The 68,418-nt window shown below is 39.1% G+C and overlaps 2 protein-coding genes and 1 long non-coding RNA gene across 4 annotated transcripts; 2 read left to right on the top strand and 1 right to left on the bottom strand.

Moving 5' to 3' along the window:
* Positions 1 to 7,690: 7,690 nt before the first annotated feature.
* insig1 (insulin induced gene 1) lies at positions 7,691 to 36,159 on the top strand. 2 transcript variants are annotated; one of them, XM_061922255.1, is made up of 5 exons: positions 7,691 to 7,840; positions 15,460 to 15,847; positions 21,001 to 21,373; positions 21,462 to 21,561; positions 35,273 to 36,159. In XM_061922255.1, the coding sequence occupies exons 2-5, from the start codon at positions 15,511 to 15,513 to the stop codon at positions 35,300 to 35,302; spliced, it is 840 nt and encodes a 279-aa protein (XP_061778239.1). In that variant the 5' UTR covers positions 7,691 to 7,840; positions 15,460 to 15,510; the 3' UTR covers positions 35,303 to 36,159. The 2 variants fall into 2 exon arrangements, with proteins under 2 accessions (XP_061778239.1, XP_061778240.1); XM_061922256.1 differs by lacking the exon at positions 7,691 to 7,840 and having other exon boundaries at positions 15,357 to 15,847; positions 21,001 to 21,125; positions 21,207 to 21,373.
* Positions 10,565 to 16,122, bottom strand: LOC133569717 (uncharacterized). The gene is made up of 2 exons (XR_009809861.1): positions 15,118 to 16,122; positions 10,565 to 14,077 (listed from the first exon to the last, which is right to left on the bottom strand). It is a non-coding gene; the product is annotated as an uncharacterized LOC133569717 (long non-coding RNA).
* A 23,790-nt stretch (positions 36,160 to 59,949) lies between the features above and the next one.
* On the top strand, positions 59,950 to 67,402 carry en2a (engrailed homeobox 2a). Its single transcript, XM_061922254.1, has 2 exons — positions 59,950 to 60,575; positions 65,612 to 67,402. Exons 1-2 carry the CDS (start codon positions 60,092 to 60,094, stop codon positions 65,932 to 65,934), a joined length of 807 nt encoding a protein of 268 aa, XP_061778238.1. The 5' UTR covers positions 59,950 to 60,091; the 3' UTR covers positions 65,935 to 67,402.
* Positions 67,403 to 68,418: the final 1,016 nt, after the last annotated feature.

Below are 68,418 nucleotides of genomic sequence, written 5' to 3'. Positions count from 1 at the left end.
TTACTTTGAGTTCCTCCCGGATGGCAGAGCTTCTCACCCTATCTCTAAGGGAGAAAACTCATTTCGGCCGCTTGTACCCGTGATCTTATCCTTTCGGTCATGACCCAAAGCTCATGACCATAGGTGAGGATGGGAACGTAGATCGACCGGTAAATTGAGAGCTTTGCCTTCCGGCTCAGCTCCTTCTTCACCACAACGGATCGATACAACGTCCGCATTACTGAAGACGCCGCACCGATCCGCCTGTCGATCTCACGATCCACTCTTCCCCCACTCGTGAACAAGACTCCTAGGTACTTGAACTCCTCCACTTGGGGCAGGGTCCCCTCCCCAACCCGGATATGGCATTCGACCCTTTTCCGGGCGAGAACCGTGGACTCGGACTCGGAGGTGCTGATTCTCATTCTGGTCGCTTCACACTCGGCTGCGAACCGATCCAGCGAGAGCTGAAGATCCTGGTCAGATGAAGCCCTCAGGACCACATCATCTGCAAAAAGCAGAGACCTAATCCTGCGGTTACCAAACCGGAACCCCTCAACGCCTTGACTGCGCCTAGAAATTCTGTCCATAAAAGTTATGAACAGAATTGGTGACAAAGGGCAGCCTTGGCGGAGTCCAACCCTCACTGGAAACGTGTCCGACTTACTGCCGGCAATGCGGACCAAGTTCTGACACTGATCATACAGGGAGCGGACCGCCACAATAAGACAGTCCGGTACCCAATACTCTCTGAGCACTCCCCACAGGACTTCCCGAGGGACACGGTCGAATGCCTTCTCCAAGTCCACAAAGCACATGTAGACTGGTTGGGCAAACTCCCATGCACCCTCAAGAACCCTGCCGAGAGTATAGAGCTGGTCCACAGTTCCACGACCAGGACGAAAACCGCACTTGGGTGCATTAAGGTTTACAAAAATAGAACACCAGTAGAACAGGGTTCATTATTAAACTAACTGAAATGAATAATTATACAGCCATATTTTTTTATTTTTTGGGGGGGTCTCGATCCTGTAACAAACCGCATCATCCAACTAACTGCAGTGTAAAGTTAATTAATTATTGTGGTCATTAGGTGCTGCCAAGGGACTAATATAAACGTCAGGACTAGGACTATGACTTGGATTGTTTTTACCGATGCAAAGGAAAGTTGGCACGAGCAAGGAACTGCTCTAATAACTAAAGTTCCTTGGGTGAATAATGTAAACTCACCACACCGGTATGTTTTAGCGCTTTCATGGCGAGTTTACTGAGGGATATAAGTAAGAACTTTACACTACTTTATATTTGAAACGGCAACAGCGGAGGATGAATGTCCCATAACAAGAAGATAGAGAAAAAAATAAGCTTATCGACTACAAAGGCAGACTTATGCAGATCCCAAGTATAGATCAGCAGGTGCCAGAAGGTAAAAAAAAAAGTTGATTTTGCATAACATTGTGAAACAAAACACCAGATAATATGTCTTACCTTATACACACACCATAATAATACTCCTATGTCGAAGTACGGTACAATCCATCAAGTGGTGCGGCTTCATAGCTTACCAAAGTCCTACTAAAACAGTTTGACAGATTTTTGAGCGCCGTGTGTAATTTTCTATATTTTCAACGGAACATATTGTCATGTCTTGGTGATCATGTTTAGTGTGGCTATGTTCTGTGTGGTTTTTGGATTTTGTCAGTTCCTGTTTTTCCACTCCCTGTTTTGTTTCCACGACAACCAATTAGTTTTCACCTGTCCTCATGTCACGCACCTGATTCTTTTGGACTCACACACCTGTTGTTAATCACGTCACCACTATTTAAGCCTGTAGTTGCCAGGCAATCCGCCTGGCAACATCACATTCATGCTCTGCACTCTTGACACGCTGAGTACTCTGTCCAGGTCATGGTTCATGCTGCTCTTTTCATGCCACAGTATAGTGAGTTTTTTAGTTCATGTTTTCATGTCCACAGTCTATGTTATAGTAATATAGTTTTTGTTTTTTGAGCCAAGTTTTGTACCTCTGCTGTGAGCGCCTTTGGATGGATGAATTGCGATGAGGTGGCGACTTGTCCAGGGTGTACCCCGCCTTCCACCCGATTGTAGCTGAGATAGGCGCCAGCGCCCCCCGCGACTCCACAAGGGAATAAGCGGTAGAAAATGGATGGAATTAAAAGATGTCATTACATTCACGTCATGTCCGGTTCAGTCGCTTTGCACCACGGTAAAACAAACCGCACCAAAGTCCACGTTTTGACAAATATAAAATCTTGGCGTTGCTTACTTGGGTCATATTGCCATCATATTGCAGTCTACGCGTATCTCTTATGTTTGACTGCCATCTACTGATGACACTTATAAATAGCTTCGAGGTCGGTGAGCACAGCCAAAATTATTCCGTACATTAGGCCCACCGGGTTATAAGGCGCACTGTCGATTTTTGAGGAAATGAAAAGATCCCGAAAAATACGGTGCATTATTTGCGTAGAAGCCGCTGATGTTGTCTTTGACGGAGATTCAACTCGAAGTCCGCTTAATTTACAAAACTCCTCTAGTTGTTTGTACTCCATCCTATTGTGTTATTTGTCACACAATATATCTCACCTTAATGTTTCCTGCAAAAGTGACACGATAAAATTGTGCTGTTTTGATTTTCATCCATTTCAATTCTGCACGTCAAATAATCATTAACTTTAGAATTTGATGCCAGCAACACGTGACAAAGAAGTCGGGAAAGGCGGCAATAAATACTGATAAAGTTGAGGAATACTCATCAAACACTTATTTGGAACGTCCCCCAGTTGTGCAGGCTAATTGGGAACAGGTGGGTGCCATGATTGGGTATAAAAGCAGCTTCCATGAAATGCTAAGTAATTCACAAACAAGGATGGGGTGAGGGTCACCACTTTCTAAGCAAATTGTCGCAAAGTTTTAGAACAACATTTCTCAACGAGCTATTGCAAGGAATTAAGGGATTTTACCATCTACGGTCCGTAAAATCATCAAAAGGTTCAGAGAATCTGGAGAAATCACTGCACGTGAGCGATTATATTACAGACCTTTGATCCCTCAGGCGGTACTGCATCAAAAACCGACATCAGTGTGTAAAGGATATCACCACATGGGCTCAGGAACACTTCGTAAAACCTCAGTCAGTAACTAGAGTTGTTCGCTACATCTGTAAGTGCAAATTAAAACTCTGCTATGCAAAGCAAAACCCATTTATCAACAACACCAAGGAACGCCCCTGGCTTCGCTGGGCCCGAGCTCATCTAAGATGGACTGATGCAAAGTGTAAAAGTGTTCTGTGGTCTGACGAGTCCACATTTCAAATTATATTTGGAAACTGTGGACGTGGTGTCCTCCGGAACAAAGAGGAAAATAACCATCCGGATTGTTATAGGCGCAAAGTTCAAAAGCCAGCATCTGTGATGGTATGGGGGTGTATTAGTGCCCAAGGCATGGGTAACTTACACATCTGTGAAGGCACCATTAATGCTGAATGGTCCATACAGGTTTTGGAGCAACATACAGTATGTTGTCATCCAACCAACGTTATCATGGACACCCCTGCTTATTTCAGCAAGACAATGCCAAGCCACGTGTTACAACAGCGTGGTTTCGTAGTAATAGAGTGCGGGTACTTTCCAGGCCTGCCTGCAGTCCGGACATGTCTCCCATCGAAAATGTGTGGCGCATTATGAAGCCTAAAATACGACTGCAGAGACCCCGGACTGTTGAACGACTGAAGCTCTACATAAAACAAGAATGGGACAGAATTCTACTTTCAAAGCTTCAACAATTAGTTTCCTCAGTTCCCAAACGTTTATTGAGTGTTGTTAAAAGAAAAGGTGATGTAACACAGTGGTGAACATGCCCTTTCCCAACTACTTTGGCACGTGTTGCAGCCATGAAATTATAAGTTAATAATTATTTGCAAAAAAAAAAAAAAAATGTATGAGTTCGAACATCAAATATCTTGTGTTTGTAGTGCATTCAACTGAATATGGGTTGAAAAGGATTAGCAAATCATTGTATTCTGTTTATGTTTACATCTAACACAAGTTTCCAACTTGTATGGAAATGGGGTTTGTATATTGGAAAGGAAAATGAATCCAAGGCCCTCAGTTATTAAAAGGTAGCATCCTTATCAGGTCACCAGTTGGCCCGACATAATAATAATAATAATAACCTATGGATGTTGTATTTTCCGGCACGTATGCACTTTTTTGGGGGGAGGTGGCATGTCCTGTACCACGTAGCATCTTGCAAAACATGTTTCCCGGCTGTTGTTGTGGGGCACTGAAAAAGAGGATGTGCAACCAGGGCGTTGAACCCTCGCTCCAGTCACATGATGTGTGCGGCCCAACGTGCACTCGGAGGCCACGCCCCCTCCCCCTTTGCAAACAACATGAAGGCTTGCAAAAACTTGTGCCACTGACCTGGTTCTGAAGAGTATAAATGTGCGTGTCCGCGTAGGACACAATAGTCACACTTCGAGGGAATCTAGCTGGTATGTGCACCTTTTTGTTTGGAAACTTTTCGATATATCTGTTGCAGCTTTTTACTTGTTCACATTGTGCTTTGTGAACCACCAACATACATTTAAGGTTTCATTTTTTTAGTTAAAAGCAAAATACTATATTGTGATCTACGCCACAGTTAAGTAGTTTTGGTATTATTGTTACAAAAAAAAACAACAGATTTCATGTTGAAATTATATAATCTTTGGGGTTTGCTATTTTAACCTGCATATCGTTGCATTATTTACTTAAAAAAAATAGCTCAATTTTATTGGCTGTATTGACAAACACATTTGTGAATCTACAATTTTAGAGAAAACTATTAGTCGAGATCAAACGTAATGGATATTATTTTATGTATAACCAAGATACATTACATCGTTTGTCTATTATTTCTCGCTTTAATCATTCACTGACTCTTAAAAGCACAATGTTTAGCATCATTTTAAACTTCCGGTATTCGTGTGTCTACTTCCGCCCGCTTCTCCGACATCTGTTGGGGTGGGGTGAGTGACGTCATATCAGACGGGTGAGACTTTATTTACTAAAATAGATACATTAAAATGGCTGCATTGTCAAAAAATATTTGTGCAACTACAGTGTTACAGAAAACTATTAGTCGAGATCAAATGTAATGGATATTATTTGATGTATAGCCAAGATATATAACATCGTTTGTCTTTTATTTCTCGTTTTAATCATTCGCTATATTAGCATAATTTTATAGTTTCGGTATTCGTGTATCGACTTCCGCCCGCTTGTCCGACATCTGTCGGGGTGGGGTGAAGTGACGTCATATCAGACGCCAACCTGATAGGGTGAGACTTTATTTACTAAAATAGATACATTTAAATGGCTGCAGTGACAAAAAAAACATTTGTGAATCTACAGTGTCAGAGGAAACTATGAAACTATTAGTCGGGATCAAATGTATTTGATTTATAACCAAGATCTATAACTTCATTCGTCTTTTATTTCTGGTTTTAATCATTCACTGACTCTTAAAATCACAATGTTTGGCATAATTTTAAACTTCCGGTATTCGTGTGTCGACTTCCGCCCACTTGTCGGACATCTGTTGTTGTGGCGCGTGGAGAGGTGGGGTGAAGTGACGTCATGTGAAACACCGGTCTCTGATAGGGTGAGATTTTATTTACTAAAATAAACATTTAAAAGGCAAAAAAAAATTGTTAATCTACAGTGTCAGAGGAAACTATTAGTCGAGATCAAATGCAGTGAATATTATTTGATGTATAACTAAGATATATAACGTAGTTTGGCTTTTATTTCTTGTTTTAATCATTCATTGACTTGAAGAGCACAATGTTTAGCATCATTTTAAACTTCCGGTATTCGTGTGTCGACTTCCACCCGTTTGTCCGATATCTGTTGTTGTAAATCTGTGTGAGGACATATTGAACCGTCAATGCCAATCAAAAAACTAATTTTGGGCCATTTTTTCTATTTCCATTTTTGAAACAAAAGTTGGACAACTATTTAATGACACTTAATTTTTTTTTTTTTAAAGATGTTAGCGTTATGCTAAATATCAATCAATCAATCAATGTTTACTTATATAGCCCTAAATCACTAGTGTCTCAAAGGGCTGCCCAAACCACTACGACATCCTCGGTAGGCCCACATAAGGGCAAGGAAAACTCACACCCAGTGGGACATCGGTGACAATAATGACCCAGTGGGACGACGGTGACAATGATGACTATGAGAACCTTGGAGAGGAGGAAAGCAATGGATGTCGAGCGGGTCTAACATGATACTGTGAAAGTTCAACATGATACTGTGAAAGTTCAATCCATAATGGATCCAACACAGTTGCGAGAGTCCGGTCCAAAGCGGATCCAACACAGCAGCGAGAGTCCCGTTCCCAGCAGGAAACCATCCCAAGCGGATACAAATACATGCTAAACGTACAGGAAAAGCTGGAATGCTGCTTCCGGTTCAACTTGTCATCACACAGATAACCACGCATTTTAGCATTTTGGATGAACATAAATTGGATTGTTCCGTGTACCTTCTTTTAATTCTATTTCCAATTCTGAAACCCAAATCAAAAAATAAAAAACGTTGTTAGATTTTTAATTTATATAGCAGATTTTAAAACAAACTAAAAAGGGTTGGTTTTCATTAAAATACTGCCATAAAATTGGATTTTGTGCTGTTTTGAATTTATGGTTCTGATTTTTTCCGGATAAACCCCAAAAAATGTGCAAAAATTTGTGGTTATCTGCGTAATGACAATTTGAACCATAAGCAGTATTTTAGCCTTTCTTTTGCGTTTAGCGTGTTTATAGCATAGGACTCATGCTGAACAAAGATGTTATTGTTGTGCTAAAAACATTCTAACCACAAAGGGTGCGTGTACTTTCTGCCCATTCTATTTCAAATTCTTAAATGCAAATCAAAAAACAATGTATAAACATGCTAGATATCTAAATATCTTATAGACTATCTCTGTTGCTGCAACAGCAGAGTTTATTCTGCCTTGACAATTTGTATCGATATTTTCTATTACATTCTTCCCGTAAACGATCATGTTTACAGTGATTGTTTTATATGTATTTTTCATGTATGTTGCTTTGGATAAAAGTGTCTGCCAAATACTTAAACATATATAAACACCTGAAAGTCTTTATAATCTGCTAAAACCACCAACCTGTTTCACTGGATTCAGAATAAAACAAAAGTCTGTCTTAACCAACAAAGTTAGTATTTGAATATTGTTACTTGAAGACTTATTCCTGGTTACAGTTATACTGTTAAGAGAGTATTGTCTTATGTTGTGCCTAAAATGAGAATGCATCAGAATCAGCTTGTTTTAGGTGGGGCTGAAACATTGTATTCTGTTTATGTTTACATCTAACACAAGTTTCCAACTTGTATGGAAATGGGGTTTGTATATTGGAAAGGAAAATGAATCCAAGGCCCTCAGTTATTAAAAGGTAGCATCCTTATCAGGTCACCAGTTGGCCCGACATAATAATAATAATAATAACCTATGGATGTTGTATTTTCCGGCACGTATGCACTTTTTTGGGGGGAGGTGGCATGTCCTGTACCACGTAGCATCTTGCAAAACATGTTTCCCGGCTGTTGTTGTGGGGCACTGAAAAAGAGGATGTGCAACCAGGGCGTTGAACCCTCGCTCCAGTCACATGATGTGTGCGGCCCAACGTGCACTCGGAGGCCACGCCCCCTCCCCCTTTGCAAACAACATGAAGGCTTGCAAAAACTTGTGCCACTGACCTGGTTCTGAAGAGTATAAATGTGCGTGTCCGCGTAGGACACAATAGTCACACTTCGAGGGAATCTAGCTGGTATGTGCACCTTTTTGTTTGGAAACTTTTCGATATATCTGTTGCAGCTTTTTACTTGTTCACATTGTGCTTTGTGAACCACCAACATACATTTAAGGTTTCATTTTTTTAGTTAAAAGCAAAATACTATATTGTGATCTACGCCACAGTTAAGTAGTTTTGGTATTATTGTTACAAAAAAAAACAACAGATTTCATGTTGAAATTATATAATCTTTGGGGTTTGCTATTTTAACCTGCATATCGTTGCATTATTTACTTAAAAAAAATAGCTCAATTTTATTGGCTGTATTGACAAACACATTTGTGAATCTACAATTTTAGAGAAAACTATTAGTCGAGATCAAACGTAATGGATATTATTTTATGTATAACCAAGATACATTACATCGTTTGTCTATTATTTCTCGCTTTAATCATTCACTGACTCTTAAAAGCACAATGTTTAGCATCATTTTAAACTTCCGGTATTCGTGTGTCTACTTCCGCCCGCTTCTCCGACATCTGTTGGGGTGGGGTGAGTGACGTCATATCAGACGGGTGAGACTTTATTTACTAAAATAGATACATTAAAATGGCTGCATTGTCAAAAAATATTTGTGCAACTACAGTGTTACAGAAAACTATTAGTCGAGATCAAATGTAATGGATATTATTTGATGTATAGCCAAGATATATAACATCGTTTGTCTTTTATTTCTCGTTTTAATCATTCGCTATATTAGCATAATTTTATACTTTCGGTATTCGTGTATCGACTTCCGCCCGCTTGTCCGACATCTGTCGGGGTGGGGTGAAGTGACGTCATATCAGACGCCAACCTGATAGGGTGAGACTTTATTTACTAAAATAGATACATTTAAATGGCTGCAGTGACAAAAAAAACATTTGTGAATCTACAGTGTCAGAGGAAACTATGAAACTATTAGTCGGGATCAAATGTATTTGATTTATAACCAAGATCTATAACTTCATTCGTCTTTTATTTCTGGTTTTAATCATTCACTGACTCTTAAAATCACAATGTTTGGCATAATTTTAAACTTCCGGTATTCGTGTGTCGACTTCCGCCCGCTTGTCGGACATCTGTTGTTGTGGCGCGTGGAGAGGTGGGGTGAAGTGACGTCATGTGAAACACCGGTCTCTGATAGGGTGAGATTTTATTTACTAAAATAAACATTTAAAAGGCAAAAAAAAATTGTTAATCTACAGTGTCAGAGGAAACTATTAGTCGAGATCAAATGCAGTGAATATTATTTGATGTATAACTAAGATATATAACGTAGTTTGGCTTTTATTTCTTGTTTTAATCATTCATTGACTTGAAGAGCACAATGTTTAGCATCATTTTAAACTTCCGGTATTCGTGTGTCGACTTCCGCCCGTTTGTCCGATATCTGTTGTTGTAAATCTGTGTGAGGACATATTGAACCGTCAATGCAAATCAAAAAACTAATTTTGGGCCATTTTTTCTATTTCCATTTCTGAAACAAAAGTTGGACAACTATTTAATGACACTTAATTTTTTTTTTTTTTTAAGATGTTAGCGTTATGCTAAATACATGCTAAACAAAGGAAAAGCTGGTATGCTGCTTCTGGTTCAACTTGTCATCACACAGATAACCACGCATTTTAGCATTTTGGATGAACATAAATTGGATTGTTCCGTGTACCTTCTTTTAATTCTATTTCCAATTCTGAAACCCAAATCAAAAAATAAAAAACGTTGTTAGATTTTTAATTTATATAGCAGATTTTAAAACAAACTAAAAAGGGTTGGTTTTCATTAAAATACTGCCATAAAATTGGATTTTGTGCTGTTTTGAATTTATGGTTCTGATTTTTTCCGGATAAACCCCAAAAAATGTGCAAAAATTTGTGGTTATCTGCGTAATGACAATTTGAACCATAAGCAGTATTTTAGCCTTTCTTTTGCGTTTAACGTGTTAAAAGCATAGGACTCATGCTGAACAAAGATGTTATTGTTGTGCTAAAAACATTCTAACGACAAAGGGTGCATGTACTTTCCGGCCATTCTATTTCAAATTCTTAAATGTAAATAAAAAAACAATGTATGAATATGCTAGATATCTAAATATCTTATAGACTATCTCTGTTGCTGCAACAGCAGAGAGTTTATTCTGCCTTGACAATTTGTATCGATATTTTCTATTACATTCTTCCCGTAAACGATCATGTTTACAGTGATTGTTTTATATGTATTTTTCATGTATGTTGCTTTGGATAAAAGTGTCTGCCAAATACTTAAACATATATAAACACCTGAAAGTCTTTATAATCTGCTAAAACCACCAACCGGTTTCACTGGATTCAGAATAAAACGAAAGTCTGACTTACCCAACAAAGTTAGTATTTGAATATTGTTACTTGAAGACTTATTCCTGGTTACAGTTATACTGTTAAGAGAGTATTGTCTTATGTTGTGCCTAAAATGAGAATGCATCAGAATCAGCTTGTTTTAGGTGGGGCTGAAAGTTTGTAAACCAAATACCTGTAGGGGCGTCATCCTCCCCCAGAAGATTTATTTGTGTTTTTAACATACAAATATTGAAGATCTTTGCTCCTTCTCAACTATGTGGTCAAACTGCACAAAACCTTGTGTCTGCAATTGTAAATGATTTTATTTTTAAGATTTGTGTTTCTTGTAGAATCTATATAAAGTAGTATACATCAGCCTAATGTTAAAATAATGAAAAAAACATCATTAAAAATATATTTGTTTTATTGCATTGGTTTGTTATTGTTGCGTTTTAGACCTGTTTTTTCCTTCAGTCAATGGCCCCCAGGTTTTTTTTTTATGACACATAAACTGGTTTTAAATCAATCAGAGACAGAGGTTGCTCATTTTGATATTTTATATCCAAAGCGCTTTGGGAGATCAATCTAGATACAACAGTTCAATGCATGGCCCAAATTGATCTAACCTAAAAATGGCAGTTTCTCCCTCCTTCCTCGGACAGTTGAGATAACAGATTGTTATGGCTTCATGCCTACATTCCAAATTCAAGGACTATGGAAAGCCTCACACTTTAGCTGTCCTAAAATCTGACTAGGAAATAAAAAGACAACCAAATCCAACATTACATTAATAGCTGTTGTATTATTATAAGATGGCTTGTTAAACATTTCATAGGATTTTCATAGGGAGGAAAATCCAAGACATTTAAAATAAAATGTAAAATTAATAAATACATAAAGAGAAAAAGAAAAAAATGGTTGAAAGCCATTGTCGTCCCGTGCATTTTTTTTTTACCATCCCCGGGACGACGGGACATCATTAATTTCAAGCCCTATAGAAGTTACATTTTATTGTTTGCATTATTGGTTTCAGCATTGCACTTTGGAGATGGTCCCTCAGCTCTTTGAAAGCTTTGGCTCTTTTTCAGATCAGCAGACGGACTCTAAGTCTTTCTTGCAGTATACATAAACGTTTCTCACTTCTATTCTGACTTCCATATATATTTAATTTCCTTAACCGACTGAAATAATAATAATAACAAAGAATAATTTCTGAGTCTCTTCTCTTTCCTTGAGTTCCTCCCGGATGTCAGAGCTTCTCACCCTATCTCTAAGGGAGAGCCCCGCCACCCGGTGGAGGAAACTCATTTTGGCCGCTTGTACCCGTGATCTTATCCTTTCGATCATGACCCAAAGCTCATGACCATAGGTGAGGATGGGAATGTAGATCGACCGGTAAATTGAGAGCTTTGCCTTCCGGCTCAGCTCCTTCTTCACCACAACGGATCGGTACAACGTCCGCATTACTGAAGACGCCGCACCGATCCGCCTGTCGATCCACTCTTCCCTCACTCGTGAACAAGACTCCTAGGTACTTGAACTCCTCCACTTGGGGCAGGGGCTCCTCCCCCAACCCTTTTCCGGGTGAGAACCATGGACTCGGACTTGGAGGTGCTGATTCTCATTCCAATCGCTTCACACTCGGCTGCGAACCGATCCAGTGAGAGCTGAAGATCCCGGCCAGATGAACGAGTTTCCTCCGCCGGGTGGCAAGGCTCTCCCTTAGAGATAGGGTGAGAAGCTCTGCCATCCGGGAGGAACTCAAAGTAAAGCCGCTGCTCCTCCACATCGAGAGGAGCCAGATGAGGTGGTTCGGGCATCTGGTCAGGATGCCACCCGAATGCCTCCCTAGGGAGGTGTTTAGGGCACGTCGGACCTGTAGGAGGCCAAGGGGAAGACCCAGGACACGTTGGGAAGACTATGTCTCCCGGCTGGCCTGGGAATGCTTCAGGATCCCCCGGGAAGAGCTAGACCATGGGTGTCAAACTATGGCCCGAGGTTCATTTGGTAATATCAAATTAAGATTAGAGCTGGCCCGCCGGTATTATTCAGCGGCGGTGCCTCTGTAACACCGCATTCACCGCTGATACTTTATACTTGCCAACCCTCACGATTTTCCCGGGAGACTCCCGAAGTTCAGTGCCGCTCCTGAAAATAGTTAAACAGCTCGCTCCCAATCAAAAGGGACTGGGTTCAAATCCTAGTCAGATCAATCGGTAACTAGGAAAGCTTTTATATCATAGTTTACTGAGACAGGTTATCAATTAAAAATTTCATTGGGGCCCGAAATCTCCCTTTAAGAAGACCAAGGATGGCTGAGTGGTCAAAACAGGTATCTCCCGATCAAAGAGGACTGGGTTTAAATCCTAGTCAGGTTGATCGGTAACTAGGAAAGATCCAGCGGGAGGAGTTAAAGTTCACCCGGACAACAATACTGGGGGTGTGTCTTGAAGGCACTGCCTTTAGCGTCCTCTACAGCCTGCCGTCACGTCCGCTTTTCCGCCATACAAACAACATGCCAGCACAGTCACATAATACATGCGGCTTTAACACACACAAGTGAATGCAAGGCATACTTGGTCAACAGCCATACAGGTCACACTGAGGGTGGCCGTGTAAACAACTTTAACACCATTTCAAATATGCGCCACACTGTGAACCCACACCAAACAAGAATGACAAACACCTTTTGGGAGAACATCCGCACCGTAACACAACATCAATCAATCAATCAATGTTTACTTATATAGCCCTAAATCACTAGTGTCTCAAAGGGCTGCACAAAGCACAACACAAACCACTACGACATCCTCGGTAGGCCCACATAAGGGCAAGGAAAACTCACACCCAGTGGGACGTCGGTGACAATGATGACTGTGATAACCTTGGAGAGGACGAAAGCAATGGATGTCGAGCGGGTCTAACATGATACTGTGAAAGTTCAATCCATAATGGATCCAATACAGCCGCGAGAGTCCAGTCCAAAGCGGATCCAACACAGCAGCGAGAGTCCCGTTCACAGCGGAGCCAGCAGGAAACCATCCCAAGCGGAGGCGGATCAGCAGCGCAGAGATGTCCCAAGCCGATACACAGGCAAGCAGTACATGGCCACCGGATCGGACCGGACCCCCTCCACAATGGAGAGTGGGACATAGGAGAAAAAGAAAAGAAACGGCAGATCAACTGGTCTAAAAAGGGAGTCTATTTAAAGGCTAGAGTATGCAAATGAGTTTTAAGGTGAGACTTAAATGCTTCTACTGAGATAAACACAACAGAAGAAATACCCAGACCCCCTTGCAGCACTAACTCTTCCGAGGTGCTACAATATACACCCCCGCTACCTCCAATTCTTATTTAAATTTTATTTGATAGTGTGTGAATGTGAGTGTGAATGTTGTCTGTCTATCTGTGTTGGCCCTGCGATGAGGTGGCGACTTGTCCAGGGTGTACCCTGCCTTCCGCCTGATTGTAGCTGAGATAGGCGCCAGCGCCCCCCGCGACCCCAAAAGGGAATAAGCGGTAGAAAATGGATGGATGGATGCCAATAAGATTTTTTAATTATTATTATTATAACTTGAAACTCGATTTTGCTTGTCACTATAAAGTTATATAAGCCTTGCTTGTTCAATATTCAATGCAAAAATTGTTTGGGTCCCTATTAAAAGGTTAATTTGTTCAACCTTGGCCCGCGGCTTTGTTCGGTTTCAAATTTTGGCCCACTTTGTATTTGAGTTTGACACCCCTGAGGGAAGTCTACCATGAATTGATTAACTTAAACAAGTTGAAAAACGTATTCGGGTGTTACCATTTAGTGGTCAATTGTACGGAATATGTACTGAACTGTGCAATCTACTAATAAAAGTATCAATCAATCAATCAATGGGCTTCCCTGCTTAGGCTGCTGCCCCCGCGACCCGACCTCGGATAAGCGGAAGAATCAATCAATCAATCAATGTTTACTTATATAGCCCTAAATCACAAGTGTCTCAAAGCACAACACAAACCACTACAACATCCTCGGTAGGCCCACATAAGGGCAAGGAAAACTCACACCCAGTGGGACGTCGGTGACAATGATGACTGTGAGAACCTTGGAGAGGAGGAAAGCAATGGATGTCGAGCGGGTCTAACATGATACTGTGAAAGTTCAATCCATAATGGATCCAACACAGCAGCTTGAGTCCCGTTCACAGCGGAGCCAGCAGGAAACCATCTCAAGCGGAGGCGGATCAGCAGCGCAGAGATGTCCCAAGCCGATACACAGGCAAAGCAGTACATGGCCACCGGATCGGACCGGACCCCCTCCACAAGGGAGAGTGGGACATAGGAGAAAAAGAAAAGAAACGGCATATCAACTGGTCTAAAAAGGGAGTCTATTTAAAGGCTAGAGTGTACAAATGAGTTTTAAGGTGAGACTTAAATGCTTCTACTGAGATAAACACAACAGAAGAAATACCCAGACCCCCTTGCAGCACTAACTCTTCCGAGGTGCTACAATATACACCCCCACCACCACCAAACCCGGACCACCCCCAATTCTTATTTAAATTTTATTTGATATGCCAATAAGATTTTTTAATTATTATTATTATAACTTGAAACTCGATTTTGCTTGTCACTATAAAGTTATATAAGCCTTGCTTGTTCAATATTCAAAGCAAAAAATGTTTGGGTCCCTATTAAAAGGTTAATTTGTTCAACCTTGGGCCGCGGCTTTGTTCAGTTTCAAATTTTGGCCCACTCTGTATTTGAGTTCGACACTTCTGAGCTAGACGAAGTGACTGGGGAGAGGGAAGTCTACCATGAATTGATTAACTTAAACAAGTTGAAAAACTTATTCGGGTGTTACCATTTAGTGGTCAATTGTACGGAATATGTACTGAACTGTGCAATCTACTAATAAAAGTATCAATCAATCAATGGGCTTCCCTGCTTAGGCTGCTGCCCCCGCGACCCGACCTCGGATAAGCGGAAGAAGATGGATGGATGGAATTTCTAGGTCTTTGTTAGACGTTTGTAAAGTTTTGTACTCGTGCGTTACGTTCGCTCACATCCTGTTCATCTCCCCCCCTGTCCTTAAAAGCTAGTGACGCCCCTGCGTAAAAGAAAGAAAAAAATGTTGTTGTGGCGCGTGGAGAGGTGGGGTGAAGTGACGTCATATCAGACGCCGGCCCCTGATTGGCTGCCGAGTCTCACCCTACACAGCTGTGATCGTGTGGCCTCAGTGGTGGAAGCTTCCTCCGACCAGTGACACCTTTAAATGCCTCCTTCGGTCTTTCATGTCTCCTTCTTTCCTGCCAGCGTCATGACGAGGAACTAACCAACTCGACGCCCAGCTTTAAGAAGTGCCAAATGTCCAGCCTGGAGGAGCCCTGCTGGAGCTGCTCCTGTGCGCCGAGCGTGGAGAGCAAACACTCGCCGTCCTCCTCCGGCTGGTTGGCGTCCAAAGGCGGGGAGATGATGTCGGTCATCGCCTCGGTGCTGAGCAGCGCCCACGGCTCCCTGCAGCGGGACCGGACGTTCAACCTTATCCGGCGGGGGCTGGTGCTCTTCACCGTGGGGGTGCTGCTCGCCCTGGTGCTCAACTTGCTGCAGATCCAGAGAAACGTGACGCTGTTCCCGGAGGAAGTCATGACGACGCTCTTCTCGTCCGCCTGGTGGATCCCGCCGTGCTGCGGCACAGGGGCGGGTAAGTTACGCTCTTTAATCACCTTTATGTTGTTTGGGTACCGTTGCTATCTCAACGGTAGTTTACTTTGACGACATGTTTGGTGATAAACAGCCATAAATTAAAGACGGGGGGAGCACGAGGACAGCGCTTGGCTACGTTTTTGTTGGCCGTTACATAAAGGCTGTTTGGCGGTCATTTGCGGGTAAAGTCTTCTCGCTCTCTGATTGGCCGCCGCAAAGGCGACACCAACGAGACGCTCGCTCATTGGTCAGCGTCATAACGGGTGATGAAAGGGCGGGGCTGGTTATGGTTAAAAAAAAAAAAAAAGCAGGAAGTGGGCGGGAAAGAGTGCGTTGTCACTCCAAATCTTCCGGGGTCATGATTAATACAGACGTTTTGTTAACGCTATATTATAAAATATAATTCTATATTATAAAAATACAGACGTTTTGTTAACGCTTTATTATAAAAATACAGACGTTTTGTTTACGCTATATTATAAAAAAAAATGTAAAAAACAATTGACAAACACAAGCTATGGCAGGGGTAGGGAACCTATGGCTCGCGAGCCAGATGTGGCTCTTTTGATGACTGCACCTGGCTCTCAGGTAAATCTGAGCTGACAATGCTTGACACGATAAGTAATGAATAATTAGGGTCCGCAGGCCCATTGCCAAAGTTTGGCAATGGGCCTGCGGACCCTATTGAAACTGCTGTGTTTTATTATTATCCATCCATCCATTTTCTACCGCTTATTCCCTTTCGGGGTCCCGGGGGCGCTGGCGCCTATCCCAGCTGCAATCGGGCGGAAGGCGGGGTACACCCTGGACAAGTCGCCACCTCATCGCAGGGCCAACACAGATAGACAGACAACATTCACACACTAGGACCAATTTAGTGTTGCCAATCAACCTATCCCCAGGTGCATGTCTTTGGAGGTGGGAGGAAGCCGGAGTACCCGGAGGGAACCCACGCATTCACGGGGAGAACATGCAAACTCCACACAGAAAGATCCCGAGCCTGGATTTGAACCCAGGACTGCAGGACCTTCGTATTGTGAGGCAGACGCACTAACCCCTCTGCTACCGTGAAGCCCTGTTTTATTATTATTAGATGGCAATCTTCACCACTCCTGATGTGTGTGTAAAATTTGGTGAGTTTTAAAGCATGGTAAGGGGGTCAAATTACAGGTCGGCGTTTCTGGATGTTGTTGATAAATGGCTTTCGCTTTGTATAGTAGAGCTTTAACTTGCACTTTGAAGCATTTTAAAGGGGTCAAATTGCAGCTCAAAGAGGCAAAAATGACATTTTTTAGGAAACTTTGCCCATTGCAAAAGGACTCCACGGGAGTCCTTTTGCAATGGGCCAAGGACCCTATTGAAACTGCTGTGTTTTATTATTATTAGATGGCAATTTTCCCCACTCCTGATGTGTGTGTAAAATTTGGTGAGTTTTAAAGCATGGTAAGGGGGTCAAATTACAGGTCGGCGTTTCTGGATGTTGTTGACAAATGGCTTTCGCTTTGTATAGTAGAGCTTTAACTTGCACTTTGAAGCATTTTAAAGGGGTCAAATTACAGCTCAAAGAGGCAAAAATGAAATTTTTTTGGAAACTTTGCTCCTGTGGAGTCCTTTTGCAATGGGCCTGCGGACCCTATTGAAACTGCTGTGTTTTATTATTATTCCGCTCCTTCGCACCCTAATTTGACCCCCTTAACATGCTTCAAAACTCACGAAATTTGACACACACGTCGGTGTGGCAAACCTTCCCAACTTATTAAGTAACCAAACCCCAAAAAGGAAAATTGCACTCTAGCGCCCCCTAGAAAAAAAAAAACAGAATGCTCGTAACTTCCGTTAGGAATGTCGTAGAGACATGAAACAAAAACCTCTATGTAGGGCTGACTTAGACCTAGATTTCATAATTGTATCTTCTGGGGCAAAAATCAACAAAAATTTTGCAAAAACCCATTCAAGGCAAATTTTTCGCAAAAAATGCTATTTTTGCCTCTTTGAGCTGTAATTTGACCCCCTCAACATGCTTCAAAACTCACCAAACTTGGCACACACATCAGGACTGGCGAAAATTGCGATCTAATGAAAAAAAAAATCCCAATACTCAATTTCGCTCTAGCGCAATTTTTGAATAAAACACAGCAAAAACTGCTCCTAGGAAGAAAACACAAACAAAATTGCTTGTAACTTCCAGTAGGAATGCCGGAAAAACATGAAACAAAAACTTCTATGTAGGTCTCACTTAGACCTACATTTAGATGATTGACATCCTTTGGCAAAAATCAACAGGAAGTTAAAAATTACCCCTTCAAAATAAATGTTTGGTAAAAACTTGTCACCTTTTTTAAACGTAAACTCCTCCGAGTGCGTTTGTCGTTTCGGCTTCAAACTCGCACAGGAGAGAGATTGAACCCTTTTGATTAAAACTGTCCAACAAAGTTTTGATTACTGCTCCGGTTTTGATTTCACGCGCCTTCAAAGAACCCCTGCGCAAAGTTTCCTAAAAAATATCATTTTTGCCTCTTTGAGCTGTAATTTGTCCCCTTTAAAATGCTTCAAAGTGCAAGTTAAAGCTCTACTATACAAAGCGAAAGCCATTTATCAACAACATCCAGAAACGCCGATCTGTAATTTGTCCCCCTTACCATGCTTTAAAACTCACCAAATTTTACACACACATCAGGAGTGGCGAACATTGCCATCTAATAAAAAAACCAAACCCTAAAAATCTAAATTGCGCCCTAGCGCCCCCTAGGAAAAAACCCAGACAAAACTGCATGTAACTTCTGTTAGAAATGTCGTAGAGACATGAAATAAAGACCTCTATGTTGGTCTGACTTAGACCAGGGCTTGAGTAGCGGCGGCAGCCAAAGGCGGACCCGACCAATGCTGCTTGCAGCTTTAATTCCACTTGTAATCACAGTGTTAGAAATAATGTTCAAAATACAAAACATTCTCATGCATTTTTAATCCATCCGTTTTCTACCGCACCTGTTCAAGAAGTTACGTAAATGATAAGACGTTATTTATTTATTATTGGTTAGTGTGGGGCTTGCCCTCCTGGGGGTTCTTCAGACCACCAAGCACCAACATGAGAGCCTGTTTCGGGGTTACAATATTGTTTTATTTTTCAATAAGTCTCTCAGTTGCTTTCCAGCAATTGTCTTTTTCTCTTTCGTTCTCGTATTCGCTCGCGCTCTGACTCGCGCTCCAACCCTGTCTCTCCTCCTGGCTGCTGTTTATAACAGAGCGACAGGTGATTAGATAACAGGGCCAACGTGGGCCATCTACGCACCTGTCGCTGATTTCGAGGCCGATCCTGGCAACACCCCGCTTCGCTGCAGGCCACGCCCCCTCCACAGTTAGCTTCAGAATAACAATGTTATTACAAAGAATAAGAGATGTTGGGCTTAATTAAAAATGCACGCAATTAGTTGTGTTCAGTGTTTGAAAAAAAAATTATATGGCTCTTACTGGAAATACATTTTAAAATATTTGGCTTCTTGGCTCTCAGCCAAAAAGGTTCCCAACCTTTTTGAAACCAAGAGCTACTTCTTGGGTACCGATTAATGCGAAGAGCTACCAGTTTGATACACACGTAAATAAATTGCCAAAAATAACCAATTTGCTCAATTTTCTACCGCTTATTCCCTTTTGGGGTCGCGGGGGTTGCTGGAGCCTATCTCAGCTGCATTTGGGCAGAAGGCGGTGTACACCCTGGACAAGTCGCCACCTCATCACAGAGCCAACACAGATAGACAGACGACATTCACACTCACCTTTACACACTAGGGCCATTTTAGTGTTGCCAAAGAAGTATTTTATTTATTGTTGGTTAGCTTCAGAATAAAAATGATATAAAATATAAGACTTATACTCTAAAAATGTAGGTCTTACTTAAAAAATGCATGCATTTAGTTGTATTCAGTGTTTTTATCACCTTCGTCTTTTAGTAAAGGTTAAACTGTTTTTATCTTTTAACCTTTTTGAACAAGTCGTGCATGCTTTTATTTCAAGTGGCCTGGACTACTGCAATGCACTTTATGCTGGCATTAGCCAAAAAGCTCTCTCCCGGTTGTAGTTAGTCCAGAACGCGGCAGCACGACTTTTAACAGGGGCCAGGAAACGCCAGCATATAACCCCAATTCTTCAGAGTTTGCACTGGCTCCCTGTTCATTTTAGAATTGATTTTAAAACATTGCTGTTTGTTTTTAAATCTTTACATGGACTGGCACCTGAATATATCTCGGACCTTATCCAAATTTACATACCTGCGCGCGCTCTAAGGTCCGAAAGCCAGCTCCAGCTCGTGGTGCCCAAGACCAGACTTAAGACCAGGGGAGACAGGGCCTTCTCTGTGGTCGGCCCTGAGCTCTGGAACACTCTGCCCCTCCATGTTCAAACTGCTTCCACAGTGGAGTGTTTTAAGTCTCGTCTTAAGACCCACTTTTATTCTTTGGCTTTTAACACTACGTGAGTTGTGTGGTCCTCTGTCCTCTGTTGTCCTCTGTGTTTTTTATACACTTTTATTTTTATTTTACTGTTTTAATTGATTTTACCCTTTAAAATAGTTTTTAATCATATTTGTTTTTATATTGTTTTTATTGGTTTTATTTTTATTAATTTTTTGTTTTATTCAGTCATTGGTGGAGCATAATATTGTTTTTAACATGGCTGTGCAGCACTTTGGAAACGTTATTGTTGTTTAAATGTGCTATATAAATAAAGGGGATTGGATTGGATTGGATAAAACATAAAATACGGCTCTCACGGTAATACACTTTAAAAAATTTGGCTTTCATGGCTGTCTCAGTCAAAAAGGTTCCCGACCCCTGCCATAAGGGCAGCAATGCCAAAAGCTCTTTTGCCAAATTCAGTCCGTACATGTATTGTAATATTGTAATATTTTCCTATTTTGTTTCCATTTATACCCCCATTATTTAATTTTTACTTTTTAAATTCTATCTCAACTCTGTACACTGCTGCTGAAACAATGCATGCTTATTACTTGTTCTTTGGTTTTGTGTTGGGAATCCGTTCCGCACACTCAGCAAAAGACACCACGCAGCACTTCCTGAATTGGACCGGTTTGTGCTGATCTTTTGGAAGTTTGACTCTTTTTTTTTTTTTTTTTTTTTTTTTTTTCTTTTTTGGCAGCTGTGGTGGGCCTGCTGTACCCGTGTCTGGACAGCCACTTGGGAGAGCCTCACAAGTTCAAGCGGGAGTGGGCGAGCGTCATGAGGTGCATCGCCGTCTTTGTGGGCATCAACCACGCCAGTGTCGTATCCTTCCATGCCGACTCATTTATTCCGTCCTCGCCTTTTGAAATATTTGCTTTTGACCTTAACTGGACGCAACAACAGAAACTGGACTTTGACAACAACGTGCAGCTGTCGCTTACTTTGGCCGCCTTGTCGCTGGGCCTGTGGTGGACCTTCGACCGCTCCCGCAGCGGCTTTGGTCTGGGCGTGACCACCGCCTTCCTGGCCACCGTCTTCACTCAGCTCCTGGTCTACAACGGCGTCTACCAGTATGCACAACACAACATCCAAAGTTGTAGTTCACGCTCTGACCCAAAAGTTCAGCATTTGACCGGAGATCTTGTCATTCGTTGCCAGGTACACGTCTCCGGACTTCTTATATGTGCGCTCCTGGCTGCCCTGTATATTCTTCTCCGGCGGCGTGACTGTGGGGAACATCGGGCGCCAACTCGCCATGGTAAGTTTGATTATTGATCTACTAAAAGAGGGCTCACTATTAAACATCCCATCTGGTTGTCTACTCAGGGGTTAGACCAGGGGTCAGCAACCTTTTTGAAACCAAGAGCTACTTCTTGGGTACTGATTAATGCGAAGGGCTACCAGTTTGATACACACTTAAATAAATTGCCAAAAATAGCCAATTTGCTCAATTTACCTTTAATAAATAAATTTAAATGTATAAAAAAATGGGTATTTCTGTCTGTCATTCCGTCGTACATTTTTTTTCCTTTTACGGAGGGTTTTTTTGTAGAGAATAAATGATGAAAAAAACACTTAATTGAACGGTTTAAAAGAGGAGAAAACAAGAAAAAAATTAAAATTAAATTTTGAAACATAGTTTTTCTTCAATTTCGACTCTTTAAAATTCAAAATTCTACCGAAAAATATGAAGAGAAAAACTAGCTAATTCGAATCTTTTTGAAAAAAATGTAAAAAAGAATTTATGGAACATCATTAATATATTTTCCTGATTAAGATTCATTTTAGAATTTTGATGACATGTTTTAAATAGGTTAAAATCCAATCTGCACAATTAGTGCACCAACTCAAAAAAAAAACCTCCCTTTTTCATGACCAAAAAAAAAAAAAAAACCCTGCCAGGCAGCGGGACAAATTATCAAGCGTTGACCGGTCCGGAGCTACAAAAAGGTTGGGGGCCACTGTTTTAAAGGCCCACGGCACATTCTTAAAATACTATTAAAATAAACAAAAACATAACAAAAGTTAAATAAAAAAAGTTTAAATGTTAAATGTAATGAAGAAAAAGTTGCAATGTTGATTAGTAAAACAAAGTTGTTGTTTTTCTCTTTCAAACTGTCATTGCTCAAAACATAAACTTATGTAGAGTATATGTAGAATATATTTATATATTATATATATAATATATTATTTTCACAGTGGCAGAGGGGTTAGTGCGTCTGCCTCACAATACGAAGTTCCAGTAGTCCTGGGTTCAAATTCAGGCTCGGGATCTTTCTGTGTGGAGTTTGCATGTTCTCCCCGTGAATGCGTGGGTTCCCTCCGGGTACTCCGGCTTCCTCCCACTTCCAAAGACATGCACCTGGGGATAGGTTGATTGGCAACACTAAATTGGCCCTAGTGTGTGAATGTGAGTGTGAATGTTGTCTGTCTATCTGTGTTGGCCCTGCGATGAGGTAGCGACTTGTCCGGGGTGTGCCCTGCCTTCCGCCCGATTGTAGCTGAGATGGGCGCCGGCGGCCCCGAAGGGGAATGAGCGGTAGAAAATGGATGGATGGATGGATAATATATTATTTTTTATTATTCTTGTCTATTGTGAGTGAGGGCTTCACGGTGGCAGAGGGGTTAGTGCGTCTGCCTCACAATACGAAGGTCCTGCAGTCCTGGGTTCAAATCCAGGCTCGGGATCTTTCTGTGTGGAGTTTGCATGTTCTCCCCGTGAATGCGTGGGTTCCCTCCGGGTACTCCGGCTTCCTCCCACTTCCAAAGACATGCACCTGGGGATAGGTTGATTGGCAACACTAAAATTGGCCCTAGTGTGTGAATGTGGGTGTGAATGTTGTCTGTCTATCTGTGATGGCCCTGCGATGAGGTGGCGACTTGTCCAGGGTGTACCCCGCCTTCCGCCCGATTGTAGCTGAGATAGGCGCCAGCGCCCCCCGCGACCCCGAACGGGAATAAGCGGCAGAAAATGGATGGATGGATATTGTGAGTGAACTGTGGTGCTGAATTTCCCCCAGGGATAAAGTAATTTCTATTCTATTCTATAATATTGAATCCAAATCAATGTTACTATGAATTATTATCAAGGTTACCATTACTTCACATCAAATATTCCACTAAGAAAAATATTTTTGGTGGAAGATTTTGCAAATTTGGTGAATAAATAACCAAAAAATGTATATTTTCTTATTGTACCGAAAATGAACTGAACCGTGACCTCTAAACCGAGGTACGTACCGAACCGAAATTTTTGTGTACCGTTACACCCCTAATATAAAGTTGTATCTATGTCTGTTTAGGTCTTAAGTGTAAATGATTCCACCCCAGTTAGGATGCTTCTGAGGTGGAGATTGTTGTTGTTGCTGCTGCCTCGTTGGCCCCGTAAAGAGTTGCATGTCCCCCAGTCGGCTTGATGCCAGTTCAGATGCTGCAATAAGTTTGTTGTGCTGATGCCTTTTTTTTTTTTTTTTTTAATAACAACAAACTTTGCAGCGCGCAGTTTACGTCAAATACCGCAGATCTAAAGCACTGACAACACTCGGGGGTGGCAGGGCTGGGGAAGCTAACGGGGGAGACAAGTATTTTATTATAATTTTTTTCAAATCATCTGCAACAAAATGCTAGAATTTAATCAATAAATTCGATAGATGGACCAGCCTTAAACGTGTGACAATTGTGACCCTAAAGACGGTTCCAAACTCGATGTCTCTTTAAGTTTTTGTGCTACAAAAATGGTTACTATAGTAACGGCGACCAAAAAGGCAGCGTGTGTTCACGGCTCATTCTGTAATTTCCCAACTTTATTCTTCTTCCTGGTTGGCAAGCAATTGTCGTTGAGACTAGTAATTAACGTGCATGTAGAGTCACTTGGCAAACCGGAATATTTGGTCCCATGACGTAGATGCAGTATTTGGCCCCGGAATAAAAGACGTGATGATGATCAGAATGGTCTAGTGCAGTGATTCTCAAATGGGGGTACTTGAAGGTATGCCAAGGGGTACGTGAGATTTTGAAAAAATTATTCTAAAAATAGCAACAATTCCAAAATCCTTTATAAATATATTTATTGAATAATACTTCAACAAAATATGAATGTAAATTGTGAAAAGAAATGCAACAATGCAATATTCAGTGTTGACAGCTAGATTTTTTTGCGGACATGTTCCATAAATATTGATGTTAAAGGGGAACATTATCACCAAACCTATGCAAGCGTCAATATATACCTTGATGGTGCAGAAAAAAAGACCATGTATTTTTTCAACCGATTTCCAAACTCTAAATGGATGAATTTTGGCAAATTAAACGCCTTTCTGTTTATCGCTCTTTTAGCGATGACGTCAGAACGTGACGTCACCGAGGTAACACACCCGCCATATTCATTTTCACATTACAAACACCGGGTCTCAGCTCTGTTATTTTCCGTTTTTTCGACTATTTTTTGGAACCTTGGAGACATCATGCCTCGTCGGTGTCTTGTCGGAGGGTGTAACAACACTAACAGGGAGGGATTCAAGTTGCACCACTGGCAAGAAATCTGCCGCCAGACCCCCATTGAATGTACCAGAGTGTCCGCACATTTTACCGGCGATGCTAAGACAGACATGGCACAGAGATGTATGGATAACCTGCAGATGCATTTGCAACAATTAAGTCAACGAAATGATAAAAGGTGAGTTTTGTTGATGTTGTTGACTTATGTGCTAATCAGACATATTTGGTCACGGCATGACTGCCAGCTAATCGATGCTAACATGCTATGCTAATCAATGCTAACATGCTGTTACGCTAGCTGTATGTACATTTGAAACTAGATACCCACATTTAATGCGAAACAAACACTTACCAATCGACGGATTTAAGTTGCTCCAGTGTCACAAGATGCGAAAGTCCAGATCGTTTTGTCCGCACATTTTACCGGCGATGCTAATAAGGCAGCCATGCTATGGGCCACTTCATTAGGTACACCCACGCTATGGCCGAATAGCGTCAATAGCTATTCGCTCAATAGCTTCAATTTCTTCTTCAATTTCGTTTTCGCTATCTGCCTCCATACTCCCACTATCTGTTTCAATACATGCGTAATCTGTTGAATCGCTTAAGCCGCTGAAATCCGAGTCTGAATCCGAGCTAATGTCGCTATATCTTGCTGTGGTAACCGCCATGTTGTTTGTATTGGCAGCACTGTATGACGTCACAGGGAAATGGATAGTGGTTTCGAAGATAGCGAAAATAAGGCACTTTAAAGCTTTATTTAGGGATATTCCTGAACCGGTAAAATTTAGTAAAAAACTTCAAAAAATACAACAAGCCACTGGGAACTGATTTTTATTGTTTTTAACCCTCTATTACAATCCCCAAAGAGGGCACTTTATGTGTACAAATCTTTATTTATAGTTGAATCACTTGTTTTTTTTTTTCAACAAGTTTTTAGTTATTTTTATATCTTTTTTTTTCCAAATAGTTCAAGAAAGACCACTACAAATGAGCAATATTTTGCACTGTTATACATTTAATAAATCAGAAACGGATGACATCGTGCTGAATTTTCAGGTGAGAGAGGACGCTAACGGCAGTGCCTTTAAGACACGCCCCCAATATTGTTGTCCGGGTGGAAATGGGGAGAATGGTTGCCCCGGGAGATTTTCGAGGGGGGCACGGAAATTCGGGAGTCTACCAGGAAAATCGGTAGGGTTGGCATGTATGCTTATAAACTAGGGATGTGGTGATTATCATTACATTGTGGATAATTACTGCCGTTGCAGTAAAAAAAACTGTATTACTTGGTATCTTAATAAGTAGCGTTATCACTGGGAGGACTAGGCTAAACATGTTTGACACCAAGAGCAAGCTAACCGCTTAATGAGCGAATCAAAGTGATCTGTGAGTCAGACAAATTTTAGAGCCGTCTGCATTACTTTATTTACAATAAAGCATCAATTATTGGCGTTTACTAATCAATTTTGCAAACGGCCATGTCCGGAGTGCAGTTTATCTTAGGGACGTATACCGAGTACCGGTATTTTTTGGTGCCGGTTCCAAATTGGGTCGTCCATGAGGACCGATTAAAAAATCTGGACAAATGATGAGGTTATCAGTATTTGTTTTATCCAGCTGGTCGTTTTAATTATGACTTGCTGCTGCTACGCATAAAAAAAATTCACGGATGGGATCTAAGTGTCCTTTTAGAATAATGACAAATAAGGATGCAACGCCACACCAAAGTTAGTAACTAGGGATGTCCGATAACATCGGACTGCCAATATTAATGGCCGATGAATGCTTTGAAATGAAATATCGTAAATTATCGGTATCAGTTTCAAAAAGTAAAATTCATGACATTTTCAAACGCCACTGTGTACACGGACGTAGGGAAAAGTACAGAGCGCCAATAAACTTTAAAGGCACTGCCTTTGCGTGCCGGCCCAGTCACACAATACCTACGGCTTTTCACACACACAAGTGAATGCCAGCATACTTGGTCAACAGCCATACAGGTCACACTGTGGGTGGCCGTATAAACAACTTTAACACTGTGAACCCACACCAAACAAGAATGACAAACACATTTCGGGAGAACATCCACACCGTAACACAACAGAAGAAATACCCAGGATCCCTTGCAGCACTAACTCTTCTGGGGCGCTACAATATACTATATAATGGTTACCTGCCCAGTATGGTTTAACAAAAGAAAGGACTGGCACATTCAATTTAATAGCAAAGACTACTTCCTGATTATGGCAACACACTTAAGCCGATATACTACTGTGTCTTGGAGAGTCTACTCTAATAATATCTAATAATAATAGCAATCAATGGACTACAAATAAGCTCTTAAATATGAATTCCTCTTCCACATGTGATACACTATTTAAAAATAGCTTATTTTTATTTTATTAATTTAACCGTCTGCTGCTCTAATACAACGATGGGGAAATTGTTGGTTCTTTATCCTGTTTGTTGAGTTTGAAATGTTTTGAATGTCGTTTTTTTTTCATTCATTCAGTGGTTGGACACACTGAGACTTGTTGGGAGTCAAAGCCTCTTTTGGGTTTTTAAAAAAAAAAAAATGTCAAAGGTCACAGTTGAGGCTTGTTTAAACAAGATTCTTAACATTCTAACATTTTTTTCGAAAAGCAGACGAGGCTTTAGTTGTTTTGGAACTTTATGGTTTGAATAAACTGTTGTCAGCGCTAGATCTGGGGTGATTAAACGCTATCAGTATATATGGCGATAGACAAGTCATCAATATAAAATAAGGTCGATAAATATGTTGGGGTTTTTTCGGGTCCGAAACCGAAAAAGATGAAGCATGGTTGGTTGCATGAACAAAAGCACTCGCCGTTTGGTAAGCTAACCAAACAGGAAGTTTGCAGCTCAGACAGGCTCCTTATAAAATGCCCAAGCCACTTTAGTGAAGTGAATTATATTTATATAGCGCTTTTCTCAAGTGACTCAAAGCGCTTTACATAGTGAAACAGAATATCTAAGTTACATTTAAACCAGTGTGGGCGGCACTGGGAGCAGGTGGGTGAAGTGTCTTGCTCAAGGACACAACGGCAGTGACTAGGATGGCTGAAGCGGGAATCGAACCTGCAACCCTCAAGTTGCTGGCACGGCCACTCTACCAACCGAGCTATACTGCCCACTTTACAACTGTTATTACTATGAGACTGATGTATAACACATGTGTATACAACTCTGTGTAATAATCCATCCATCCTGTACGGGAGCCTGTAAAGGACTGTATTTTCACTCCTATTATTTAATATTTATTTAAGAATCTAATCTAAGAGAAAGTGAGAGGAGACGGTTTATATAGTTTAAAAATTTACTATGTAATAACCAGAAAGAGCTTCTTCAGCTCTCACTGGATCGGTTCGCAGCCGAGTGTGAAGCGACCGGAATGAGAATCAGCACCTCCAAGTCCGAGTCCATGGTTCTCGCCCGGAAAAGGGTGGAATGCCATCTGCGGGTTGGGGAGGAGACCCTGCCCCAAGTGGAGGAGTTCAAGTACCTAGGAGTCTTGTTCACGAGTGGGGGAAGAGTGGATCGTGAGATCGACAGGCGGATCGGTGCGGCGTCTTCAGTAATGCGGACGTTGTACCGATCCATTGTGGTGAAGAAGGAGCTGAGCCGGAAGGCAAAGCTCTCAATTTACCGGTCGATCTACGTTCCCATCCTCACCTATGGTCATGAGCTTTGGGTCATGACCGAAAGGATAAGATCACTGGTACAAGCGGCCAAAATGAGTTTCCTGCGCCGTGTGGCGGGGCTCTCCCTTAGAGATAGGGTGAGAAGCTCTGTCATCCGGGAGGAACTCAAAGTAAAGCCGCTGCTCCTCCACATGGAGAGGAGCCAGATGAGGTGGTTCGGGCATCTGGTCAGGATGCCACCCGAACGCCTCCCTAGGGAGGTGTTTAGGGCACGTCCAACCGGTAGGAGGCCACGGGGAAGACCCAGGACACGTTGGGAAGACTATGTCTCCCGGCTGGCCTGGGAACGCCTCGGGATCCCCCGGGAAGAGCTAGACGAAGTGGCTGGGGAGAGGGAAGTCTGGGTTTCCCTGCTTAGGCTGTTGCCCCCGCGACCCGGCCTCGGATAAGCGGAAGAAGATGGATGGATGGATGGATAACCAGAAAGACATACAATAACCAGACATTAATCCCTGCTCACACGCTACCTCCCCAATAGAACAACCCACACTAAACCAATCACACAACACACACACACAGTCCAACCTGGGCCAGAAGATTGTCAGTTGCCGTCCTGATGAATCGGTGGTGCACTTTGGGGTGGGGTAGTGAGTTGCAACTGCTGGATACAAAGGGGGCGTTGGAGAAGGGGGGGCACCTCCCGTTCTTGAGTAGAGATGGCGAGGGGAGGGAAAAGCACGGCTTTGCTTCCTTAACCTTCCTCTTGTGTTAGCTTTCTGTTACCATCTCTTATGTTAACGGGTCGGTTTTGACCCACGTTTTAAATCAGCTGTAAAATACACTAAAAACAATTATCTATCATCCAATTTGTTTCTCATCTCTTGGTTACCTCGTTAGGCTTCCTTATCCTTGAAAATATTGGTTTTAATATTTTTGGTTTGGGCCATTGGGCCTTTTTTTGTCAGTATACCCCTCGATTTCAATTTTAAAAAATGGTAAAACGAACCTCAAGAGAATCATATACATAAAAAAAAGGTTGTTGTGTTACCTAACTATTACTAACGGGTATTAGAACACATCTCTTAAATAAATGTGTTTTATTTATTTTTTCATTTTAAGAATTTTAACTATAGTAACATCTATGGTGTTACGGGTCAATTTCGACCCATATATATTTACTTCAAGAAAAAGGCTAAAAAGTATTTTTTTCAGCAACAGAAATCCAACATCAAACAAACAACAAATCAAGCAAATGAAACCAAGAGAAATAGATTACTAGTTCCAAAACTAATAAAAAAACTAAATCAGAGTGGCAAAAAGTGACACTTTTAGTGTCCGTCTTTTGTTTGTTTTTGTACAGGATAACAAGGTAAAATGAGAATCCACTAAAGCTCACATGTTTGGGAGAGGAGCTGTCTGTCAGTGTGTTCAGTTTTGGCTCTTATCATTGCTTTATCTTCTTATTTTTATAACTGGGTCGAAACCGACCCTAACAACACCAAGGGCATAATTTCTACCAGAGCATTTCATAATTTAGTGAAAACAATTAAAATGTTTTATTTTGTTGACGAAGAGGTTCCTGACAAAGTCAAAAAACTTTGATGCAAAAAAATAAATGTATGTGGTGTTTTTATGCATTTAAAAACTAAAACGGGTCGGTGCCGACCCTAACACAAGACGAAGGTTAAGCACGACTCAGTAGGACCAGTCTGGAGCGAGAAGAGAACCAGCCTCGTCCTGGGTCCCCTCTCTGTCGACTGGTCCTTAAGCGCGTGCAATGGACGCGCCAACCCCGCGTGTCCAAGTCCCTCGCAGCAACTTAGCAACAATAGCACGCAACTAAACTCTCTATACCAGGGGGGTGCCCATTACGTCGATCGCGATCGACTAGTCGATCTCGGAGAGTGTGTCAGTCGATCTCAAGCCAGGCATTAAAAACTATACATAAAAATGAGCAATCATCAATCATACCAAGACTTCACTTTCGTCAGTTGTTTGACATTCTCGGCACCCGAGGATCTTGTGAGATGACTCTGGCTGCTGCAAGCTCATATTTAAGAAAAAAAATCACTAACAGGGCGGACGCAGAGAAACACATTTTATTTCTAGAGACTCCGTACCTACTGTCAAAACTCTAAAGACCGACTGCACAGTTCCTGTCTTCACCATAAAAGACCTGTTTCATCCTGCCTGTGCTAACAAAATAAGAGTCTCAGAAAGCTAGCAAGCTACGGAGTTTGATGCCAATGTATTTCTCCCCCGCCCTCAGCGACTGCTTTCTCACTTGCTTGCCCACCCGCACAGTCACTGACGTCACTCACCTGCTGCCAGACATTAAAGGGCCACACACACATGCTACTCTCATAACAAAGTGTTTAAAAACGAGTATGCAAGTTGGACAAATGAGATGCCAAATCCAACCACTTTCATGTGGTATTGGACAGAAAGGAGGACTTTTTTTTTTCCTCCATTTGAAAATGCGGACGTTCTCAGCACCACTGTCTAATTCCAATCAATGCAAGTCATCAGAATCAAATACACCAACTTATCAATCAATCAATATTTATTTATATAGCCCCAAATCACAAATGTCTCAAAGGACTGCACAAATCATTACGACTACAACATCCTCGGAAGAACCCACAAAAGGGCAAGGAAAACTCACCTAGTGGGCAGGGAGAATTCACATCCAGTGGGACGCCAGTGACAATGCTGACTATGAGAAACCTTGGAGAGGACCTCAGATGTGGGCAACCCCCCCCCCCCCAGCGTAGAGATGTCCCCAACCGACACAGGCGAGCGGTCCATCCTGGGTCTCGACTCTGGACAGCCAGTACTTCATCCATGGTCATCGGACCGGACCCCCTCCACAAGGGAGGGGGGGACATAGGAGAAAGAAAAGAAGCGGCAGATCAACTGGTCTAAAAAGGAGGTCTATTTAAAGGCTAGAGTATACAGATGAGTTTTAAGGTGAGACTTAAATGCTTCTACTGAGGTAGCATCTCGAACTGTTACCGGGAGGGCATTCCAGAGTACTGGAGCCCGAACGGAAAACGCTCTATAGCCCGCAGACTTTTTTTGGGCTCTAGGAATCACTAATAATCACAATAGGAATCACTAGGAATCACAATATTCTTGTCTTCATGAAAGAAAGTGTTAAACATGCTTGTATTATCATTAAACACCATTAGCTTGTTAACAAAAATGTCTCTTTCATAAATAAATAAATAAATATAAATTATAAATAGGAATGAGGTAGATCTCTTCGACTTGCAGAAAAAGTGTGAGTGCCCCTGGTCTATACTATACTATCCCACACGTGTTCTCCCAACAATACAGTCCACGGGGAGAGGGTCTATATCAGGGGTCGGGAACCTTTTTTTTCTGAGAGAGCCATGAAAGCCAAATATTTTAAAATGTATTTCCGTGACAACCGTATAATAGTTTTAACACTGAATACAACTGTCAGGTTCAAACACTGATGCTGACATCTATTAAACAGACAAGAAGCAAGGAATTAAACAGAGACAGGATTCAATTTAGCTCAATGAGGAGAAACCCGTAGACCTGTACCCTTGTACAGTGTCGTCCCTACGCTCTGACAAGAGAATTTATGCCTTTTGGACTTTCCCTGATTACAACAACTAAATGCGTCCATCTTTTATTCTCTTTAATAACATTATTTTGAAGGTAACAAATAATAAATAGAATACTTTTGACCATTAATGCGACATCTTGAACAGGCGCGATAGAAATGGATGGAATCTATTACAATGCATGAGAATGTTTTATATTTGGAACGTTATGTGATTACCAGCGGAATTATTCATTACTTATCGTGTTAAGCAACGTCAGCTAAGATTTATCTGAGAGTTAGATGCAGTCATCAAAAGAGCCACATCTGGCTCGAGAGCCACAGGTTCCCTACCCCTGGTCTATATAAACAAACTTAGCTAAACGGGAATAAACTTGCCATAAGTTGAGTCACGGTGCAGCACACAAACACCGGTTAGCTTCCTAGCCGTTAGCATGAACTTCACATATACTAGCAAGGTGAAGCACCCTAAATGTCCTAAACTGAAACTAGTGCAAATAACACACTTGTCACTCACACTCTGATAGAATTCTCTCACCGTTGTTCTTTCTCCGATATGCAATCGTGAAGTGAAGTGAAGTGAATTATATTTATATAGCGCTTTTCTCAAGTGACTCAAAGCGCTTTACATAGGGAAACCCAATATGTAAGTTACATTTAAAGCAGTGTGGGTGGCACTGGGAGCAGGTGGGTAAAGTGTCTTGCCCAAGGACACAACGGCAGTGACTAGGATGGCGGAAGCGGGAATCGAACCTGCAACCCTCAAGTTGCTGGCACGGCCACTCTACCAACCGAGCTATGCCGCCGTCGTGGTAAACTGTCTCCATCCGCGTACTACTGTTTCTTTGCCGGAGCTATTTAAACACTTTTTTTTTTCTACCAGCTGGCGGAAACGGAAATGCCCGTCACCGTGGCAACCAAAACCATAGCAACGGTACACAACTTAAATATTGACATTTCGGCTGTCCCATCGAAACGTAGTAAATAGAACAAAATAATAATAACAATAATCCCTTAACAAAAATGATGTGAATTATATTTATATAGCGCTTTTCTCAAGTTACTCAAAGCGCTTTACATAGTGACACCCAATATCTAAGTTACATTTAAACCAGTGTGGGTGGCACTGGGAGCAGGTGGGTAAAGTGTCTTGCCCAAGGACACAACAGCAGTAACTAGGGTGGCATAAGCGGGAATCGAACCTGCAACTCTCAAGTTGCTGGCACGGCCACTCTACCAACCGAGCTATGCCGCCCTAAATGGAGAACTTAAAGACACAATTACAAAAACATGCCAAGCTTCAGAACACATCCATCTTCTACCGCTTATCCGGGCTTGGGTCGCGGGGGCAGCAGCCCAAGCAGTCCCGTCCATCGCTGCTTGCAGCTTTACTTTCACCTTGTTTTTTTTAACTCCACATGTCTTTATTCATAGTTTTGATGCCTTCATTGACAATCTACAATGTAAATAGTCATGAAAACACATGAAATGAGAATGTGTCCACACTTTTAGCCTGTATGTGTGGGTTCTATCAGGGGGCACCAGGTAGCCCGTAAGGACCGGATGAGTCCTGTTCTAAAAATAGCTCAAATAGCAGCACTTACCAGTGAGCTGCCTCTTATTTTTTTATTTATTTACTAGCAAGCTAGTCTCGCTTTGCTTGACATTTCTAAGAGAGACAAAACTCAAATAGAATTGTTTAGATAAATTCATTTATTTTTTTACTTTGCTTCTTATAACTTTCAGAAAGACAATTTTAGAGAAAAAATATAACCTTAAAATTTTTTTTAGGATTCTTAAACACAAATACCTTTTAAATTCCTTCCTCTTCTTTCCTGACAATTTAAATCAATGTTCAAGTATTTTTTTAATTTTTATTTTAAAGAATAATAAATACATTTTAATTTAATTCTTCATTTTAGCTTCTGTTTTTTTCAACGAATAATATTTGTGAAATATTTCTTCAAACTTTTTATGATTAAAATTTAAAAAAATTATTCTTGCAAATCTAGAGAATCAAATTTAAATCTTATTTCAAAGTCTTTTGAATTTCTTTTAAAATTTTTGTTCTGGAAAATCTAGAAGAAATAATGATTTGTCTTTGTTAGAAATATAGCTTGGTCCAATTTGTTATATATTCTAACAAAGTGCAGATTGGATTTTAACCTATTTAAAACATGTCATCAAAATTCTAAAATGAATCAGGAAAAATTACTAATGATGTTCCATAAATTCTTTTTTTAATTTTTTCAAAAAGATTCGAATTAGCTAGTTTTTCTTTTCACTTTTTTCGGTTGAATTTTGAATTTTAAAGAGTTGAAATTGAAGATAAACTATGTTTCAAAATTTAATTTTCATTTTTTTCGTGTTTTCTTTTCTCTTAAACCGTTCAATTAAGTGTTTTTTTTATCATTTATTCTCTACAAAAAACCTTCCGTAAAAGGAAAAAAAATATAGGACGGAATGACAGACACCCATTTTTTTATATATATATAGATTTATTTATTAAAGGTAAATTGAGCAAATTGGCTATTTCTGGCAATTTATTTAAGTGTGTATCAAACTGGTAGCCCTTGGCATTAATCAGTACCCAAGAAGTAGCTCTTGGTTTCAAAAAGGTTGCTGACCCCTGTGTTAAATAATGTTGAGTGTTTTATTTGCTAATTGAAGAGAAACTATGTTTTAAAATTTAATTTTCATTTTTTTCCTGTTTTCTCCTCTTTTAAACCGTTCAATTAAGTGTTTTTTTCATCATTTATTCTCTACAAAAAGACCTTTCGTAAAAGGAAAAAAAAAATGTATGACACAATGACAGACAGAAATACCCATTTTTTTATATACATATATAGATTTATTTATTAAAGGTAAATTGAGCAAATTGGCTATTTCTGGCAATTTATTGAAGTGTGTATCAAACTGGTAGCCCTTGGCATTAATCAGTACCCAAGAAGTAGCTCTTGGTTCCAAAAAGGTTGCTGACCCCTGGGTTAGATTTTACTTTCATCCAAATCTTTTGGTCCAATGCGCGCCCCAGGTTCAAAAGTTTGGGCACCCCTGGAGTAACACAACCAACATTACGGCCACAAATAAAGCAACATTTTACCTCAAAGGACAAAAAAAAAAGTGGCGAATGAAGTACAAACTAGACCCAAAACATGTCAGTGAGCGCAGTAAAGACTTGATTGTCATCTTCATGTCTCCCTCCTCCACAGGGTTGTGCGGAAAAGCCGCACGCCGACTGAACCGAGCGGACAAGATGGCGCACGGGCGACGTGGGAAAGAAGAGAACTTTAAAGTGTGTTTGGTGATGCCAGGTGACCGCCTGCCCGTCACACACGAGGACAGCGCCACCTTTTGCCTTTTTTGGACTTCAGAAGCTGCTTCTCACTTTCACTTGACTTCATCTTCCACCGTCTCAACTCTTAAAGGGAAATATTGAGGGGAGTGCGAGGCCCCGCCCCCCTCAAAACCAAATCGAGTATTTGTATCGCATTCTTAAGGCGGAGAAAGAAGACCTACGGGTATGTCAGTGCCAATCAGAAGCATCACAGAGTGGTTCGGGCTAATTAGAAAGAAGTAGTGCACCACAAGTGTTTCATTGTCTACCAGGCGTTCGATTCCCGTCTCTGCCTGATCACTTCTAAAAGACAGACTTGAAGACGTACTTTGCTAGTATTGCAGCCCAGGAATTAGTCAGGAGAACTGGTGTGCGGGCAGCGGAAGCCCAGACTTTAGTCAGCATCCAAAGAGAGTCCCGGATAGGTCAAAGTGGGTTTGTGGGCGTGTCCTACCTTTGCAATCTGTGATTGCTGCGTATTGTAGATTGTAGATCTTGGGCCACGGAAGGTAAGGTGCTCCTCGGTGCTCCTCGGGTCAGCGGGTGAAGTTTCGCTGCAATCTTATTTATTATCATTTCTGTCACAAACGACGGTGTCAAAGAACATTTATTAGCATCTCGGAAGGAAAAGTCTTTTATTTTTCCAAGCTTGCTGCTGAGGAAAGCTTTACCTTTTTTTTTTTTTTTTTTTTCTTGAAAGGGGATGAAGTACCTTCTTCAACTGTCTTGACCTCTTTTTGACAAATAAAAACATGGACAGGATTTGCACAAACTTGTCTTCTCACTTCACCTTTGGCACTGGGGGCCAAAGTCTGGAGGGTAGTGGGGGACAATTGTCTAGACCAGGGGTCAGCAACCTTTTTGAAACCAGGAGCTACTTCTTGGGTACTGATTAATGCGAAGGGCTACCAGTTTGATACACTTAAATAAATAGCCGGAAATAGCTAATTTGCTCAATTTACCTTCAATAAATAAATATATATATATATATATATGTATGTGTGGAAAAAATCACAAGACTACTTCATCTCTACAGAACTGTTTCATGAATTCTCCTGATGATTGAGGGAACCCCTCATGAAACAGTTCTGTAGAAATAAAATAGTCCTGTGATTTTTCCCACACATTCATATTGCGCTCTACCACGGTATCGAGCACTATTCTCTGGATAATCCAATCAAGATATATATATATATATATATATATATATATATAAAATGAGTATTTCTGTCTGTCATTACGTCATACATTTTTTTTCCTTTTACGGAACGTTTTTTGTAGAGAATAAATGATGAAAAAAACACTTAATTGAACGGTTTAAAAGAGGAGAAAACAGGAAAAAAATGAAAATTACATTTTGAAACATAGTTTATCTTCAATTTTGACTCTTTAAAATTCAAAATTCAACCGAAAAAAAGAAGAGAAAAACTAGCTAATTCGAATCTTTTTGGAAAAAATTAAAAAAATAATTTCTGGAACATCATTAGTAATTTTTCCTGATTAAGATTAATTTTAGAATTTTGATGACATGTTTTAAATAGGTTAAAATCCAATCTGCACTTTGTTAGAATATTTAACAAATTGGACCAAGCTATATTTCTAACAAAGACAAGTCATTATTTTGTTTTAGATTTTCCAAGACAAAAATTAAAAAAAAAATTCAAAAGACTTTGAAATGAGTTTTAAATATGATTCTAAAGATTTTCTAGATTTGTCACAATAATTTCTTTGAATTTTAATCATAAGTTTGAAGAAATATTTCACAAATATTCTTCGACGAAAAAACAAGCTAAAATGAAGGATTAAATTAAAATGTATTTATTATTCTGGCGACTTGTCCAGGGTGTACACCGCCTTCTGCCCGATTGGGGTCGCTGGTGCCTATCTCAGCTACAAAGGGAATGAACGGTAGAAAATGGATGGATGGATTCTTTACAATAAAAAAAATAAATCTACTTGAACATTGATTTAAATTGTCAGGAAGGAATTTAAAAGGTTAAAAGGTATATGTGTTTAAAAATCCTAAAATCATTTATAGGTTTGTATTTTTTTCTCTAAAATTGTCTTTCTGAAAGTTATACGAAGCAAAGTAAAAAAATAAATGAATTTATTTAAACAAGTGAAGACCAAATCTTTAAAATATTTTCTGGGATTTTCCAATTCTATTTGAGTTTTGTCTCTCTTAGAATTAAAAATGTCGAGCAAAGCGAGACCAGCTTGCTAGTAAATAGTAAATTTAAAAAATAGAGGTAGCTCACTGGTAAGTGCTGCTATTTGAGCTATTTTTAGAACAGGCCAGCGGGCGACTCATCTGGTCCTTACGGGCTACCTGGTGCCCATGGGCACCGCGTTGGTGACCCCTGGTCTACAGAAAACCATCAGATGCAATATTTTACACATTTTAGGACGTGCAAGTTGGTGCTTACGTGATGGGATTTGCCTCTCAGGTGTGAACATACTTAAAAAGTAGGAAGAGGTCTGAAATGTTCATCGATGTATTTCCACTGTTAGAGACATCATCTATAAAGAAAAATACAGAAATCAATCAATCAATATATAGCCCTAAATCACAAGTGTCTCAAAGGGCTGCACAAGCCACAACGACATCCTCGGTTCAGAGCCCACATAAGGACAAAGAAAAACTCACAACCCAGTGAGACGTCGATGAGAATGACTGAGAAACCTTGGAGAGGACCGCAGATGTGGGTAAACCTCCCCCCTAGGGGAAATTGGATGCCATGGATGTCGAGTGGGTCTGACAATATTGTGAAAGTCCAGTCCATAGTGGATCTAACATGATAGTGAGAGTCCAGTCCTTAGTGGATCTAACATAATAGTGAGAGTCCAGTCCATAGTGGATCTAACATAATAGTGAGAGTCCATAGTGGATCCAACATAAAAGTGAGAGTCCAGTCCTTAGTGGATCTAACATAATAGTGAGAGTCCATAGTGGATCTAACATAAAAGTGAGAGTCCAGCCCATAGTGGATCTAACATAATAGTGAGTCCAGTCCATAGTGTGTCTAACATAATAGTGAGAGTCCAGTCCATAGTGGATCAAACATAATAGTGAGAGTCCAGTCCATAGTGGATCTAACATAATAGAGTCCAGTCCATAGTGGATCCAACATAATAGAGTCCAGTCCATAGTGGATCCAACATAACAGTGAGAGTCCAGCCCATAGTGGATCTAACATAATAGTGAGAGTCCAGCCCATAGTGGATCTAACATAATCGTGAGAGTCCAGTCCATAGTGGATCTAACATAATAGTGAGAGTCCAGTACATAGGGGATCCAACATAATAGTGAGAGTCCAGTCCATAGTGGATCTAACATAATAGTGAGAGTCCAGTCTATATTGGATCTAACATAATAGTGAGAGTCCAGTCCATAGTGGATCTAACATAATAGTGAGAGTCCAGTCCATAGTGGATCAAACATAATAGTGAGAGTCCAGCCCATAGTGGATCTAACATAATAGTGAGTCCAGTCCATAGTGTGTCTAACATAATAGTGAGAGTCCAGTCCATAGTGGATCAAACATAATAGTGAGAGTCCAGTCCATAGTGGATCTAACATAATAGAGTCCAGTCCATAGTGGATCCAACATAACAGTGAGAGTCCAGCCCATAGTGGATCTAACATAATAGTGAGAGTCCAGCCCATAGTGGATCTAACAAAATCGTGAGAGTCCAGTCCATAGTGGATCTAACATAATAGTGAGAGTCCAGTACATAGGGGATCTAACATAATAGTGAGAGCCCACTCCATAGTGGATCTAACATAATAGTGTGAGTCCAGTCCATAGGGGGCCAGCAGGAGACCATCCCAAGCGGACACGGGTCAGTAGCGCAGGGATGTCCCCAACCGATGCACAGGCGAGCGGTCCACCCCGGGTCCTGACTCTGGACAGCCAGCACTTCATCCATGGCCACTGGACCTGTGCAGAGGAGAGGAGAAAAGAAAAGAAACGGCAGATCAACTGGTCTGAAAGGGGGTCTATTTAAAGGCTAGAGTATACAAATGAGTTTTAAGAGGGGACTTAAATGCTTCTACTGAGGTGACATCTCTAACTGTTACCAGGAGGGCATTCCAGAGTACTGGAGCCCGAATAGAAAACATTCTATAGCCCGCAGACCTTTTTTGGGGCTCTGGGAATCACTAATAAGCCGGAGTTCTTTGAACACAGATTTCTTGCCGATTTGCCCATTTATTTCTTTTAATGATTTATTTGTCTGTTACTGGGGTTCATAAGTCTTTGCACACATGACAATCAGCAAGAATTTCGACTCTCAAAGTGCTGTCAGTCTACCTTAAAGAACACAGTCCACCTTTACCCCACAACTAATCACCCACACACCTGAGATCGGTAGGTTGTGAGTTCAAACCCGGCCGAGTCATACCAAAGATTATAAAAATGGGACCCATTGCCTCCCTGCTTGGCACTCAGCATCAAGGGTTGAAATTGGGGGTTAAATCACCAAAAATGATTCCTGGGCGTGGCCACCACTGCTGCTCACTGCTCCCCTCACCTCCCAGGGGGTGATCAAGGGTGATGGGTCGAATGCAGAGGACACATTTCACAAAACCTAGTGTGTGTGTGTGTGACTATCATTGGTACTTTAACTTTAACTTAATGAGCCGGAGTTCTTTGAAAGCAGATTTCTTGCCGATTTGCTGATTTCTTTCTTTTAATGATTTATCTGTATGTTACTGGGGTTCATAAGTACAAGCCATGTTTCCATTTGAGTTGGGAAATTGTGTTAGATGTAAATATAAACAGAATACAATGATTTGCAAATCCTTTTCAACCCATATTCAGTTGAATATGCTACAAAGACAACATATTTGATGTTCAAACTGATATATATATATATATTTTTTGCAATTAATCATTAACTTTAGAATTTGATGCCAGCAACATGTGACAAAGAAGTTGGGAAAGGTGGCAATAAATACTGATAAAGTTGAGGAATGCTCATCAAACACTTATTTGGAACATCCCACAGGTGTGCAGGCTAATTGGGAACAGGTGGGTGCCATGATTGGGTATAAAAGCAACTTCCATGAAATGCTAAGTAATTCACAAACAAGGATGGGGTGAGGGTCACCACTTTGTAAGCAAATTGTCGAACAGTTTTAGAACAATATTTCTCAACGAGCTATTGCAAGGAATTTAGGGATTTTACCATCTATGGTCCGTAAAATCATCAAAAGGTTCAGAGAATCTGGAGAAATCACTGCACGTAAGCGATGATATTACAGACCTTTGATCCCTCAGGCGGTACTGCATCAAAAACAGACATCAGTGTGTAAATGATATCACCACAAGGGCTCAGGAACACTTCATAAAACCACTGTCAGTAACTACAGTTGGTCGCTACATCTGTAAGTGCAAGTTAAAACTCTACTATGCAAAGCCAAACCCATTTATCAACAACACCAAGGAACGCGGCTGGCTTCGCTGGGCCCGAGCTCACCTAAGATGGACTGATGCAAAGTGGAAAAGTGTTCTGTGGTCTGACGAGTCCACATTTCAAATTATATTTGGAAACTGTGGACGTGGTGTCTTCCGGAACAAAGAGGAAAATAACCATCCGAAATGTTATAGGCGCAAAGTTCAAAAGCCAGCATCTGTGATGGTATGGGGGTGTATTAGTGCCCAAGGCATGGGTAACTTACACATCTGTGAAGGCACCATTAATGCTGAAAGGCACATACAGGTTTTGGAACAACATATGCTGCCATCTAAGCGCCGTCTTTTTCATGGACGCCCCTGCTTATTTCAGAAAGACAATGCCAAATCACATTCAGCCCGTGTTACAACAGCTTGGCTTCGTAAAAATAGAGTGCGGGTACTTTCCTGGCCTGCCTGCAGTCCAGACCTATCTCCCGTCAAAAATGTGTGGCGCGTTGCATAGTACAGTTTTAACTTGCACTTACAGATGTAGCGACCAACTGTAGTTACTAACAGTGGTTTTCTGAAGTGTTCCTGAGCCCATGTGGTGATATCCTTTACACACTGATGTCGGTTTTTGATGCAGTACCGCCTGAGGGATCAAAGGTCCGTAATATCATCGCTTACGTGCAGTGATTTCTCCAGATTCTCTGAACCTTTTGATGATTTTACGGACCGTAGATGGTAAAATCCCTAAATTCCTTGCAATAGCTCGTTGAGAAATGTTGTTCTAAAACTGTTCAATAATTTGCTTAGAAATTGGTGACTTTCGCCCCATCCTTGTTTGTGAATTACTTAGCATTTCATGGAAGCTGCTTTTATACCCAATCATGGCACCCACCTGTTCCCAATTAGCCTGCACACCTGTAGGATGTTCCAAATAAGTGTTTGATGAGCATTCCTCAACTTTTTCAGTATTCATTGCCACCTTTCCCAACTCCTTTGTCACGTGTTGCTGGCATCAAATTCTAAAGTTAATGATTATTTGCAAAAAAAAAATTTGTTTATCAGTTTGAACATCAAATATGTTCTCTTTGTAGCATATTCAACTGAATATGGGTTGAAAAGGATTTGCAAATCATTGTATTCTGTTTATATTTACATCTAACACAATTTCCCAACTCAAATGGAAACGGGGTTTGTAAAATACAAATAAATCATTAAAAAAAAAAATTCACACAATGTGATTTCCGGATTTTTCTTTTTAGATTACGTCTCTAACAGTGTGAATACATCTATGATGAACATTTCAGACCTCTCCTTAACTTCTAAGTGGGAAAACTTGCCAAATTGCAGGGTGTGCAAATACTAGTGAATGGCTGGATGAAATGATTTGCAGCAGCGATATCTTCTGTCGCCAGCAGAGGGCGGCGTTTACCCTCTGTGTGTGCACTCTTAGCGGTGAGAGGAGGAATGACACGAAAATTGATACCAGGCTGGTTAAGTGACAAAACATACACTGTAAATGTATTAAATCCCTAAATACAAAAAATGTATACAATTGGAGACACTATAATAGATAATATAAACAGTACTTGATAAAGTAGACAAGCATGAAACATTACATAGTGTCCAAATTAGACATTTATACAGAGCCTCGTAGATTTAGTTATCGAACATCTCTAATTTATCATTCCAGATCATATGAAAATTGCTAAAGTAAAACCACTTTACAAAAGTGGAAACAAACAGGAGAACTCCACTTACACACCAAAATCACTGCTGCCACACTCTTAGATCAGGAACCTTTTTGGCTGAGAGAGTGAAGTGAAGTGAATTATATTTATATAGCGCTTTTTCTCTAGTGACTCAAAGCGCTTTACATAGTGAAACCCAATATCTAAGTTCCATTCAAACCAGTGTGGGTGGCACTGGGAGCAGGTGGGTAAAGTGTCTTGCCCAAGGACACAACGGCAGTGACTAGGTTGGCAGAAGTGGGAAGCGAACCTGCAACCCTCAAGTTGCTGGCACGGCCACTATACCAACCGAGCTAAACCGCCCCACCCATCCATTTTCTACCGCCTGTCCCTTTCAGGGTCGCGGGGGATGCTGCTGGAGCCTATCTCAGCTGTACTTGGGCGGAAGGTGGGGTACACCCTGGACAAGTTGCCACCTCATCACAGGGCCAACACAGATAGACCGACAACATTCACACTCACATTCCATCCATCCATCCATTTCCTACCGCTTGTCCCTTTCAGGGTCATGGGGGGCGCTGGAGCCTATCTCAGCTGTATTTGGGCAGAAGGCGGTGTACACCCTGGACAAGTCGCCACCTCATCGCAGGGCTAACACAGATAGACAGACAACATTCACACTCACATTCCATCCATCCATATCTTTTCTACCGCTTGTCCCTTTCAGGGTCGCGGGGGATGCTGCTGGAGCCTATCTCAGCTGTACTTGGGCGGAAGGTGGCGTACACCCTGGACAAGTTGCCACCTCATCACAGGGCCAACACAGATGGACAGACAACATTCACACTCACATTCCATCCATCCATCCATCCATTTCCTACCGCTTATTCCCTTTGAGGTCCCAGAGGGCCTTTGAGCCTATCTCAGCTGTATTTGGCCAGAAGGCGGTGTACACCCTGGACAAGTGGCCACCTCATCACAGGGCCAACACAGATAGACAGACAAAGTTCACACTCACGTTCCATCCATTTCCTACCGCTTGTCCCTTTCATGGGTGCTGGAGCCTATCTCAGCGGTACTTGGGCGGAAGGCGGGGTACACCCTGGACAAGTCGCCACCTCATCGCAGGGCCAACACAGATAGACAGACAAAGTTCACACTCACATTCCATCCATTTCCTACCGCTTGTCCCTTTCAGGGTCGCGGGGGGTGCTGGAGCCTATCTCAGCTGTACTTGGGCGGAAGGCGGGGTACACCCTGGACAAGTCGCCACCTCATCGCAGGGCCAACACAGATAGACAGACAACATTCACACTCACATTCCATCCATCCATCCATTTCCTACCGCTTGTCCCTTTCAGGGTCACGGGGGGCGCTGGAGCCTATCTCAGCTGTATTTGGGCGGAAGGCGGTGTACACCCTGGACAAGTCCCCACCTCATCGCAGGGCTAACACAGATAGACAGACAACATTCACACTCACATTCCATAAAAGGCAAATATTTTAAAATGTATTTCCGTGAGAGCCATATAATATATTTTTTAATACTGAATACAACTAAATGCATGCATTTTTAAGCAAGACCAACATTTTTATAGTTTAATAAGTCTCTTATTATTTTTAATAACATTGTTATTCTGAAGCTAACCAATAATAAATAAAATACCGCATTTTTCGGAGTATAAGTCACACCTGCCGAAAATGCATAATAAAGAAGTAAAAAAACATATATAAGTCGCACTTACTCTGAATGAAATATTTTTTTTCTCCAAACAATGTTTTTTTGTGTTTATTTTAATATTTTCATATATCAGCGATAACCTGAGTAAAGGACAAAAAAGTCATCAGGGAGTTTAAACTCATTTTATCACATTTTTTCCCCACTTTTTTGCCCGAATCTCTTAATCATGTTTAGTCCTAAAGAAAATAGCTAACATGTCAAATTTCTTCGAATAATAACCCCTTGAATGCCCTTTAGATGCAGTTTTTTTTTGTCGTACCGCATTTTTCGGAGTATAAGTGTTCAGTAATCTATTTATTTATATTTGATTTTTTATCCTGCACTAACATGAGTTAATGCGTCGAAATTTCCTTCTTATCTGTACTGTAAAGTTCAAATTTGAATGACAACAAAAAGGAAGTCTAAGTCTAATAATTGATGAACATTTGTCAGGGAAATCACATATAAATGATCCAAAGGCTAAAGTATTTCAAACTAGTGTTATTTTACACAAAGTGAAGGAATTAGTCCATTAAAAAAAAACATTGTATATTTTCGATAAGTCACTGATTGTTTCAATATCTAACAAAACTGTATTGAAGTGCCTGGAAAACATGTTTCATTCTAATATTCCTTCTGCGGAAAAGAGTTGTAAGAATCATTACTGGAAATGCATAAAGGGAACCCAATGTTCAACCAGTTAAACTTATTGAAATGTCATGAACTGGCAGAGTACGATATACTAGACCAGGGGTAGGGAACCTATGGCTCTAGAGCCAGATGTGGCTCTTCTGATGACTGCATCTGGCTCTCAGATAAATCTTAGCTGACATTGGTTAACACGATAAGTAATGAATAATTCCGCTAGTAATCACAGTTTAAAAAATAACATTCAAAATATAAAACATTCTCATGCATTTTCATCCATCCATCCGGTTTCCACCGCACCTGTTCAAGAAGTCGGATTAATGGTAAGAAGTATTTTATTTATTTTTGGTTAGCCTCAGAATAATAATGTTATTAAAAAGAATAAGAGACTTATTATACTCTAAAAATGTTGGTCTTTCTTAAAAATTCAAGCAAATAGTTGTATTCAGTGTTTAAAAAAAAAATTAAATGGCTCTTACAGAAAAACTTTTAAAAATATTTGGCTTGTGAGGCTCTCTCAGCCAAAAAGGTTCCCGACCCCTGTACTAGAGCATGGGTGTCAAACTCTGGCCCGCGGGCCAAATCTGGCCCGCCGTGTAATTTAATTTGGCCCTTGAGGCAATATCAATTTAGCATTAGAGCTGGCCCGCCGGTGTTATACAGCGTCGGTGCTGCTGTAACACCGCATTCACCGCTAATACTCATACTTGCCAACCCTCCTAATTTTCCCGGTAGACTCCCGAAGTTCAGAGCCCCTCCCGAAAATCTCCCGGGGCAACCATTCTCCCGAATTTCTACCGATTTCCACCTGGGGGCTTGCATTTAAGGCACTGCCTTTAGCGTTCTCTACAACCTGTCGTCACGTCCGCTTTTCCTCCATACTAACAGCGTTTCACATAATATTTGTGGCTTTTACTGTACACACACATGCACACACACACACACACACACAAGTGAATGCAATACTTGGTCAACACCCATACGGGTCACACTGAGGGTGGCCATATAAACAACATTAGCACTGTTACAAATATGCGCCACATTGTGAGCCCACACCAAACAAGAATGACAAACACATCTCGGGTGAACAGCCGCACCGTAACACAACAGAACAAATACCCAGAACCCCTTGCAGCACTAACTCTTCCGGGAAAAACTTCCAGCAAACTGACCAATAATTAACGTTTTCTTCATGCATTTTCTCTTGCTACTTCAAGGCTTGAATGTTTGGTTCATTCATTATTGTTATTTTATTTTCAAATGTATTATTAGCCTGTGGAAAAAATGTTTATATTTACCTCAGAAGATTGCAAATTGTTGCGATCTGCTGCTCAGATCTTCACGTTTGTTTTTTCATTCTCAGTCTGACCCGTTTATTTCCTGTTTTTGTCCATCACTATGGTTACACATCAGTCCACCTATTAGTCTCGCCCCGCACACCTGCTACTCATTTTCACCCTCCTATTTAAGCTCACCTTTTCTGTTTACTCATTCTCGGATCCTAATTTGCCCACGCGCAACAGTGACGACTCTCATCATTCTATGTATGTATTTTCTCACTAGCTCTCACGCTAAGCCACTTTATTTTCCAGCTTTCATGCTGAATGTTTTTGTTTACTCTTTTGTGTCCTTGTACCAAGTTTTAGTTTTCCTTGTGTTTTATCCTAGCTTCCACGCTAGCGTCTTTGGTTTACCTTTTCTCTTTACACCAGTGTTTTGTTCATAGCCTTTTATTATTAAATAAATACCCTTTAACTTACCTTGTTGTGTTCATTGCTTCGACGCATCCCTGGAAAAACCACACCGGCATTACCATGCCGAAGAAGAGTCTTCACACCAATAGAAAAAAAGGCATACAATTTTTATTTTTATTTCATTTGATATGCCATTGATATTTTTTTAGTTATTATTATTATTATTTGAAACTGGATTTTGCATGTCACTAAAGTTATATAAGCCTTGCTTGTTCAATATTCAATGCAAAACTTGTTTGGGTCCCTATTAAAAGGTTAATTTGTTCAACCTTGGCCCGCGGCTTTGTTCCGTTTAAAATTTTGGCCCACTCTGTATTTGAGTTTGACACCCATATAAGAACTAAAAGTAACGTACAAAGCACATGCCACAATTCCACCAAACAACATTCAAAACAGATTAGTAAAAAGAGAAAGTAATTTTAATCTGAAAAGGACTGAGATCTTTAATTAAACTAGATTTAGAACAGTGATAATGGAAATAATTATTTCAATCAGTTACTGTATGAAAGAAGAAACTTGACAGTGGAATAAAATAATGTAAATCTATTTCTGTATTCACAAAAATGTAAAAAATTATGAAGATGATAAGATATGACTTATAGGTTTAATTCAGTGGTTCTTAACCTTGTTGGAGGTACCGAACCCCACCAGTTTCAAATGTGCATTCAACGGACCCTTCTTTAGTAAAAAATAAAATGTTTTTTTTTACTGGTGCACAAAATGAACCGTGCATGAACATCACTTTGTTCAAAGAACAAAACCAACACAGAGCATGAACTCACAACAAATTACACACCTGCAAATGTGTCATGTTCTGTGGTCACGTTTTGTTTAGTTATGTTCTGTTGGTTTAAGACTATTTTTAGTTCCTGTTTACGCTCCATTTGTTACGCCTGTTCGGCATAGTGATGCCGGGTTCGATTCCCTCGAGGATGCGCCGAAAATTGAACCCAGCAAAAGGTATGAACTAATGATTGCTAGAGAACAAAAATACTGGAGCTAAGAAAAGGCAAAGAAAAGACGCTAGCATGAAAGCTAGGATAAACAAATCGTAAACTAAACTGGCACATAGGCACACAAAGGGGAAAACAAAACATTTAGCATGAGAGCTAAGAATGAATAAAATTGCGCAGCGTGAGAGCTCGCCAGAATGATACAGAAATTGCATGGAAGCAAAAGTGAAAAACAGACGTACCGTTGTGCGAGAACAAATTTGGATCCCAGACTGAGCAACAAAAGAAGCAGGTGATTAGTGAGGGCCGTGAGTAACAGGTGAAACTGATAAGCTGCCATGGTGACCGACTAAACAGGAAATCATAGGATCAGACGGAGAGTGAAAATAAAAATGGAACAATAATATGTGGAGGATCCAAAAAGCGGATCTCAACACCATTGTTCTGTTACCATGACGACCGATTAGTTCACCTGTACTCGTTTGGACTCACGCACCTGATTTGTTTAGGACTCACGCACCTGCGTTAATCATGTCACTATCATTTAAGCTTGTAGTCGCCAGGCAGTCGGGCCGGAGTCATTGTTGTGGCTCCATGTTCACTCTGGTTATGTATCGCTCTGCTCATTTCCTTCCAAGTAAGTTTTGGTTATTCATGTCACGGTTAGCGAGTCTTTTGTTTCATATCCATAGTTTTGCCTTTGTGGTAGTTTTTATTTTTCAGCCAAGTTTGTTCTCCGCGCCTTTAGTTTGCACTTTTTTTTTTATAGATACATTAAAATATGTCTTTACCTTCCCGCCATGTCCCGTCACCTTCCTTTGCATTCCGGGAAAACAAACTAGACCATAGCCCTCGTTCTGACAAAAATAGTGGGACTTCTGCGGTTGCCGTATACATAAAATAGCATATAGGGGAGAAGTTTCTATTTACACGATAAAACGGGTGTGTCCTCACCACCTAGGCGGAGGCTTCGCCGAACCCCTGAGACCAACTCGCCGAACCCCTAGGGTTCTATCGAACCCAGGTTAAGAACCACTGGTTGAATTGTTGTAAAATGAAAATACGGCTTTGAAGTCGCCAACATTGAAAGTCAATTGTTGTGTTTGTGAAAATAGGAGGCATATTTTTACCTTCTTTTCATTTAATATTCTACTTTAATGTTTTATTTGTATTCCTTTCTTAGATTTTTTTTATGAATGAAATAAACACAATGAACTGAACTCGGTATAATTATAGTGTTTGTACAGCTGCTGCATGCGAGGCTGGCGTTACTCCGGTTGCTAGGCAACAGCAATCAAAACAAAGGTGGACGAGCTTCTGTCTCGATGTTCTGCAGAAGATGATCTCAACGTTTTTGCTGAGTCGTGAGAGAAAAATACGTTGCTGCGTCTAAAAGTGTGTTTGTTGGTTTGAGGTTATTTGAGGCGTGTGTGAAAGTTGTGAGTGACAAACAGTTGACTGCTGGGGGGGAGGGGGGGGGGGGTCAGAGCAGCTCAGGTGCGTGAAGGTGAAAGGTGGCACACGTGGCAGAGACCACACAGGGAGGAACACCTGACCTCACATGACACACATAGCTGCCGCATGCTGACATACAAATACTACAGCCACCGCTACACACTCTGCGACGATAAATCAACAACTCCACATTCCACAATTCAACACTATACACACCACACACACTTCAGCAACGAGTGAACAACCACACGTAGAAACTGCAACAACAATTACACATACTTGAATACAACATGAACTAAACATTTTTCAATACTACATATTTTACTTAATAACTACTACACATTCTTCAAAAAGGCATTAAACGACACATACTTCAACAATAAGTTAAAAACTACACATACAAACTACATTTACAACTATACATTACTCAACATTACACATACTTAAATACTACATTAACAAATACACATCATGTTGTACATTATATACTACATACACTTCAACAATAAGTTTAAAACTATACACATACAAACTACATTAACAACTATACATTCTTAAACATTAGACATGCCTAAATACTACATTAACAAATACACATCATGTTATACAACATATAGTATGTATACTTTAATACTGCATTAATATACACATATTTCAACAGTAAGTTTAAAAAGTACACATTTACACTACATTAACAACTATACATTCCTCAACATTACACATACTTAAATACTACCTTAACAATTACACATGTTATACATTATATACTACATATACTTTTAGTTGGTTAAGTTAAAAAATATATATATATATATATACACATACACACACACACATATACAGTATCTACATATATACACACACACACATATATACATATATGAACATATATACATACATATACATAAAACATACATATATATATATATATATATATATATAGAAAAATCACAAGACTACTTATCTCTACAGAACTGTTTCATGAGGGGTTCCCTCAATCATCAGGAGATTTGATTATATATATAAATATATATACATATACATACATACTCATACACACACATATATACATATATATATACACACAAAGACATATATATATACACATATAGATATATATATACATAGACATATATATAAACATATACATATATATATATACATAAACATATACATACATAGACATATATATAAACATATACACATATATATACATATACACACACATATATATAAATATACATATACATATATATACATACACATACATATAGTTTGTTTTATATATATATATATATATATAAATAAACAGATATACATATACATATGTACATACATATACATTCACATACATATATACATACATATATACATATATATATACACACAAAGACATATATATATACACATATAGATATATATATACATAGACATATATATAAACATATACATATATATTCATAAACATATATATACATAGACATATATATAAACATATACACATATATATACATATACACACACATATATATATAAATATACATATACATATATATACATACACATACATATAGTTTGTTTTATATATATATATATATATATATATAAACAGATATACATATACATATGTACATACATATACATTCACATACATATATATATATACACACATATATACATATATATATAAACATATATATACTTTAATATATATATACATACACTTATATACATATTAACACACATATATATACATATATAAAAAAAAAATATATATATATATATATATATACACACACACATATACACAAATACATAGATAAAGCGAGACATGTATACAAGTACATAGTTAAAATAATACAATGGATATATATTTAATAATTAATATGATTGGATATTAGGAGTATGTGAAAGTTCAACTCCTACTTTGTTTACTTTCGTGACGACCTCTTTAAGGTTTTTTAATCAATCAGAAATATCAAGCAAATAAAATGCAGCAAACATGAATAAGACTGGAGAAAGTGTTTTACAAGTTCCCATCATCCCTTGTAATGGATTTAAATTTGTCTTTTTTTTAAATTTATTTTGATTAGATATATAATACCTACAAAGTTTACTGAGTGTTTTGTGCGACCATGTGCTGGTTGAATTTTTTTTCCTGCACCATGTCTTGGGAAGGTTGTTTGGATTGGGTCATAAAAGTACATTCTGTGCTGAGTAACCTTGCAAATACAATTATTGGTTGAGTAACTTTGCCACCAGATGGCGACAAAACAGCATCTATATTCATACATTTATATATACACTGTCATATTTATACATTTATATATACACTGTCATATTTATATATGATATAAATACACACTCTCACCATTTTGCTTTTTGAACTTGTGTCGTCTCATCGGCCAAATTAGAGATTCTGGGGGGCCACATTGAGCCCGGGGCCTTAATTTGGACATAGAGTTTATAGATACAATAACAACACACTCTTCAACACTGAAATAACTACATATTCTTCAATAAAACATTAACAACTACATCTATACACAACAACAACAACGTATTAACAACACACATTCCTCAGCATTACAATAACTACACTTTTACACAACATTTAACAATTACACGTTATTCTACACTACATTAACTACACGTATGCACAACATTTAACAACTACACTATATTCTACACTACATTTACCAAACATATACACTACATTTAAAAACTACACATTATTCTACACTATATTAACTATACATATACACTACATTTAACAACTACACACATACACTACATTAAAATACACATTAATTTACACTACATTGACTACACACATACGCTACATTTAACAACAACACATTATTCTACACTGCTATAACTACACTTATACACTACACATTATTCAACACTACATTAACTACACGTACACTACATTTAACAACTACATGTTATTTAACACTACATTAACTACACGTACACTACATTTAACAACTACATGTTATTTAACACTACATTAACTACACGTACACTACATTTAACAACTACATGTTATTTAACACTACATTAACTACACGTATAAACTACATACACATTATTCTACACTACATTAACTACATATAAACTACACTAAACAACTACACATTATTCAACACTACATTAACTACACGTACACTACATTTAACAACTACATGTTATTTAACACTACATTAACTACACGTATAAACTACATACACATTATTCTACACTACATTAACTACATATAAACTACACTAAACAACTACACATTATTCTACACTACATTAACTATACATATACACTACATTTAACAACTACACATTATTTACCACTACGTTAACCACACATATACACTAAATTTAATAACTACACATTATTAACTACATGTAACAACTACACATTATTAACTACACACTTATACACTACATAAAATACACATCATTCTACATTAGCCACACACATACACTACATTTAACACTACACATTATTCTACACTATACATTAACTACACGTACACTACATTTAACAACTACATGTTATTTAACACTACATTAATTACACGTATAAACTACATACACATTATTCTACACTACATTAACTACACATATACACTACATTGAATAAATACACATTATTAAGTATATGTTTACACTACATGTAACAACTACATATTATTAACTACACACTTATACACTACATAAAATACACATTATTTTACAATAACTACACACATACACTACATTTAACACTACACATTATTCTACACTATACATTAACTACACGTACACTACATTTAACAACTACATGTTATTTAACACTACATTAACTACACATATACACTATATTTAATAACTACACATTATTAACTACATATTTACACGTCATGTAACAACTACATATTATTAACTACACACTTATACACTACATAAAATACACATCATTCTACATTAACTACACGTACACTACATTTAACAACTACATGTTATTTAACACTACATTAACTACACATATAAATTACATACACATTATTCTACACTACATTAACTACATATAAACTACATTTAACAACTACACATTATTAACTACACACTTATACACTACATTAAAATATAAATTATTCTACACTACATTAACTACACGTACACTACATTTAACAACTACATGTTATTTAACACTACATTAACTACATGTATAAACTACATACACATTATTCTACACTACATTAACTACATATAAACTACATTTAACAACTACACATTATTCTACACTACCATAACTACACTTATACACTACATTTAACAACTACACAATATTAAACACTACAATAACTACATAATCACTACATTTAACAACTACACATTATTCTACACTACAATAACTACACTTATACACTACATTTAACAACTACACAATATTAAACACTACAATAACTACACAATCACTACATTTAACAACTACACATTATTCTACACTACAATAACCACACTTATACACGACATTTAACAACTACATGTTATTTACATCAACTACACTTTTACACCACATTAATAGCCACATACACTATAATAACTACACACATCTTAATACAACACACTAACACACATTAAAACAACACTCTAAAAACTACACTTTATTCAATTCAACGCTACGTAACCCCACAGACACAATAGAGTAACAACTACACATTATTTCATACAACACATTAACAACTACACAAACCTCAACACTAAACGAACCACTATGTAGTAACACAACATTGATTACAAACGATTGATTTAAATATGTTCTATACAACAATATATACATTGGACTTAAAAATAAAATATGTATACATACAGTAAATAATAGTGAATGCAACACTGCATTAACAACTACATTGTTTATTACAACACAAAAAAACACTGAAATGTTTTCTTCAAACTACATAAACACATACATTCATCATAAGTACACATGCTTTAAATATATTGATAATTACTGAATGGAAAACACCAACAATGCTGTCATAAAACTACATGAAAAAGTACAAATGCAATAATAAAAATGCCAAAGTGCTACAAATAACAGAATTGATTCCTGCAAGAGGCAGGTGGGATCGTTTTATGAGAGGACTACTTGAAATACTGCACGGCACCCGGACACTTCATTAGGTACAGCTGCAGGAGCCAAACAGGTGGTCAAAGTCGACAATAACAAACTGTTCAAACAACAAAGAAAAAACGCAAACTAAATCCATTATCTTGTTTGTTTGTTTTTTTTAAAGTACATCAGCTGCATTTCCACGCAAAGTGCACGACGAGAGCTTCACACCTGACCTGAGGGCCCCGGGACTTGGCGGACAGGTGCGCGCACGAGGCACGCGGACAGGTGCGCGCACGAGGCACGCGGACCACGCAAAGCATCCTGCAAACATGCACGACTTGTCCCGCACAGGGTGGACCACGCCGGGACATTTACACGCATGGACGTCCACACACTCTCTCCATGTGTGCATGTGATGATTTAAGTCCCTTTAAAGACGGATTTTCAGTGTTTAACTCGACCCTTCCACAAAATAAATCGATCGGACAAATCCACCCATTAATTTCTAAACCTAAAAGTAAAAAAACAAAAAAAAAATACGGAATTTTTTCCTACACATATTTATTTTCATATGTTTTTTTATTTTCCTAAAGTAAAATATCACTTCGTTTATTTGCTGTATTTTATATATATATATATATATATATATATATATATATATATATATATATATATATATATATATACACACATTTATATGTGTGTCTGTGTGTATATATGTATATATACACATATATATATATACGTATATATACACACACACATATACATATATAAATATGTATATATATACATATACAAATATGCATATATATAAATATGTATATTAATAAATATATACATATACATATGAATATATCTACATATGTATATAAATGTGTGTATATATAACTATGTACATATACATATGTATATAAATTTAAATACATACATACATATATACACACATATACACATTGACATATATATATATATACATATATATACACATACATATACATATTTATACACATACACATATATACACACACATATACACACACATATATATATATATATATATATACATACATATATATATATATATATATATATATATATATATATATATATATATATATATATAATTTCATTAATGGAGATTTTAATTTGTACTGTTTTTTCCAGCATATTTAATTCCAGCAAGTAAATACTTGTGTTGTATTATTCTAAGTGTAAAAAAAAGACGTTTATATTTGTAAATGATCATTATTTCCTATTTAGTGACGCTCCACAATTAGTATATGTTCCACTTAGGTCCAGGCCTAAATTGCTGTTTGTGCTATTAAAATTAAAATAAAAGCTGCTTCAGAACAATCAGAATTTAAAGAATAAAACTTGTTGTAATCGAATATATTGCAAATATCTTCATGGAGAAAAAAAACAATATTTGGTTTTGCTTCTTTAAAAGCTTATTTCACTGCAAAACTACTAAAAAAAATGGTTTACGATTGACTTAATTTCAAATATCAAAATAAACAAAAAATATAAAATGTATTTTAAACGGACAATTTTAACAAAACAATCATGACTAAATGAATATTTTACTGCTGAGTGACCCCGCATGTCAAAGTGCTTCCGGGTTCAGACAAGCACAAAAAGAAACAAATCATACTTTGTGAAAGGCTGCACCGGAAGCGACCCCCCCTTCCATTCTTCCGGGGGGCGGGAGGGGGTCCGCCGGCCTGTGATCTGTGAGCTGGCACACATGACGGCGTCCATTCACAAATCCCGCGTGCGAGTGTCACCTCTTCTCGCACAAACCAGCTCTGCGCCCCCACACTCCGCACATGCGCACTGCACTCTGTAGTATAGTAGCGCGTGCAGGGCATGCATATTACTGCATATTATTTGCCGTTTTGTCCGGATACAAAACATCCACTTTCCTGCTACTATTTCCTTTCCTATTTCAATGAAAACATCAATAAATATTAAATATGTTTACATATTTTCTGATTGGATTACAAATACTGCACATCGAGCCAATCGCATATAAATATATAATAATAATAATAATACGTAATTCAGCCAAGCGGTCACACTCACGCGTCATTACGTCATTATTACGAAACATAATCAAATAATATAATAATAATAATAAACTTCTTCGTTAGGTTCACTGTACGACCGTCGACGTATTTATTTACAACACGAAAAAAAATGAACAAGCGCAATAATAAAACATGTAATAATGTTAGAAATAATAAGACTAAAACAAACGAGAAAAAAAATAAAAAGGTAGTGGTCCTACTTTTGTAATTCCATAAATAAATACATGTAAGCATATTAGTTATTTCTTGTTGGGAGGAAAAACATATATAAAATGGTTTCAAATAATAATACATTTTACATTCAAACAATAAGTTGAAAAACGTATTGGGGTTTTACTATTTAGTGGTCAATTGTACTGTACTTTGCAATCTACTAATAAAAGTTTCAATCAATCAGTCTGGACGTGAACGTTTTGCCTTGAACAATTCATAAATAACATTTCAATAAAACCATATTCTGCACCTTTTTTTATTTACTTTTGAATGGATTTTTCTGACAGCAAATAAAGGCTGAAATATTTCACATGTTAACGAATTTTTTTTTTTTAAGTATTCAGCTTCAGTTTTTCTTTCCAAAAAATGACACCAAGTTGAAATGTAATAGTGAATTTAATCGGAAAATGTGTTTTTATGCGAACATGGCAGCCATAAGTCTGTTTTATTTGGGGTATATTGTGTAAATGTCACTTTAAGATGGAGTTATTTAATTATATTAAAATAAAAAAATATATATATAAATACATTGTTTACAGTTTAATCAGAAATAATACATGTTTAAGTTAATTAAACGTTGAAATAAAGTTGAAAAATACATGTGTGATTGTGATTTTGATACAAAAATATATTATTTGGAAAGTGGCAGCAGGTTGAGATGTAAAAAAATATATAACAATATCAATTAATTTGACTTGTGTTAAATACTTTTGTACACTTTTTGTGAGCCACGAGTGGGAAAGAACACGGCTTGTTATGAAAACATGATTAAGATAGTTGTCTGATATTTAGATTAATTTCTCCCGCACATATATGTTGAAAAAAAAAAAAAACAATAAAAGACAGAACTAAAAGTGAAGTGCATATAAAAGTTGCATGCACTTACCATTGCTGTGCAAAATGTCCTCCTTCCCCACGGCGGGACTTTTCCGGTCCTCCTTGCAGTCCTGCATGAGGACTATGCAGAAAGTCGCTCAGCCAAGTTGGAGCAAAAAAAAAAGTTTCGTCTTTGGCGGCGCAAAGTGCACGAAAGACTTGCTGTGCATGAGTGCTTCCTCTTTAAAGGCGTGTGGACCAGCCCGGTTCTGCTTGACCTCAGCGGGCGGCCTCGCCACATGCGGGACAACAAAGCACACAAATAACATTATTCTCCTTATTAAATGACTTAGACTTAGACGGACTTTAATGATCCACAAGGGAAATTGTTAGCTGGAGAGTGAAAGGATGGAAATGACAATACTGGTATAAATATAGCAATATAACATATGAATATATACAATATATACTTAATATGTGTACAGCAAGGGTTCTCAAATGGGGGTACGCGTACCCCTGGGGGTACTTGAAAGTATGCCAAGGGGTACGTGAGATTTTTTTTTAAATATTCTAAAAATAGCAACAATTCAAAACTCCTTTATACATATATTTATTCAATAATACTTTAACAAAATATGAATGTAAGAAAAGAAATGCAACAATGCAATATTCAGTGTTGACAGCTAGATTTTTTTGTGGGCATGATCCATAAATATTGATTTTTTTTTTGTGGAGAAATGTTTAGAATTAAGTGCATGGATCTCTATTACAATCCCCAAAGAGGGCACTTTAAGTTGATGATTACTTCTATGTGTAGAAATCTTTATTTTATAATTGAATCACTTGTTTATTTTTTTTCCCCCAACTACTTCAAGAAAGACCACTACAAATGAGCAATATTTTTGCACTGTTATACAATTTAATAAATCAGAAACTGATGACATAGTGCTGTATTTGACTTCTTTATCTCTTTTTTTCAACCAAAAATGCTTTGCTCTGATTAGGGGGTACTTGAATTAAAATAATGTTCACAGGGGGTACATCACTGAAAAAAAGGTTGAGAACCACTGCTGTACAGTTTATTATGTCTATAACATATATACAATATATATATATGTACAATAATACAGTATAATGTGGCAGCCCCAGCATAAAATAGAGAGTAAATCCAGCATAAAATAGAATATAGACATTAAAAACAAAGAACTGACATAAAATATATATGCTGACATAAATGCTGCTTAAACGTACAAACATTCCAGAAGTTGCCCAATTTTGATTTCAAATCAAAAATAAAAGCATTTACGAAACAACCACAGAGAATAATTATTTTGGAATTATTAGTTTTAAGGTTTTTAAGAACTTGTATGTATTTTGTTTTTAGTGCAGTGGTTCTCAACCTTTTTTCAGTGAACATTTTTTTTAATTCAAGTACCCCCTAATCAGAGCAAAGCATTTTTGGTGGGAAAAAAAGAGATAAAGAAGTAAAATACAGCACTATGTCATCAGTTTCGGATTTATTAAATTGTATAACAGTGCAAAATATTGCTCATTTGTAGTGGTCTTTCTTGGACAACTAAAAACTTGTTGAAAATTATAAATAAAAATTTCTACACATAGAACTTAAAGTTCTGTCTTTGGGGATTGTAATAGAGATCCATCTGGATTCATGAACTTAATTCTAAATATTTATTCACAAAAAAATGAATCTTTAACATCAATATTTATGGAACATGTCCACAAAAAAATCTAGCTGTCAACACTGAATATTGCATTGTTGCGTTTCTTTTCTTGCATTCATATTTTGTTAAAAGTATTATTCAATAAATTTGTTTATTAAGGATTTTTTAATTGTTGCTATTTTTAGAATATTAAAAAAAAAATCTCACGTACCCCTTGGCATACCTTCAAGTACCCCCATTTGAGAACCACTGAGGTAACACACCAACCTTTTATTTATTTATACGATTCTCTTGAGGTTCATTTGATCATTTTTTTTTATTGAAACCGACAAAGTGAAGTGACAAAAAAAAAAGGCCCACTGGCCCACACCAAAAATATTAAAACAAATATTTTCCTAGATAAGGAAGCCAAACAAGGTAACCAAGAGATGAGAAACAAATTGGATGATAGACAATTGTTTTTAGTTGATTTAAGACATGGGTCAAAACCCATTTTTTTAACATAAGAGATGGTAACATAAATCTAACACTAAGGTTAAAGTATTATTCAATAAATATATTGGATTGTTGCTATTTTTAGAATATTTTAAAAAAAAATCTCACGTACCCCTTGGCATACCTTCAAGTACCCCCAGGGGTACGCGGACCCTCGTTTGAGAACCACTGAGTTCGAGGGCCGCGTGATGACGTCATGTGGAAAAACAAATAGCGCATGGCCAATCACGAAAGAGAAGATAAATGTCTCATTTAAGTGACTAAATCGAGTGCATTTTCGCCGGCGATCAATAATTGAGAGAAGCTCGCCGCTGATTGGCAAGCAGGCAGAGTGGAGGGGGGCGTGGCCGAGAGCCGCTAGTGTCCGTCACGTGGCCTGGTTCCTGGCTTCCCATTGGCCAGAGGCACGTGTCGGGGAGGACGTCACTCAAGGGTGTCTCGTACTGAAAATAAGAAGTAAAGTCCAGCCTGAGACTATTTTATTTACTTAGCCGTGTGCGCGCACAACACGCTCGCGCAAATGGCTTCGGCGCACTGGTAGGCGCAAAACATCCCCCAGGACTTTTCATGTCCGAAAAAGTATGTGCACGGCCGCACTCGCCACCGCTTGACTCGGCGCATCCCTGAAAACTGTTCATTTTTGCGGCGAAGGCGTTGGAAAAGTGCAAGCGCGACATGGAAGAACGCGAGCGCGGCAACGGGGACGCGGCGGAGTCCAACGGAGCCATCCGGCCTCTCCTGCAGGTGCAGGCCGACCTCCAGAGCCCTCACCGGGTCACCAACTTCTTCATCGACAACATCCTCAGGCCGGACTTCGGACGCAAGAAGGAGCCGGCCGCGGCTCACCGGGGCGAGGGTGCGCGCCTCGCGTCGCCGCCGGAGAGCCTCGGCAGCCCCGCCGCCGCGCCGCAGACCGAGCCGCTGGGAAGCACCGTGCCCACGGAGGGGACCTCCACGCCGCACGCCGTCACCGGGGCCAAGAAGCCTGCAGCCATAGCCGCCGAGGAGCCCCTGAAAGCCCGCGGGGAGAGCGGGGACCAGTGCCTAAGCTCGGACTCGGACAGTTCCCACTCCAGCGCCAACGCGGCCCCGGCTCAGAAGCCCATGCTGTGGCCGGCCTGGGTCTACTGCACCCGGTACTCGGACCGGCCCTCTTCAGGTTGGTGCTCCTGCTTTCACGCACCGTAACACTGACCCGCTTTGCTTTGACCCACTTCCACACATCTCGCAAAACTAGTACGAGGCTATTATTTTTTTTAATTTTATTTTTTGCGCTTAAAAATAATTTAGAATTTTACAAATATTAATTTATAAAAAAAAAAAACACCCACAATTTGCAATTATTGCAATGAATATAAGACCGTTGATGTTGTTTACGTCAGTGGGTCTCAAAAAGGGGTAGGCGTACCCCTGCGGGTACTAGAAGGAGATTTTTTAAAAACATTCTAAAAAATAGCAACAATTCAAAAATCCTTTATAAATATATTTATTGAATAATACTTCAACAAAATATGAATGTAAGTTCATAAACTGTGAAAAGAAATGCAACGATGCAATATTGACAGCTAGATTTTTTTGTGGACATGTTCCATAAATATTGATGTTAAAGATTTCTTTTTTTGTGAAGAAATGTTTAGAATTAAGTTCATGAATCTATTACAATCCCCAAAGAGGGCACTTTAAGTTGATGATTACTTCTATGTGTAGAAATCTTTATTTATAATTGAATCACTTGTTTATTTTTCAACATGTTTGTATTTATTTATTCCCAAATAGTCCAAGAAAGACCACTACAAATGAGCAATATTTCTGCACTGTTATACAATTTAATAAATCAGAAACTGATGACAGTGCTATTTTTTACTTCTTTATCTCTTTTTTTTCCAACCAAAAAGGCTTTTCTCTGATTAGGGGGTATTTGAATTAAAAACATGTTCACAGGGGGGTACATCACTGAAAAAAGGTTGAGAACCACTTGTTATTATTTGAGCGTGCTTTAGAAAAAAATGCGTAAAATTTTAGCTCAAATGTATAGAAGCATAAAATATGTGGAGCACAACTTGTTCTCATGCATTATGGAGGTGGAGGAGGCGACTACTACGAGTTGTAAGTTGTGTAAGAAGTGTGTGTGTAAGTGTGTGTAAGTAAGTGTGTGTGTGTGTAAGTGTGTGTGTGTTTGGGGAAAGTAAGAAATACACGCCAGTGAAGCAAGTTTTTTCCACTGACAATTAATTAAAAAACAAAGCAAAGCAAATGATGTCCCAATTAAATTATTGTATTTACTGTGCGGGGGGGAGGGGCTTATTTCCGTTCAAGGACGTTCCTCAGACCAAATGTCAAACAACGTCGGTTGCAATCGGTGGACCGGGTGCTGTTGATTGTTTATTGTTTACCGAGGATCCCCATTAGCCGACGCCAGGCTGTAGTCTTCCTGGGGGTCCTTTTCAAAAGTTCAAAGTGGAATAATAATACACAGATCCAGTTAGAAATAAAAGGGAAAAGAAAAAGAAAATTCTCAAAATAATAACAATAAAATAACAGAGCACAGATACAGTTACGATAAAATAAAGGACAAAGGGAGACAAAAAGAAAATTCTCAAAATAATAAAATAAAATAACAGTATACATATCCAGATAGGCTCCAGCCACCCCAAAAAGGGACAAGCGGTAGAAAATGGATGGATGGAGTACACATCCAATTACAAAACATACGCAAATGCAGTTACAATAAAAGACAGGGAAAATGGAAAGAAAAAGAAAATTCTCAAAATAATAGTAAAATAAAATAACAGTATATATATCCAGATAGGCTCCAGCGACCCCCTGCAACCCCAAAAAGGGACAAGCGGTAGGAAATAGATGGATGGAGTATACATATCCAGTTACAGAACATACACAAATCCAGTTACAATAAAAGACAGGAAAAAGGGAAAAAAAGAAGATTCTCAAAATAATAAAATAAAATAACAGTATACATATCCAGATAGGCTCCAGTGACCCCAAAAAGGGACAAGCGGTAAAAAAAATGGAAGGATGGAATATACATATCCAGTTACAGAACATATGCAAATTCAGGTAAAATAAAAGACAGGAAAAAGGGAAAGAAAAAGAAAATTCTCAAAATAATAAAATAATAGTATTCATATCCAGGTAGGCTTAAGCGACCCCCTGCAACCCCAAAAAGGGACAAGCGGTAGGAAATGCATGGATGGAGTATACATATCCAGTTACAGAACATACGCAAATCCAGGTACAATAAAAGACAGGAAAAAGGGAAAGAAAAAGAAAATCCTCGAAATAATAAAATAAAATAACAGTATACATATCCAGGTAGGCTCAAGCAACCCCAAAAAGGGAAAAGCGGTAAAAAATGGATGGATGGAGTACACATATCCAGTTACAAAACATACGCACATCCAGTTACAATAAAAAACAGGAAAAAGTGAAAGAAAAAGAAAATTCTCACAATAATAAAATAACAGTATACATATCCAGATAGGCTCCAGTGACCCCAAAAAAGGACAAGCGGTAAAAAATGGATGGATGGAGTATACATATCCAGTTACACAACATACGCAAATCCATTTACGATAAAAGACAGGAAAAAGGGGGAAAAAAAGAAAATTCTCAAAATAATAAAATAATAGTATTCATATCCAGGTAGGGATAAGCGACCCCCTGCAACTCCAAAAAGGGACAAGCGGTAGGAAATGGATGGATGGAGTATACGTATCCAGTTACAGAACATACGCAAATCCAGGTACGATAAAAGACAGGAAAAAGGGAAAGAAAAAGAAAATCCTCATAATAATAAAATAAAATAACAGTATACATATCCAGATAGGCTCCAGCAACCCCCAAAAGGGAAAAGCGGTAGAAAAGGGATGGATGGAGTATGATATCCAGTTACAGAACATACGCAAATCCAGTTACAATAAAAGACAGGAAAAAGGGAAAGAAAAAGAAAATCCTCAAAATAATAAAATAAAAGAAAATTGTCAAAATAATAAAGTAATAGTATTCATATCCAGGTAGGGATAGGCGACCCCCTGCAACTCCAAAAAGGGACAAGCGGTAGGAAATGGATGGATGGAGTATACATATCCAGTTACAAAACATACGCAAATGCAGTTACAATAAAAGACAGGAAAAAGGGAAAGAAAAAGAAAATTCTCCCAATAATGAAATAAAATAACAGTATACATATCCAGATAGGCTCCAGCGACCCCAAAAAGGGACAGGCGGTAGAAAATGGATGGATGGAATATACAAATCCAGTTACAGAACAAACACAAATCCAGTTGCAATAAAAGACAGGAAAAAGGGAAAGAAAAAGATAATTCTCAAAATAACAATATAAATTAACAGTATTCATTCCCCAGGTAGGAATAAGAGACCCCCTGCAACCCCAAAAAGGGACAAGCGGTAGGAAATGGATGGATGGAGTATGCATATCCAGTTACAGAAAGTACGCAAATCCAGTTACAATAAAAGACAGGAAAAAGGGAAAGAAAAAGAAAATTCTCAAAATAATAAAATATAATAACAGTATTCATATCCAGGTAGGCTTAAGTAACCCCAAAAAGGGACAAGCGGTAGGAAATGGATGGATGGAGTATACATATCCAGTTACTGAAAGTACTCAAATCCAGGCACAATAAAAGACAGGAAAAAGGGAAAGAAAAAGAAAATCCTCAAAATAATACAATAAAATAACAGTATACATATCCAGATAGGCTCCAGCGAACCCAAAAAGGGACAAGCGGTAGGAAATGGATGGCTGGAGTATACACATCCAGTTACAGAACATACACAAATTCAGTTACAATAAAAGACAGGAAAAAGGGAAAGAAAAATAAAATGATCAAAATAATAAAATAATAGTATTCATATCCAGGTAGGCTTAAGCGACCCCCTACAACCCCAAAAAGGGACAAGCGGTAGGAAATGGATGGATGGAGTATACATATCCAGTTACAGAACATACGCAAATCTAGTTACAATAAAAGACAGGAAAAAGGGAAAGAAAAAGAAAATTGTCAAAATAATAAAATAATAGTATTCATATCCAGGTAGGGATAAGCGACCCCCTGCAACCCCAAAAAGGGACAAGCGGTAGGAAATGGATGGATGGAGTATACATATCCAGTTACAGAACATACGCAAATCCAGGTACAATAAAAGACAGGAAAAAGGGAAAGAAAAAGAAAATCCTCAAAATAATAAAATAAAATAACAGTATACATATCCAGATAGGCTCCAGCAACCCCAAAAAGGGAAAAGCGGTAGAAAAGGGATGGATGCAGTATAGATATCCAGTTACAGAACATACCCAAATCCAGTTACAATAAAAGACAGGAAAAAGGGAAAGAAAAAGAAAATCCTCAAAATAATAAAGTAATAGTATTCATATCCAGGTAGGGATAAGCGACCCCCTGCAACTCCAAAAAGGGACAAGCGGTAGGAAATGGAATAGATGGAGTATACATATCCAGTTACAGAAAGTACGCAAATCCAGTTACAATAAAAGACAGGAAAAAGGGAAAGAAAAAGAAAATTGTCAAAATAATAAAGTAATAGTATTCATATCCAGGTAGGGATAAGCGACCCCCTGCAACTCCAAAAAGGGACAGGCGGTAGGAAATGGATGGATGGAGTATACATATCCAGTTACAGAAAGTACGCAAATCCAGTTACAATAAAAGACAGGAAAAAGGGAAAGAAAAAGAACATTCTCAAAATAATAAAATAAAATAACAGTATACATATCCAGATAGTCTCCAGCGACCCCAAAAAGGGACAGGCGGTAGAAAATGGATGGATGGAGTATACATATCCAGTTACAAAACATACACAAATCCAGTTACAATAAAAGACAGGAAAAAGGAAAAGAAAAAGAACATTCTCCAAATAATTAAATAAATTAACAGTATTAATATCCAGGTAGGCTTAAGCGACCTTCCGCAACTCCAAAAAGGGACAAGCGGTAGGAAATGGATGGATGGAGTACATAACCAATTACAAAACATACACAAATCCAGTTACAATAAAAGACAGGAAAAGGGGAAAGAGAAAAAAATAAACAAAACTGATAACATGAAAGATTAAGTCTAAAAAGTGACTTCTTAAATGCTTTTATACTGGGAATAGTCCTAGTATTTCAATGAAATGTGTGTCCCTGTCCACCGCCTGCAGGACCCAGGTCCCGCAAACCAAAGAAGAAGACCACCACCACCAGCAAGGACGACAAGCGACCAAGGACGGCCTTCACAGCGGAGCAGCTCCAGAGACTCAAGTCCGAGTTCCAGAACAATCGCTACCTGACCGAGCAGAGGCGCCAGAACCTGGCGCAGGAGCTGGGCCTGAACGAGTCCCAGATCAAGATCTGGTTCCAGAACAAGCGGGCCAAGATCAAGAAGGCCACCGGCAGCAAGAACTCCCTGGCCTTGCACCTGATGGCCCAGGGACTGTACAACCACGCCACCGTCACCAAGGACGACAAATCCGACAGCGATTGAAGTATCCGTCCGAGAGCGCCGCAACAAACGCGAGCAACAACAAACGCGAGGAACAGATGATCATGAAGAAGGGCGCGCCTTCTTGCAATGCAATAATGTCAGCAAAACAAGGGCCAGTTCAAAGATATATACCAGCATCAATTCTTTAAAAAGAGATATTTCTGCAATATGGCGTCTGTAAAAGATGTTGTATAAAGTTGTCCTTTTGTTTGTTTGTGTGTTTGTTTGTTTGTTGCCCCCCCCCCCCCTCTTCCCCCTCTATTAATCAACGAATGAATGCCATCCAATAATATGATTGTCATTGTTACATCTGGCGCTTCGATCAGAAGAAACAAGTCCAAAGAATGTTTATTTCCCTGCTGCATCAAGGCTACTGTGAATTGAAATCACATTTTAAACTGCTGAATGAATCGTGTATAAATAACAAGAGAGGTCTATAGCATTATTTTCTAACAATGTCGCTTCTATAAATGTTGACGTGTGCAGCTATTGTAGTTTTTTTTTTTTTTTATATAGCAATATCAATCACTGCAGTGTTCAATGACTGACGGCTGCTAACAAACAAGTAGCATTAAAAAGAAGCATTCTGCAGGTTGTGTTCTTGGTAAATCTTCTACAGTAAATACATTTTATCACATCTTGAAAGAAGACATTTGTCGGTGACTGTATTCAAATGTGTATTTATATAGATTATATTGAAGAAAAAAAAAATAAATAAAAGATATCCGATGACCAGTGTTGCTTTAGAGTAGATATCTGGGCTGTTTACACTGCTTGTTAATCTTGCAATAACGTTCCTTTTCTTTTCTTGTTTTGTGAATGGAAATGTGTCTTATGAGGCCTTTTGCATGAAAGCTGCAATTTTGCTGTGCTGTACTGGCGGGGGGGGGCAAACAACTATCTTTATTATATGGACAAAAAGTGAGCTAAATTGCAGATACCAAACTGTGGACTTTTTATTCACCCCCCCGCCTTTGCCTTTCAGTGTTTTTGTTGTGCATCTGCAAAAAAAAAAAAAAAAAAAAAAAAAAGTGTGTGTGAATTAAACAGAAGGAAAATCCACCAAACAGAAACACACTTTGCCTTAAAAAGTTCACATGTGGACTTTTTGTGAAAGAAAAACCTGCCGGATCAAGAGAAGCGGTATTACTTCAAAATGCAGACTATAGTTGGATGCCTTTACGAACACTGCTGGTACGACATTATGAATCTCATCAGCGTACATATATACATATATCTATATATATGAACAATGTTTTCCTCAAATTGCAGCACAGAGTTATAGAATACAGTGCTATTTTTTCCTTTTTTTTTCTTGGAAGTATCCTTTGCTAAAAAGAAAATGTACATAATTTGTATAACGTATTCATTGTGTAATTAACTGCCTCCTGGAAATTGAAAAAAAAAAAAGAGTGAATAAACCTTCAAGATTATACAAAAAATATATATATTTTCCTGGTATTTCTATACGAGCAAATGTTGCTGAGCTTTGGCAGCCATGACAATCAAGAAGAAACAATGCAGATTTACGAGGGAGGGGAGGTGTCCGACATTCAGATATGTCATTTTCCAACGTGGAATGGCACAATAATCCTCCTTTCCACGCAAACACCCACCCTTTCACAATCAAATTCATGGCGGCGGAGATTAAAACATTCGCACAGGGAGCCAAACATTATGCAAGAGAAAGCCTTGAACAATTCCCAAGCAGGTCCAAACCCCCCCCCAACAATGGCCTATCTGCATTTTCATACTTGAGCCACTAGTCTTTGTTTGTGTTTCGCACCGCTGTCTTCGCCGCGGTCGGTCTTCCTCTCACCCTGCTGGTAAAATAATATTACCCCAAAAAAAAAAAGCTTCTGTCCAGAAATGGAAGTGGAAGGAAGCAAAGGGAGGGACGTAGAGAATGAGGAGGGGAGAGAAACCAAGGTCAAAGCCTGTCATGGCTGCAGGTGGCTGGTTTATACCCCCCCCCCCTCCCTCAGTAACCCATTCTCCACACAGAGCCTTCCCACCAAAACTTGCATCCCCTTCTCTCACGCTCACACACATCTTACTATCAGCCCCCTTTATTATTTCCCTCCTTGCCTGACAAACACACACACACACACACACACACACACACTTCATGTGTGCACGCACTCACCCGCTCCCGTGCTTCATGGAAATATTCGCAGGCAGACGAGAAGCTTCCAGAAGTTCAACCCGGGACACACAATGTCGCTGAAGATGAGCGAGGCAGCTTCTATTCCAGAATTTTTTGCAGGCCCCAGACGTCTGTGTGTGTCCTGGAATAACTTGCATAGTTAAAGGCCTACTGAAATGAGATTTTCTTATTTAAGCGGGGATAGCAGGTCCATTCTATGTGTCATACTTCATCATTTCGCGATATTGCCATATTTTTGCTGAAAGGATTTAGTAGATGAAGTTCGCAACTTTTGGTCGCTAATAAAAAAGCCTTGCCTTTACCGGAAGTCGCAGACG

The sequence above is a fragment of the Nerophis ophidion genome, linkage group LG15, assembly GCF_033978795.1.
Source record: "Nerophis ophidion isolate RoL-2023_Sa linkage group LG15, RoL_Noph_v1.0, whole genome shotgun sequence".
Classification (NCBI taxonomy): Eukaryota; Metazoa; Chordata; class Actinopteri; order Syngnathiformes; family Syngnathidae; genus Nerophis; species Nerophis ophidion.
This window is presented reverse-complemented; position numbering and strand designations above follow the sequence as displayed.

Coding starts and splice junctions, on each gene's coding strand:
- insig1 (XM_061922255.1), top strand. CDS start 15,511: ATGTCCAGCCTGGAGGAGCCCTGCTGGAGCTGCTCCTGTGCGCCGAGC. Junction 15,848..21,000: donor GTGCTGCGGCACAGGGGCGG/GTAAGTTACGCT, acceptor CTTTTTTGGCAG/CTGTGGTGGGCCTGCTGTAC. Junction 21,374..21,461: donor GTCTACAACGGCGTCTACCA/GTATGCACAACA, acceptor ATTCGTTGCCAG/GTACACGTCTCCGGACTTCT.
- en2a (XM_061922254.1), top strand. CDS start 60,092: ATGGAAGAACGCGAGCGCGGCAACGGGGACGCGGCGGAGTCCAACGGA. Junction 60,576..65,611: donor CTCGGACCGGCCCTCTTCAG/GTTGGTGCTCCT, acceptor CACCGCCTGCAG/GACCCAGGTCCCGCAAACCA.